This window comes from Ricinus communis, chromosome 4 (assembly GCF_019578655.1).
Source record: "Ricinus communis isolate WT05 ecotype wild-type chromosome 4, ASM1957865v1, whole genome shotgun sequence".
NCBI classification, from domain to species: Eukaryota; Viridiplantae; Streptophyta; class Magnoliopsida; order Malpighiales; family Euphorbiaceae; genus Ricinus; species Ricinus communis.
Window position 1 is genome coordinate 19474900 of NC_063259.1, and position 72089 is coordinate 19546988.

General features: G+C 35.2%; 1 long non-coding RNA gene and 2 other non-coding genes across 3 annotated transcripts; 1 reads left to right on the forward strand and 2 right to left on the reverse strand.

Annotated features, from left to right (window-relative positions):
• Window positions 1-40284: 40284 nt before the first annotated feature.
• TRNAK-UUU lies at window positions 40285-40357 on the reverse strand. Its single transcript has one exon. It is a non-coding gene; the product is annotated as a tRNA-Lys (tRNA).
• Window positions 40358-41925: 1568 nt separating this feature from the next.
• Window positions 41926-42939, forward strand: LOC125369890. Its single transcript, XR_007215577.1, has 2 exons — window positions 41926-42018; window positions 42177-42939. It is a non-coding gene; the product is annotated as an uncharacterized LOC125369890 (long non-coding RNA).
• Window positions 42940-52686: 9747 nt separating this feature from the next.
• On the reverse strand, window positions 52687-52793 carry LOC125369958. Its single transcript, XR_007215681.1, has one exon. It is a non-coding gene; the product is annotated as a small nucleolar RNA R71 (small nucleolar RNA).
• Between the last annotated feature and the right edge of the window lie 19296 nt (window positions 52794-72089).

Consider the following 72089-nt stretch of genomic DNA (forward strand, 5'->3'; position numbering starts at 1 on the left):
AGAAATGCGACTGAAATTCAACGCATGATGACAGAGACTCATAGAGATATCACTCATATTTCTCTCGGGAAATCGGCAATTCACTCTAGCCACTCTAGACAAGATGTGTGAACAGTGAGAAAATATTCAAAAAATTGCAAAGGAGAAGCGTTGCTAAAGAACTTATGCAACAGGGACTATCTTCAGATCAAATGCAAAGAGAAACACTGTGACTGCAGATCAAAAAAGAAAAGACATTTTTCTTCTTATTCCAAGGAATCCTCTCATTACAAGTAGAAAAAGGGAAGAAAGATACGCTTGTTTGTTAATCAAACAGGAATAAATATGACTCAAATACACGAATAAATGACTGATAAACAGTCAATAAATATGCATAGAATCATCTACGCCAATAGCCAAAGAACTCCAAGTGGTGATAGTGTTAGCTAGTAGGGACTGTAGCCATCTCTTTGCTCTATTCCTCAAGGAAAATGGGAACAGCCTAAGCCTAATAGCATCATTAGTTGTCCCATTTATCTTGAAGGTATCACAAATCTCCAAGAAATTCATGATGTAGGCATTAGGATCTTCACTAGGCAAGCCCCCAAACTGTATACTCTGCTGCACCATCTGAATGACATTTGGCTTAATTTTAAAGTTATTTGCTACAACGATTGGCCTCACTATACTAGTGTGCGTCCCCTCCATGGAAGGTCTAGCAAAGTCGTACATTGTCTTCTTTGCTTCAGTGACATTGTTGTTGCCGTCTCTCATGGCTACTGGTGTATGGATAAGAATCTCATTTTGCTCCTCCTCCTCCACGTCTAATCGCTTCCTCAACTGCCTGAGGGATCGCTCTGGTTCAGGCAGAAGGTCTACTGGTGTAGGATTAGAACTCCTGGTCATAAACTACCTGAATTTAACAAGGCAGCAATAACCCAAACAAATAATTAGAAGAATATTTAAATAAAAAGCAATAACAAAAATAGAAAAGAAAAATGACTTAAGTAGCAAATAGCAAATTTCACTCTAGTTTTCAAATAAGTCCCCGGCAACAACACCAAAAACTTGATGCGCTGCATATGCAACTATAACTAAGGCAGTGAACCTATTAATGCAGCCTAGCATAACGGCAAGTATTAAAATTCGTATCCTTCGGGAAAGTGAAATCCTAGAGTTACTACTTCATTCTTTATTATCTAACCTAAACTTAATGACAGATGGTTAATAGATTTACTAATGACTAAAATCTAAGTTCTAAATGGAATGCGAAAATGAACGAGTAAATAGAACAATTAAGACACGTAAGCAAACCCAAAGGGGACCTAGACTAGTTTGTAATCAAACAAAAGATAACAAATTGTTGAGTCCGATTATGCTACCCGTGGATAGATTGTTAATTGAATTCAGTTTCCGTCTTGAGACAACCGAATTCCTAAGCCTAAGAACCTAAAGTTGGAATCTCTTTATAACGACTTATTATTACGTTAGCCTTAACCTTTAATCTACCTCTATTAAGCTTAGTTTATTCTTAATTCGGCAAATTAATTAACCTTATATCTAAGTGAAAATTAACCTGATCTTGCAATTAAATTTCCAAACTCAATTAGAATTTCTCAATTGCAAAAAGAATTCTATGAACAGTAATCAACACATTCAATGTAAAGAAAACTAGATTTAATTATTAATTGCAAAAAGAATACAAGAAAGGAAACTCAACCAATCTCAACAATTCAGCATAAAGCCAACATAGCAAGAAAGCCCAATGGGTTCAACCAATCTAGCTACACATGTTCATGTCTAAAGCAAATAGGAATTCAATTACATTGAAAGAACAAAGAAATTGAAACATATACACCCTTTTCCTAGAATTAGATGAATAACTTAAAGCCTGGATCTACACTGCAGTTGAAATCCAAAGTTGCTCCTTGATCTGCTCCAAAACTCCTCCTCAATCTTAAATCCAAAATCCAGATCATGAATCTGATGTTCCAAGGTTGGAAGGATGAACTGAATTGACCATGGTCGTGTTCTTGTCTATGTTGGCCAACACAGGCCATGTTCTAGCCCGTGTTAACCATCACGGGTCGTGCTCTAGGGCGTGGTACCCTTAGAAAATGTGCTGCTTCAAAGTGCTTAAGTTACACGGCCTGGAATTTCTGCACGGGCTCTAACACATGTCCTGTTGACTTTCTAAAAGTCAACCCAAAGTCAAACGTCTCTAATTACATCAGTTTTCGCTCGAAATTGATCTAGAATTGCTCAAACACTAATGATGGACCTATAAAATCTCCTGGAATACAAAAGGATACAAAACACGGGTGATCTTGAAATAAAAACATAGTAATATGCAAGCAAACATGTGTAAAACTATGCACATCAACCTCACATGTTGTAGTGCTTGATATGTAAAAATATTTACATTTCATTTATAGGGAATAGCTCGTTAAACAATAAAATTAAAGATAAATATCCACAAATAAGGAAGTTGGCTTCCGATCCATCTCTGAATTTGTGTTGTAAGCTTCCTTGTGGAATCAAGAAACATCACTTATTAGTAAAAGTTTCCCGGTTACTCGAGTGGCGACTCCCATCTCTGCGCTAGTCTCTGTAACTAGTTATCGTGTTCCCGATTAGGTTGAAAAGCCTTGCAATGCCGTAGTCGCTAAAGACACTTAGGTGCGCACCAGAAATCGCCGCCCACAATGAGTTGGTGGTTGAATTACCTAAGGTGAAGTTCACAAAGAACAAGACTTATGGACCTTGCCAAATGGGAAAGCAACACAAAGCCTTCTTCAAATAGCCAAAATGGTAGTAAGTACTTCTAGACCCCTTCCACTAGTTCATATGGATTTATTTGGCCTTACTAGAGTTGCTAGTCTAGGAGGAATATATTATGCATATGTCCTTATTGATGACTACTTTGGATTTACTTGGGTTAGTTTCTTAGCTCATAAGAATTATGCTTTTAAAGCATTTAAAAGTTTTGCAAAGAAAGTTCAAAATGAAAAAGTTTTTTACATTTCAAAAATTAGAAGTGATCATGGAAAGGAATTTGAAAATGTTTTATTTGAATCCCATTGTGATGAAAATGGTATTTTATATAATTTTTTATCTCTTAGAACACCACAATGAAATGGTGTTGTAGAGAGAAAAAATAAAACACTTATAGAGATGGCTAGAACAATGCTCAATAAGGTTAATTTACCTACTTACTTTTGGGTAGAAGCCGTTCAGACATCTTATTATTTAAAAAATAGAGTTTTCAAAAGACCAATTTTGAATAAAACTACTTATAAGCTATGGAATGGAAGAAAGCCCAAGATTTAAATACCAAAGACAATCTTGGTAAATTCTCATCCAAAATGGATGAAGGTATATTTCTAGGTTATTCCTCCCTTAACAAAGTTAATAGGGTGTTTAACAAAAGGACTATGGTAGTTGATGAATCTAGGAATGTTGTTTTTGATAAGTCTAGTACACTTGATCTTGTGAAAGGTTCATTTGAGAATTTTGTAAGTGATTTTGAGAAGCTTGAAATCAATGATGAAATCATATGTGAACTCAAAAGGTTTAAGTACCAGGTCTCAAAAGGTTTGAGCCAAGGACCATTAGTGAGGCTCTTAATGATGAATGTTGGGTGATTGCTATGCAAGAGGAGCTCAATCAATTTGAGAAAAATCAAGTGTGGAAACTGTTTTTAGACCCAAAGATCATCCTATCATAGGTTGTAAATAGGTGTATAGAAACAAGTTGGATGAGTAAGGTTCCATTATTAGGAACAAGGCCTAATTGGTTGCCAAAGCTATAAGCAAGAGGAAGGCATTGACTATGATGAAACATTTGCACCCGTAGCAAGATTAGAAGCTATTAGAATATTGCTAGGCTATGCTTGTCATATAAACTTTAAACTTTTACAAATATATGTCAAAAGTGCATTTCTAAATGTTTTTATTAAGGAAGAATTTTATATTGAACAACCTCTCGGTTTTGAGCATCATGAATTTCCACATCATGTTTTTAAATTAACGAAAGCCTTGTATGCTTTGAAACAAGCTCCTAGAGCTTGGTGTAAAAGGCTTAGCACTTCTTTGCTTCCACAATGGTTTTACAAAAGGGATGGTTCACACTATGTTATTTATGAGAACTCATTATCATGATACCTTGATTGTTCAAATATACATTGATGATATTGTATTTAGTGCTATTAACGAATCTTTGTATGAGGAATTTTCTAAGTGCATGACTAGAGAATTTGAGATGAACATGATGACAAAACTCAAGTTCCTAGGATTGCAAATTAAGCAATGCAAGGATGGCATCTGCATCAATCAATCTAAACACTTAAGAGAGCTTCTCAAAAAGTTTGGAATAGAGGGTTGCAAGATTACCAAGACACCAATGGACACATCAACCAAATTAGACAAAGATGAAAAAGGTAAGCCAATTGATGAGAATAAGTATAGTGATATGATTGGATCTCTATTCTATCTTATGGCTTCTAGACCCGATATTATGTATAGTATTTATTTATGTGCACGTTTTCGATCTATTCTTAGAGAGTTACATTTTGCATGCGGTTAAAAGAATCCTTAGGCTTCTTTCATGCCGACTATGCAGGTAGTCCCTTAGATAGAAAGAGCACTTCCTAAACTTGTCATTTCCTAGGAGAATGTTTAGTTTCTTATTTAGTAAGAAGTAAGTCTCGATTGCCTTATTCACCGTCGAAGCGGAATATATGGCGATGGGTTGTTGTTGTACCCAAATTCTTTAGATAAAGCAATAACTCAAGGATTATGGTCAAGTGCTTAATCACATCCCTATTATGTGTGATAACATTAGTGCAGTAAATTTATCTAAGAATCTCATTCAACACTCTAGGAGTAGACATATGGACATTAGGCAGAGATCATGTGTAAAATAGTGATGTAATGATTGAATTTATTGACACTAACAATCATCTTGTAGATATTTTTACCAAACCACTCGGTGAGGAATGATTAAACTTTATTAAAAGGGTACTTGGTATACTTAATGGTAATTGCCTTGAATGAGTACGCTTTGCATAATTTCATATTTATGAATTTGTGCTATTTGTTGAGATGCTTTTATTGAATGGAGTTAAACTTGAAATTGATGCATTCAATGTTATAACTTCCATTCATACATCAAAAGGATTATATGACACTAGGAAGTTATAACATTGAATGCATCACTCAATGTTGACTTCAAGAAGCTTGGAATCTGTAGAGATGTTTTAAAACATCTTAATAATATCCAAATGGATAGGCTTGTCTATTCTAACATGGATGGTTACAAAGAACTCACCTTGGAGTTTCTTAGTTCTTTGTAAGTGAGCAAGAAACATGGAGGAGATCTAGCACACTTTGGGATCATTTTCAATCTCTTTGGGCAAAGATACTCCCTCATAAGAAATGAGTTTGACTACACAACTTCCAAGATCCTGGGATCACCACCTCTAGAGATTTAGAGGTAAGTTTACTCACCTTTTGGAAAACTATCTCTATTAATACCAAACTTCATAAGAATTCTAATGCTACACATATCAAGTCTCTTCTCATTGGATCCTCTATAGACTCATCACCCTTACTATTCATTGAAGGTGTGATGGAAATAAGAAAATAACTGAAAATGCTCTAGACTCATCACCCTTACTATTCATAATTGTCATAATTTCTTATTGATCATTTTGCCCATCTTACTAAGTCTTTTAGTAGATGCATTCTTGATTCATCTAATGTATCCATGATTTCTAATTACTTTAAACTTCCCACTCCTACTAACCTAACCTACTTGAAACATCCCTTATCCATGAGCATAAATTACATCACCCTTCAATACTTTCTTTATTCCAAGGTGATAAAAAAGAAAGGTGATGATTCTTATAAGATTATTTTGAGTGCTAGTGCTATCTCCATTATGGGGCAAGCAAAGGAGAAAAAAAGGGTGATGTGTGCTATTTGTGTTAGTTACAATCTAAGGTAGTGTACCTATCGATGCAGTCTAGCACTAATGGCGAGTATCAAGGTCGTATTCCTCGGGAAAGTGAAAGCCCAAAGTTACTCCTTTGTTCTTTGTTATGTTAACCTAAAATGAGTGATGAATAATTTCTAAACTAACTAGTAGCTACAAGCTAAGTTCTAAGGGAGATGCAGGAGTAATTGATAAATAAAATAACAAAGATAAGAAAGCAAACCCAAAGGGAACTTAAACTAGTTGGCAATCAAACAAAAGATAAAGGATTGGTGAGTCTAATTATGCTACCCGTGGATGAATTCTTAACTGAATTCAGTTTCTCTCTCAAGATAACCGAATTCCTAAACCTAATAACCTAAAGTTGGAATCACTTCCTAACGATTGATTCTTAAATTAGCAGTAAGCTTTAATCCGCCTCTATTAAGCTTTGTTAATTCTTAATCCGACTAGTTAATTATCCTTATCTTTAAGCGATTATTAACCAGTTCTTTCTATTCAAAAATTTCAATTGCCAAATGGACTTCTTAATCACATAAAGCAATCTAAACACACAATTCATAATGTCTCATGAATACTGCATTATCTTATTAATACTGAAAGCAAGAAGAATACAAAACTAGCCCAAACAATCCAATAATATAATATCAAGCCAACATAGTAAAGAAATCCCAATGGATTTAATCAATCTAGCTAATCATGTTCATTATCAAAATCCACAAGAATTCAATTACAACAATGAGTAAAGGTAGAGAAACCCGATTACACCCTTGGATGAGAGTAAACAACCCCAATTCCTCTTACTTGAATTGAATCGATTCTTGTTCCTCTTGTCGATTTGAAAACCAATCAACGAACCTCGCCCAATCTTCAATCTTTGAAGGGAATCTGATTCAAACCTTGATCCAAGTCTCCTTTTCCCTTGGTTCCAGCTCAGAAAACCCTTAGAGAGAGAAATATTAGGGTTTTGGGACGTTCTCCCCCGCTCTCTCTTTTCTTTCCTCTCTTTATTCTTTTAATTAATTCCCCTTGTCGCCGCCAACACGGCCGTGTTGGGGACACGGTTTGGTGTTCCTAGCCATGTTACTCTATGTGGTCGTGCTCCCTATGAACTTCTTTTTCTTTGATGTTTGATGCACCTAACACGGCCGTGTTTGTGCCCGTGTTGGGAACACGGCCATGTTCAGCTCCTCATGCTCGTACTTAACTTGTTTCGGCAGCTTCGGCGTCCAGTTATGCTCCAATTCTTCCCTTTATCATCCTTTGACTTTTTTTGGACCTAATGCACACAAACAGACGCATAGGGTGAGTGTTGGGACCAATTCACATCCAAATGTCCATAAAATCAATCTTAAAAACCCCATTTAGATGTGTGTATTTTATGCACATCAGAGGGCAAGGCTAAGCATTAAAGAAGGGGAAGAAGCAAAGCAAGAGGTTAAGGAGAACCCTAGTGAGGAAGAGATGACGGAGCAAGGGACGGGTGTTTCACAAGGACAAATTACTTTGAGGGATAAAATGATGATCTTCATGACCATGCAAGGCAAGAGAATTAAGAAATTATATAGGCTTCTCAAGCATGTTTATGAGGACCTCATTGAAATCTAAAAACATCATGGAATCCCCTCTTGCCATCCGGATTCTTGGAGGTTGTCAGATCTTAAGAGTAGTGAGGACGATGAAGACAATGAGGAAGAATCTAATGGTTCTTAAGAAATTTAGAGCCTTTCTCTTCTTCATTCATATCATTCACTTATATTTTTACATTTTATATCTTTTCTTCCCTCGTTTGTTTTTACTTTTCCTGCTTTCTAAGTACCCTCATGCTATTGTGTAATTCTATAATTATTCAATGAAATTAGTGTTATTTGTTTGTTATTACTCTAATGCTTATATTCTTTCTCTATCTTTGTCTTATTTAATCATCTGGTATTGACAAAGGGGGAGAAATTATGTGTAAATTGAGTAAAAGGGGAGAGATATGCACAAATTAAGGGGGAGCAAGACTTTTTAGGGAGCTTATAAATTCTTAAAATTCTTAGCCTAAGTAAAACTTATTTCAATTCTTTATCTCTTACATTCAATTTGTTTGTTAAAATTAAAAAGGGGGAAATTATTAGCCTAGATGTTTTGTCATAAGGCTAAAGTCTCTAATTTTGATCTTAACACAAATTAAGGTCTTAATCTAATGATGTTTTAAGTGTTGTTGTAGCTTTAATCAAAGTCAAGAATCCAAATCTGTCCAAGAATCGCTTGCACACCCTATTCGGCACAACTGCGAAAATAGCAAGTTTATGGACATAAAGTTTTGGAGACTAAGGCTGAGAATTGTGATCGTACTATAAAAGGCATGATTGCAAAAATGAAAGAGTTTTGAGGCAGAGACAAAAGGCCTACAAAGGTTGAGAATTGCGACCACACCCAAGGAAGGTGTGACCACAAATTTCATGAAACGTTGTGATCATTACAAACCACCTACGATTACTTTCAAAGCAACCAATGTCTCGGTGCCATGTTAGATAGTCGTTGGTGGCTTTTCAAAATTCATGACCATGATATAAGAAGCACTACTACAATTTCTACTCTAACAGTGCATTTAATCCATTGTCCTAAAGAAAATGTTTAGTGAAGTTTTTAGGATGTATGAGTAATGGCTTCTTGAGGTTGTTAAGGTAGAAAAACCACCTTAAATAGTCTTTAATGGTTGATCAATAACCACTAAAGCCTTATACTATTGTGCAATAAATTTTCTTTTTTCTTGTAATCAATTTTAACAATCTTTGGTTGTTGTAAGAGCTTGAATGCTCTAGTAAGATTTGAGTGTTAGCCTAAACACTTGAGACTGAGTTTGAGAGTTAGCCTAGGAAAAACTCTTGTGGGGATTATGTGTGAGTCATAAAGCACAAGTTGTAAGGTTTGGATGAGCCATAAACACTAAGTTTAAAGTAAACTTGTGAAAACTCCTTTATAAGAGCTTGGAAGTATAATAAATACCTAATTGAAGATTTGGGAGTGGATGTAGGGGTTCATTAACACTCAAACCACTATAATTTTTTGTGTTCTTTCTTCTCTATCTCTTTATTTTTCATTAGTAAAATTCGTATTTCTCATCCTTCCTTCAATTTACCAATTTATTCCCCTTTCTTGGTTCATAAGGGCAAATACTAATATAATATAATTTATAGAAAGTCTTTATATAAAAAAAATTCCATTAATACTGAATGGAACTAATATTTTACACATTTGACAAATTCAAAATCTCATCCATTTATAATTGATAATTTTATAACCAATAGTGTTACAATAAATATTATTGTTTATTATAATAATGTCACATTTTATTCTATCGGTTTTTAGACGTTCATTGTTTTTGTGAATGATGCTCATCATTTATGATTTGCATGTTTATTAATTGATTTTTATTAATTTAATGGCTGAATATATAGATTGGCAGTTCAATTTGTAAATTTAAAACCTATCATCCCCCTTAACTTCCAGAGAAACCTTTCAAGCATCTCTACTTGTTTGTTTGATACTTTTTAAGCACCTTAATGTAAACATAGCACTACGCGTTACCTCAAACGCGCATGAGCAATTGAGATAACAATAATTGTCCTATTTGTACTATAACACCTATTTTTATTTATTTTTAATTTTCTTTTTAATTTTCTTTTTATCTTCCTCTCTTTAATCTTATGTCTCGATTTAGCTTCAATTTATTTATTTTTTTTATAATTTCATATGTAAAATCATAAGCTTTGTAGGTCTTGCAAAGCCTCATAATCTCTATTGTTAATATAATCAACTTACTTTTAACTTAATGATCAGTACCTTTATTACCTAAAAGTAGAAACAAAATCGCATCAAATAAAATCCAAAACTTATAAATTACAGAAGTAGTAAGATAACAACCAATCATCCATAATAAGAAAAATAATAAAAGAAAACCCAGCAAATAAAATGAAAAGAAAGCATCAAGGAATTAATGATCTATCTTTCTTAAATTCTTATAAGAACTTTTAATATATTTTTATTACCAGTAATAGTAACACTTACTTCTTTAACAATTCTTTACAATAACAATTCAAATTAGAGAAATCTAGTAGAGGAAGACGCAAAAAAAAATCCAGGCTCAAATTGCTTTACCAAACAATATCTTTCTTTCCTCTTTTCCTTTTTTCCACTTGCTCTATATAGAAGAGAAGGCCATGTAGGGGCTCTGATTTTCCATAAGCTGATATCGAAGTCAATCATGGATAGGATTAATGTCATCCAAGAAAAAAAGAAAAAAAAAAAGAAAGACCAATTGAAAAGCAGCTAAGCTTTTATCCTTTAAGCTTTTGATTTAGGCAGATGAATGAGATGACAATAGATGGTGGCTAGTAGGTACGGTTAGGATGATTTCAATATTTAGTTTAAGATTTTAATCAATCCAAAAGGAAAAATAGAGAGCGGAAGAAATAGATAAGAATGATAAAGTGAGAGTGGAGAGAGAGAAAGAAAGAAGAGAGGAAGAAGGGAAATATCAATTGACATGGAATTTCTTATTGTTGATAAGGCAAAGAAAGAAGTTACTAGTCTTAAAACTTCCAATGAGGAATTCAGAAAATCATTGGATGAAGTATCAAAAAAAAGAAAGATTTTTAAAGAAAATAACTGTTTGAAAAATGAGTTGAAGTACTTAGGAATTCAATCTCCAAACTTCATAAAGAGAAGGAGTCTTTTGATGCACTAGTTGTATCTCAAAGAACACCTCTTTTGAGACATGGACTTGTATTTAATTGGACTTTCTGATCCACATCTTTAACATCTCATACAACCACATTTGTGAAGGCCACTTAACCTTCAAAGGTTGAAAGAACTTCTAAAGGAGCTTCAAAGGCCAAAGCACACACCAAGCCTCCCACTCAAAAGAACAAAGGGATGGCGCCACAAGTTCCTAAGGCTAAGCCTAAAGGAACAAAACATGCATACATGTATATGCAATCAAAAGTTAACAAATCTTACTCATACATGTGAAATAAAATGGTGAATGCATTGAGGTCCAAACCTCAAACAAAAATGGCAAAGAAGACCAAGCTCACACTTCTCTAAATCCAAAGGTCATTTGCCACTATGGCATGAGAGTTGGAGATATTAATACCAAATGCAAAATAAGAAAGATGCAATTCCTTATGGATGACACTTCTAAAGCTAACGCCTTAAGACCCAACCTTGTGTGGGTACCTAAATCCAAGTGAATTCGCTTCTTCTTGTAGGTGTGTCTTAAGTCCACAAGCATAAATCTTTGGCATGTTGATAGTGGATGTTCAAGGCATATGACGGGAGACAAGAGCATCTTTGTTAATGTCAAGAACTATGATGAAGGCAAAGTCACATTTGGTAATGATGCTAGAGGTAAGGTAATTGGCATTGGTTTTATTGGTAGAATGGTCAATCCTTTATAAATGATGTTTTCCTAGTTAATGGGTTAAGCCATAATTTGTTAAGTGTAAGTCAATTATGTGACAAACGTAATAAGGTAACTTTTCTCTCCAATGGATGCTATCTCTTTGAGAGGCACAGGGGCACTTCTAGAGCATGAGGGTGGCTCAATTAAAGAAAAAGCTAATGGAATGGCAAAAGTTTTCACGAGCTAAAGCGTGAGGGCATCTCTAAGTGCGAACATGAAATCTGCGAGGGCGCTTCCAGCGTGCGAGGGTAGTTTTTACAATTAATTCCAAGTTAGTGATTGTTACAAAAACCGTCGCTATTGCAATAACAGAGGTTTGGAGCCGTTAGAGATTTAATGACTATATATAAAAAGCACGAGGGTGCTTTTCAAGTAGAAAGTTACTTTTTGTCAAATCTTCAAGGTTTGCATTAATGAGTTATAAGACCCATGTAATGTCCTTAAGAAGTTGGTATGAGTATACATGCATCACATAAAGACTTTTATTGTGCCCAAACTCACTTAATACTTTTTTTGTATAATGTTCTAAGTTGAATTCCTTTATTAAATTATACTAGAAGGGTTGTTGTGTGAGCCTAGGTATTAAAAACATAAGGAATTGGTTATCGATTTTTCATTAAAACTCAAGGATTAAAGGACTTAGTGAGAGATTGAGACATTAAAGGAAGAGTTTTAGTGTTAACTTGTTAAAACACCATGTTGTTAAGTGAGCTTGTTAAAACTCAAGGGTTGTAATCAAATTTGATTATAGTAAAATACTCACGTGTGATCTTCAGGAGTGGACGTAAGGAGGATTTTACTTGAAATAATATAAATCTCTTTGTGTCAATTTTCCTAACCCTAACTATCTACCTATTTCCTTGTTCAAGTTTTATGATTATTAAGCTAGCACACTTTATCTATTTTATGCGATTTCAAGTCACTAACTCAACCACCCTTCTTGGTTCCAAGGGAAAACTGTTAATCTGTTTTGTATCCCTATTAAGCCCTTCCTTCCCTTTCTTTGAATTGGATTAACTGTTATTCGGTATGCTTAGATTTCACCGCACATGCTAAAGATAAACTAGATTATGTGAATTTATCACCTCACATGCTTATTAAAATGAATCAATTCACCAATATGAGTTTCTGCCTTCCATCTTTCACTCACTTACTTAACCTAAGATAAAAATGAACCTCGTAAACACATGCTAAATAAAAAACTGGTTCTTACTTTGTCACCTTTACATGTCAGATAAAATCTAAAGTACCAACGTACCTCCCCTAGGATTAACGGCACCAATGTGCCTCTTACTTAGGTAGAAGCATGTTAGGTTAGTCTCTTCTTTTTCGCACTTATACATGTTTAATAAAGATAATAAAAAGTCCTCATAATAAAATGGGTAGTAACCAAGCTAGGTTAGTATAATTAGAAAAACCAAAAGCCTTAGAGCCTAATAGAGGTCGGACTCTGTGTCTGAGAATGTTAGGGTGCTAACCCTTCCCAACATGTACCTAACTTTTCGAACCCAAATCTCTAATTTGAGGAGGGGAAAAGTTAGGCTCTTCGTAAGGAATTTGAGCCGCTATCCTTCACCCCTCTCTAATACAAATGTGGCTAACTTATGCCAAATCCGTATTCAATGTTGATGTCTTCACCAAGAATCGTTCACCTAATCAAGCAAAAAAACTCTAACTCCTAACAAGACCCTTAAATAACTTGTACTTAAGAACCTTAATTATAACGAATTAAAAGCTATTTAACATAAACAAAAGTTTAGATTAAACTAAGTTTGTAAAATACTAAACCTTCACTTGATAAATTCACCAAGTTTATAAAGAACAAAAGAAGAGAATTAACTCCAAAATAATCAATATTCAACCAACTTTCTTTGCATAGAAATTCATACTAGCTTATATAAGCCTTAAAAGAACCTAATTCTATAATGATAAGGAAACAATTAATCATAAGACTAGGAATAGAACTCCTAAACTACAAGATAACTTAAAACAAGACTCCTAACTATTAAAAGACTTCTTTAAATGAACAAATACTCCTAAAATTTAACGTAGTCCATATAATAAACATGACATTTGGGCTTAAGTAACATATAATAAGCGGCCCATGCTTGAGTATTGAACTCCAAATATATAGGCCTATTTTGACTTGTTCATGCCTTCATATATTAATTAAGTTGATAAGAGTATCTTGAGGCCCTTTGTTTTGATTAAGCCAAATCTTACTTGGATTTTAGATCTCCAACCCAAGCTTTAACTCTTGCTTCATGAACACTCTTAAAGCATCCTTGAACTTCTTCATGCGAGCTCTAGTCATTGGTCTATAATATTTGAGTGGCTTATGTATAATCCTAATTGGATTAGGATTCCTAGCTGCAGCAGGACTCCTCATGGGACTAGGATTTCTAGTGGAAGTAGGATTCCTAGTCGGAGTAGGACTCCTCGTGGGACTAGGATTCCTAGTGGAAGTAGGAATTCTAGTAGGAGTAGAGTTCCTAGTCAGAGTAGGATTCCTTATGCTTGTTGGATTCGCATCATTCCCTCCTTCCTCATGAGAATTCATCCTCAAATCATCAACCTCATCAAAATCAAAAGGAAATAAATCAGCAACATTAAAAGTAGCACTAACACTATAATCACTAGGCAAGTCTAACTTATAAGCATTATCATTAATCCTTTCTAGAACTTGAAAAGGACCATCACCTCTAGGACTCAATTTAGACTTACGCATACTGGGAGACCTTTATTTTCTAAGTTGAACCCAAACCCAATCACTGGGTTCAAAGATTACTTTCATACGCCCTTTATTAGCTCTTTGGGCAACTTTCTCATTCCTTTCTTCAATGTTCAAGCGCACTTTTTCATGTAATGCCCTCACAAAATCAGCCTTCTTTTGACCATTTAAGTCAACTCTCATATGCAAAGGCAAAGGAGATAAATCTAATGGACTTAAAGGAATAAAACTATAAACAATCTCAAAAAGGCAATAATGAGTAGATGAATATACAATACAATTATAAACAAACTCAATGTGTGGCAAAAAATCTTCCCAAGATTTCAAATTCTTAATCAATGATTGACCTAATGTGCATGCATCCTTAGGTGGGTTCCCACCATCAAAGGCATTAAATTTGAGGTGGAGCCTAAACCTATATGGGCCTGTCGCCTAGCCCACGTGGGCTTAGCTTACTCCACATGGGCTAGCTTAGCTCATGTGGGCGGTGAGGTTTTAAGGCTTCAGTCTTGAATTTTAAGGGTTTTTAAGGATTCTTTCTATCTCGATGGCTCATTCTAGAGTTTCCAATGTCCTTAGTTGCCTTTCAGAGCTATCTTCCCCTCACTACTCAAGGTTCACTCTACTAGACTTATCCTAGTCTCGTCATTAGGAATACAAAACCAAGAGACAAAAGTTAGATAATAACAGTTTGCCCCTTACTTTAGAAAACGAGTTCTTTGAAAATTGGTTTTGCATGTAAAATCAATTTTTAGAGAATAAGTTTGAATTAAAGCAATAATGGGTTGGATATCACTTGAGAATGAGCTTTCATTTGTTGCAGCACGAAGCACCACTTCACTACTCTGTTGAATGTTGTTTGCAAAGAAGACACCATCTTGCTCCTAAGATAGGAGGCACCACATCACTATCTTGTGCATATTATAGAAATGAGCCTTGATTATAGAAGACACCATCTTGCCACTTTGATTGGTTGATAGAATAGAAAGCACCACCAAACTACCTAAAAGAATTATAGGAGACACCATCTCTCCATTTATTGAAGTTGTAGGAGACACCATCTCGCTACTTTGATTGAAGCAGGAAGCACCACCTTGCTGCTGATAAATGAGCCCCCTTATAGGAAAGATACCATCTCATCAATTTTGTTAAAGTTGTAGGAGACACCATCTCGCTACTTTGACTGAGGTAGGAAGCTCCAATTCACCACATTGATAAATGAGCTCCTATAGAGAAAACAACATGTTGCTCCTAGGATAGGAGGCACTACCTCGCCATTTGCTCGAGTTGCTTAGTAAAACAGGAGGCATTACCCTAATGTCTACACTTATTGCGAGAGATAACATCTTGCTGTTTGTATGACTGTTTTTAAATGACGAAGTTATTGCAAGAGACACCATCTTGCCATTTGTGTGATTGTTTCTGGATGATAGCTACTTGGTGGAATATGAGGCACCACCTTATTGTATCCACTTATTTCAGGAGACACCATCTCGTGATTTGTTGAAATTGTTTCTAGATAATGAATTTGTGGGTAGCATGGGCAACTTTGTCTCCTTGCTTTGGAGAGTAAAGGAAGTGAAGTGTTCAAGTGTCTGCAAAGAAAACTTGGCCACAAGATTAGTATCTTAGGCTTGAGTCAGTGGGAATGAATGAATAATGTAAAATTAGCCTAGGAGGCGATGATTTGATTACTTGAGAGGCAATGAACTGTTTCAGTTATGCATATAAGGTACTTCATATCAAGTCTTGTTTATTCATGGATGCATGTATGCATGATGTGTAACGATGGCTTAGGAAATATGTATATGTGTGTTTGCTTGGTCAGGCGGCAAGAAGAACTGCTCAATAATGCAGTGTCACTACTGTTTGATCTTTATGGTGTTGTTTTTATCCACTAAGTGCTTGGCTCTCTGTTACCATATATGGACACCCTTACTTATACTAGATTTTGGATTATCGCTTACTTAACGTAGCGAAACATACATCATGCACAAATGCATTTGAGGAAGAAGATTTTAAACGTATGTTATAATCAAAAGTACCTTTATGATTAGCAGTCTAAATACGAGATATAGCCCTTTTTATGCAAGCTAGCTAAGCCTAGAAGATGTGCCGAGATTCTTTAAGCATGCGCGATGTTAGATTTAGCTAAGTTTCTATTCGTCTTGGCCATAATTTGAGGAGGAAAGAGTGACTATCTCTATGGTGTTCTGCAATGAGATAAAAGACCTGCACACAAGCCACAATAATCACAAGGGGTAAACAATGGTCAATAGTCCAAGGTGGGAAATAGGAATCAAGTCAAAATGTAAACTCCGAAAAGCAATTAACCAATTAGCTCACTTACTTTCTTTCTTTTCATCACCCTTCCCTCTTCTTATTATTAGTTTTTTCTTTCTTTTTTTTATTTTTTTTCATAAGGGAAGAACATTCACATAATAGAGTGAATTTCTTTTGGATTGAAGGAAGCTGCTACAAGATTCCAACGCTATTACCAAGACAAAAATTTCCAATAAAAACAACTCATATGCAAATTCATAACCCAAAGAAGAACAAAACTAAGTGGTAATGGAATATGATAAAAAATGGTGAAAGAGGGGGTTATCTACAGAATTAATAAACGAATGAAGGCTATTTGGCTAGAATGAAAAACCTAAGTGCCTCTATCATACCAACGTGTTAAACTCTCCTTGTGGCGCTCATAAGCATTACCAAGCAAGTTCTAAAAGTAAAGATAGTAATTGGCACTCTCAAAAAAAATAGATAAAAGCATGTAAAGAGTATGCTTACAATTGAGGCTCAATTTCTCACAAGTGTGCTTTTTGAGTAGGTTCCAAACAAAAATCATCAAAATAGAATTAAATAAGCCAAAGCAACTTAGTGCAAAATTCAAACTAATTAACTTACATTCTTCCGTAAGACTGAACACTATCGATTTTACCCGATCACGTGGACATAAACAGGAATTCAAAATCAAGTCAACAATAAGAGCATCGAAACAAAGTGAAAATTTTTTAAAATTTTACAAAAGATTGCACAAAGAATAAACAACTAACTGAGATGGGATAAATGAAATGCGATATATACACTGGAAAAGGATCTAAATTTCATATATAAAATAATAAAAACACAAAAACAAGTGTATATAAATATCACCACCCCACACTTGAAGGACACACTGTCCCTAGTGTACAAAAATATATAAGAAATGAAAAAGGGAAAAAAGAAACTAATACTGCCCTGACTATGGCTCCAGAGTGAAAAGAGGTGCATCATCAAGGATATCAGGGCGTTGGCTGGTCTGTGGTGGAGGTGTGGCTACTCTCTGAGGATCGGAAGTAGTGTCACATGCAGGAGCTGGTGGATCAGCAGGAGCAGCGTCAATAGGAGGCTCGTCAGGCTGCTGTGGTGAAGGGTGCTCAGTCGGAGAGGGAGGGTCAGCTGGATCATTCGCTAGAGGGATGTCAAAATGGCTTTGTGCTGGAACCCAGCTCTGTGGACAAGCAGGGGCATAATCTGTAGTAAAAATATCATCAAACATGTCATTGGCCATAGAGGCCTCTAACCTACCTCCCTACTCAATCAAGGCCTGAAGCATAGCCCTCTGCCTCTCAAACTGAGCCATCATCTCGCTCTGAAACTCAGCCTGACAGTATAAAAGGTCCTACTGAAAAGCCTCTTGCCGAATGAAGTGCTGCTGCTGCTCCTTTGCCAACCTCTGCACTCTAAGCTGCAGCTCTATAAACTTAATTGGGGAGACTCCTAGAACAGCTAAAGAAGACCCAGAAGGAGCTAAAATAGATGGTCTAGAGGAAGACTCTGGAATATCAGAAGAAGGGCGTGGAACATCTTGTGTACCAGGGGCTCATGGGGCAGGTCGCTCCTGAGTGCTGCCAAGAGAGCACTCCTCAGTCTATACTCTGGTCCTAGCGGACCCTGCCTACGAGTCACCATCCCCATACTAACCAACTGGGGAAGTCCCAACGTCTCCATCACCCTCAGCTCTGTCAATTATGGTATCGCCTCCTCCAAAACTCTTAAGCTCCTAGCCAGCTGATGTGCGTAAAATACACACATCTAAATGGGGTTTTTAAGATTGATTTTATGGACATTTGGATGTGAATTGGTCCTAACACTCACCCTATGCGTCTGTTTGTGTGCATTAGGTCCAAAAGAAGTCAAAGAATGAAAAAGGGAAGAATTGGAGCATAATTGGATGTCAAAGCTGCCGAAACGAGCTAAGTACGAGCACTGAACAGGGTCGTGTTGGTTTCAACACTGGCCGTGTTCTCAACACGGGCACCAACACATGACGTGTTCCTAATACGGGAACAAACACAGGCCGTGTTAGGTTCATCACACATCAACGAAAAAGAAGTTCTTAGGGAGCACGGCCAGAGAGAGTAACACAGCCAGGAACACCAAACCGTGTTACCAACATGGCCAGGGACACGGCCGTGTTGGCGGCGACAGGGGAATTAATTAAAAGAAAGAAGAGGGAAAAAAAGAGGGAGAGCAGGGAAGAACGTCCCAAACCCTAATTTTTCTCTCCCTAAGGGTTTTCTGAGCTGGAACCAAGGAAAAAGGAAACTTGGATCAAGGTTTCAATCGGATTCCCTTCAAGGATTGAAGATTGGGCGAGGTTCGTTTATTGGTTTTCAAATCAAGCAAGAGGAACAAGAATCGATTCAATTCGAGCAAAAGGATTTGGGGCTGTTTACTCTCATCCAAGGGTGTAATCGGGTTTTTTCTACCTTTACTCATTGTTGTAATTGAATTCTTGTGTATTTTGATAATGAACGTGATTAGTTAGATTGATTAAATCCATTGGGATTTCTTTACTATGTTGGCTTGATATTATATTGTTGGATTATTTGGGTTAGTTTTGTATTCTTCTTGCTTTCAATATTAATAAGATAATCATTATTCATGAGACGTTGTGAATTGTGTGTTTAGATTGCTTTGTGTGATTGAGAAGTCCATTTGGCATTTGAAATTTTGAATAGCAAGAACTGGTTAATAATCGCTTAGAGATAAGGATAATTAACTAGCCGGATTAAGAATTAATAAAGCTTAATAGAGGCGGATTAAAGCTTAATGCTAATTAAAGAATCATTCGTTAGGAAGAGATTCCAACTTTAGGTTATTAGATTTAGGAATTCGGTTATCTCGAGAGAGAAACCGAATTCGGTTAAGAATTCGTCCATGGGTAGCATAATTAGATTCAACAATCCTTTATCTTTTGTTTGATTGCCAACTAGTTTAGGTTCCCTTTGGGTTTGCTCTCTAGCCTTAGTTATTTTAGTTATCAATTACTCTTGCATCTCTCTTAGAACTTAGAGTGTAGCTATTAGTTAGTTTAGAAAGTATTCATCACTGATTTTAGGTTAATATAACAAAGAACAAAGGAGTAACTCTGGGCTTTCACTTTCCCGAGGAATACGACCTTGATACTCGCCATTAGTGCTAGACTGCATAGATAGGTACACTGCCTTAGATTGTAGCTAACACAATTTAGCAACCATCAAGTTTTTGGCGCCGTTGCTGGGGAATTGTTTGAAAACTAGAGTGAAATTTGCTATTTGTTAATTTAGCCATTTTTTTATTTATTTATGTTTTGTTTGTATATATTTAGTTAGTTAAGTTTATGATTCAGGTAGTGAATGATAAGGAGGTTCAATGTTAAATTCAAACTCTTTGTATGATGCGTTGGAAAATGGGATTAGGAACCAAGAGAGTGCTAAAAATTGGGACACCCGTGCATCTTTAGAAGCTCGAGTGGAATCGTTATGGTTTACATTTGAGTAATGATTGTCCATTATATAGTGATGTTGCTCATTGTTCTTATAACTGTGAACAGGTGAATTATACGGGAAGTTGGCCAAATGACTCGTATAGGAGCACCTACAATCAAGAGTGGAGCACTCATTCACCCTTTGGATGGAGCTTAGATGGCCAAGAACCACCAGAATTTTAACAACCACATCAGCAGCCTAATCTTGCACCTTCAACTCAAGGTGAAGAGTTAGTGTCAGAGGAGCTGATGACGAGGTTTATTACAAGTCTTAAGGATAGATTCCAACAAACAGAGAGGATACTTGAAGATCAACAAGCCTCGATTAAGAACATAGAGCATCAAGTAGGCTTAATCTTCAAGTTAATAGTTGAAGAGCAATGGGGAACTCCATTAAACGCTACTGAATCCGAGGAGCATTTGAGCGCCATCACTTTGTGTTCAGGTGAGAATTTTTCTGGTTTATCTACTATGTTTGACGATGATGCTTCTATGCAGGATGATTTCTTGAACATGGAGATGGAACCAGAAAAGGAAGAGGCGAACATAATTCCTTTGAAAGACTATCAACAGGAATGTACAGTTGATGATGCTGAGTTGTAGTTAGAGGAATTGTTGGTAGATTTTCCACAAGTCCCTTCGATGATGAAAGATGAGCACGAGTTATCCAATGAAGAAGTCTTGGAGGAGCTCGAGTTTCTTCTAGCAAGTGAACCAAGCCAAGGACTGAAGAAAACCATCGACACTCCTGAAGAAATTGCCCAACCATCGATCCTTCCAATTGTTGAAACTCCAGCTTTCAAATTGGAAGAGCCTGGGCTTTGGGGTTGCATCATTCCCCCCCTCTTCAAAAGGATTTGTCCTCAAATCAAAACCTACATCAAAGAGAATTAAATCAACAATATTAAAAGTAGCACTAACATTATACCCACCAGGTAAATCAAGTTTGTAGGTATTGTCATTGATCCTTTCAACCACTTGAAAGGACCATCTCCCCTTAGGAGTAATTTAGAATGCATTCGCACCGGAAACCTCTCCTTTTGCCTATGCACCCAAACCCAATCTCCAGGCTCAAAAATTACTTTCTTTTGCCCTTTGTTGGCTTGAGTAACATATTGCTTCATCCTCTTCTTAATGTTTATTTGCATCTTATCATGCAATTACTTCATATATTTGGCCTTTCTTGCACCATCTAAATTAACATGCTAATGCACGGGCAAAAGAGATAAATCTAATGGAGTTAAAGGATTAAAACTATAAACACTCTTAAAAGGTGATACTTAGTAGCAGAATGGACACTCCTATTATAAGCAAATTCAACATGTGGCGAACATTCTTCCCATGTTTTCAAGTTTTTCTTAATGATAGCATGCAAAAGAGTAGACAAAGTTCTATTCACCACTTCTATTTGACCATCAGTTTATGGATCACAAGTAGTAGAAAATAATAGTTTTGTGCCTAACTTACACCACATAGTCTTCCAAAAGTAACTCAAGCACTTAGCATATCTATCACTCATAATAGTGCGAGGCATGCCATGTAAACGCACAATCTTCTTGAAAAACAAATCAACTATAGTGTGCCATCTTAGAAAACCTATCAACAACCACGTATATTGAATCTTTACCACTCCTAGACCTAGGACAAAGTCCATTGAAATATTAATCTGAGGTGTACTAGGAATAGGTAATGGTGTATACAACACATGGGGTTTAACCTTGGATTTGGCATGTTAGCAAGTAATACAATTATCACATATTTGCGCAACATCACACTTCATATTAGGCCAAAATAAATGTTCATGAAACATATCCAAAGTCTTGGCAATACCAAAATGCCCCATTAACCTGCCCCCATGAGCTTGCCTCACAAGTAATGACGCAAAGAAGACATAGGCACACATAAGCATTTTTCCTCAAACAAGTATCCATCATGCCTATAGAACTTTCCAAACGCAACTTTCTCACAAGCACTAAAACACATTGCAAGAATCAGAATCATTCACATATAATTCCTTAATATGCTCAAATCCTAATAATTTTGCATCTAAAGTGGAAAGAAGTGCATACCTCCGAGATAATGCATCTGCTACAACATTATCTTTACCTTGCTTATACTTGATAACATAAGGAAATGTCTCAATAAATTTTCTCCATTTAGCATTATCGACTATTCAGCTTGTTTTGTCCCTTCAAATGCTTCAAGGATTCATGATCAGTGTGGATCACAAACTCTTTAGGACAAAAGTAATATTGCCAAGTCTCAAGTGCATGAACCAATGCATACATCTCTTTGTCATATGTTGGGTAATTCAAGGCTGCCCCATTCAATTTTTTGCTAAAGTAAGCACTTGGGCATCCTTCTTGCATCAACACAGCTCCAGTGCCAATACTTGAAGCATCACACTCAACCTCAAAAGTTTTAGTGAAGTTAAGTAAAATAAATATAGGTGCTGAAATAAGTTTTTCTTTAAGCAAATTAAAGGCCTTATCTTGTTCTTCACCCCACTTAAAAAGCCTACACTTTTCTTAATAACTTTAGTTAAAGGCACGGCTAAGCTACTAAAATCCTTCACAAACCTCCTATAAAAGCCAGCTAAGCCATGGAAACTCCTCATATCCCCAACACAAGTAGGTTTCGGCCACTCTTTAATGGCCTTTATCTTTTCTTCATCAACTTCTATTCCATTTGCACTCACAGCGAATCCCAAAAATGCAAGCTTATTAGTGCAAAAAGAGCACTTCTTGAAATTAACAAATAAAGATTCCTTGCACAAAACATCTAACACCATGCGCACATGCTCCATATGATCATCCAAGTTATGACTATAAACAAGTATATCATCAAAATAGACAACTAAATTTTCCTATAAGAGCACGCAAAACATGATTCATAAGCCTCATAAAAGTACCGGGTGCATTAGTAAGTCCAAAAGTCATAACTGACCACTCATACAATCCATGTTTTGTTTTAAATGCAGTTTTCCATTCATCGCCCTTTTTCATGCGAATTTGATGATAACCACTCTTTAAGTCAATCTTAGAAAAGATATAAGCACCATGCAATTCATAAAGCATATCATCTAACCTAGGAATGCACATCCTCCATGTTCCGTCGTTTTTAGGCATAAGTAAAACTAGAACTACACACAGCCTCATACTTTTCTGATCAATCCTTTAGTCATTAATTATTCAACTTGCCTTTTGAAGCTCCTTAGTCTCCTCAGGGTGCTCCGATAGACAGCCGACTAGGAATAGATGATCTAGGAATGAAATCAATTTGATGCTCTATTCCCCTAATTGGTGGCAATCCATGTGGGATCTCTTTGGGAAATTAATCCTCAGATTCTTGCAACAAAGAAACAAAAGCACTAGGCAAAGAAGAGTTAAGCTCATTAGCATTAAAGTAGGCCTCTTTATACATAAGTACAAACATGGATTGATTGGCCAAGAAGGCTCTTTTCACCTCACTCTCTCTTGCATGGAAACTCTCTTTCCTCTCCTTCTTCTCACTTTTCACACCCTCATCTTTTTCTTTTTCTCTCATGTGCATACTCTCTTTATTTTTTTTCTCTTATGCACTCATGCTCGCATTGATGTGCGTAAAATACACACATCTAAATGGAGTTTTTAAGATTGATTTTATGGACATTTGGATGTGAATTGGTCCCAACACTCACCCTATGCGTCTGTTTGTGTGCATTAGGTTCAAAAGAAGTCAAAGAATGATAAAGGGAAGAATTTGAGCATAATTGGACGCCGAAGCTGTCGAAACAAGCTAAGTACGAGCATGAGGAAGCTGAACATGGCCGTGTTGGTTTCAACACTGGCCGTGTTCCCCACACGGGCTCCAACACGGCCGTGTTGGGTGTCATCAAACATAAAAGAAAAATAAGTTCTTAGGGAGCATGGCCACAGAGAGTAACACGGCCAGAAACACCAAACCGTGTCCCCAACACAGCCAGGAATACAGCCGTGTTGGCAGCGACAGGAGGAATTAATTAAAAGAACAAAGAGAGGAAAGAAGAAAAGAGAGCGGGGGAGAACGTCCTAAACCCTAATTTTTCTCTGCCTAAGGGTTTTCTGAGCTGGAACCAAGGGAAAAGGAGACTTGGATCAAGGTTTCAAGCGGATTCCCTTCAAAGATTGAAGATTGGGCGAGGTATGTTGATTGGTTTTCAAATCGAGCAAGAGGAACAAGAATCGATTCAATTGGAGCAAAAGGATTTGGGGCTGTTTACTCTCATCCAAGGGTGTAATCGGGTTTTCTCTACTTTTACTCATTGTTGTAATTGAATCCTTGTGTATTTTGATAATGAACATGATTAGTTAGATTGATTAAATCCATTAGGATTTCTTTACTATGTTGGCTTAGTATTATATTGTTGGATTATTTGGATTAGTTTTGTATTCTTCTTGCTTTCAGTATTAATAAGATAATGCATTATTCATGAGACATTGTGAATTGTATGTTTAGATTGCTTTGTGTGATTGAGAAGTCCATTTGGCAATTGAAATTTTGAATAGCTAGAATTGGTTAATAATCGCTTAGAGATAAGGATAATTAACTAGCCGGATTAAGAATTAACAAAGCTTAATAGAGGCGGATTAAAGCTTAATGCTAATTTAAGAATCAATCGTTAGGAAGAGATTCCAACTTTAGGTTATTAGATTTAGGAATTCGGTTATCTCGAGAGAGAAACCGAATTCGGTTAAGAATTCGTCCACGGGTAGCATAATTAGACTCACCAATCCTTTATCTTTTGTTTGATTGCTAACTAGTTTAGGTTCCCTTTGGGTTTGCTTTCTTGTCTTGGTTATTTTAGTTATCAATTACTCCTGCATCTCCCTTAGAATTTAGCTTGTAGCTATTAGTTAGTTTAGAAATTATTCATCAATCATTTTAAGTTAATATAACAAAGAACAAAGGAGTAACTTTGGGCTTTCACTTTTCCGAGAAATACAACCTTGATACTCGCCATTAGTGCTAGACTGCATCGATAGGTACAATGCCTTAGATTGTAGCTAACACAAGTAGCCCATCAAGTTTATCTTGCATGGAAACTCTCTTTCCTCTCCTTCTTCTCACTTTTCATACCCTCATCTTTTTCTTTTTCTCTCATGTGCATACTCTCTTTATTTTTTTCTTTTATGCACTCATGCTCTCATTTTCTTTCTTTTCTTGCGTACCATCACTAATGTGTTTTGTATTGCTCTCCTTTTTCATGCGCATTTAGTCTTCATACACCTCTTTGGGTGTCAAAGAAACAAGTGTAATAGATTTGGCATTCATTACAAAAGAGTATTGTTAGTAAAACCGTCATGAATGATTCATCTATCAAATTGCCATGGGCGGCCTAAAAGAATATGTCCAGCATGCATAGACACCACATCACACAATACCTCATCCTTATATCTACCAATAGAGAAAGACACTAGTACTTGCTCAACAATTCTAATATCACCACAATCATTCAGCTATTGAAGCTTATATGGCTTAGGGTGTTTAAAAGTTGGCAAATATAATTTTTCATCAACTTCGGTACTAGTCACATTAGTACAACTACCCGCATCAATTATCATACTACATACCTTATCATTGTCTCGGCATCTAGTATGAAAGATATTGTCTCCTTGTACCTCATCCTCTTTTGCTTGCAAACTCAATGCTTGCCTTGCCACTAACATATCACTATGTTTGGCATACTCTTGGTCACTACCATCTTTTAGGGGCAGCATCTCATCTTCTTCTTCACTTTCGGACTCCATTTTCCCATTGTCCCTTATAATCATGACTCTTTTTTTTGGACATTGAGAAGCTCTGTGGCCCATTCCCAAACATCTAAAACATTAAATATCTCTAGTTTTGGATGTTGAAGGAGTGGATTTACCATGGAATTTGTTACTGCCCTGCATTTAAGGATCCTTGAAAGACTCAAATTTAGGCTTAGAAACAGCCTTGTCATCCTTCTTCCAATTTGACTTCCATGAGAAAGTTGAGGCTGAACTGGTTTTGGCACTCTTGCTCTTCAATTGTCTCTCAATCTTCATGGCCATGTGCAACATATCCGCCATCTCCATAGAGTGTTGAAGCTCAACCACCTTACCTATGTCTCCATTCAATCCATGCAAGAACCTTGCTATTGTTGCTTCGCAGTCTTCTTCCACATTAACCCAAATCATTGCAATCTCCATCTTTTTATAATATTCTTCAATACTCTTAGATTCTTGTACTAGACTTTGCAATTTTTTTGTGCAACTCTCTATGATAATATTGAGGAATAAAATGTTTCCTCATCACAGCTTTCATCTAATCCTATGTGGAAATAGGACGCTCTTGATTCGTCCTCCTACTCATCATAAGTTGATCCCACCAAATAATAGCATAATCATTAAATTCAAGAGCAACAAATTTTACCTTTTTCTCTTCCGAGTAGTTATGGCCATCGAACACAAGCTCCACTTTCTTTTCCCACCCATGGTAAGCCTCGGGGTCACTCTTTCCTTGAAAAGTTAGGATTTTCATCTTAATATTTCCCAAGTTCCCATCTACTCTCCTTGCTCCTCTTTCATCATTGTCATATATGCCCCGGTTTGCATTAGACCTATGTTCCACCTCTTCAAAGTCATCATCATCATATTCTTCACGGTCCATGTCATGGGTGTACCTCGGCCTCCCATCGTGTTGGTTAAGACGCCTAGGCTTCCCCCTTTCAGAACTTGACTCCACTCTCTCCAACCTCTCATCCATGCTCTCGAACCATAGATTGAGCCGTTCCAAGGTCCCTTGTATAGCCTTCATGTACAAATTAAGTCCACATCCTTTGGCTCCTCCTCTGTAATCCCTTTATCTTTACTTGGAGACATTATGTAAATCTACAAAACAAATAAATTTGTTATTCCTCACACTCCCTTACATGTTTGGACTAAAGAAAGGTCACACTCTCGTATTTCACACAAATTGGCTTTTACCCTTTTTTAGACTCGCATACTCTTGCCTTTTTCCACTCTAAGTCTTCTCTATAGTTATTGTAAGAACTATGTATCTCTTAATCAAAATAGCTTTTTTTAGAGCTCAATTGACATTAATAACTCAAAATCTTTCTAAAACTTAAGTAGCGCGTTCTTAAGAAAATGGGTTCAAAGGAAAAGGTTAAGGTTAAAGTAAAACAACAAGTATGGTGTGAAGGTAATGATATGGCAGCAATAAATAATAAACAAGATAGCCCCAATAACCTGAATAAAATATCAATACTCACAAATGAAGAAATATAACAAACTTGTATTTTCTTTGATGACTTGAAACTTCATTACTTTTGCTATTCTTTTCTTTTCCTTTTTTTTTTCTTTTCTTTTTCTTTCTTTTCTTTTTTTGTGCTTTTCTTTTCTTTTCTTTTCTCTTTTTTTTTTTTGTTTTTTGTCAATAATTGAATGAAATAACTGATGTGTGCTACTCGTGTTAGCTACAATCTAAGGCAGTGTACCTATCGATGCAGTCTAGCACTAATGGCGAGTATCAAGGTCGTATTCCTCGAGAAAGTGAAAGCCCAGAGTTACTCCTTTGTTCTTTGTTATATTAACCTAAAATGGATAATGAATAATTCCTAAACTAACTATTAACTACAAGCTAAGTTCTGAGGGAGGTGCAGGAGTAATTGATAAATGAAATAATCAAGACAAGAAGACAAACCCAAAGGGAATCTAAACTAGTTGGCAACCGAACAAAAGATAAAGGATCGGTGAGTCTAATTATGCTACCCGTGGACGAATTCTTAACCGAATTCAGTTTCTCTCTCGAGATAACCGAATTCCTAAACCTAATAACCTAAAGTTGGAATCTCTTCCTAACGATTGATTTTTAAATTAGCATTCAACTTTAATCCGCCTCTATTAAGCTTTGTTAATTCTTAATCCGGCTAGTTAATTATCCTTATCTCTAAGCGATTATTAACCAGTTCTTGCTATTCAAAATTCCAATTGCCAAACGGATTTCTCAATCTCATAAAGCAATCTAAACATCACAATTCACAACGTCTCATGAATAATGCATTATCTTATTAATACTTAAAACAAGAAGAATACAAAATTAACCCAAACAATCCAACAATATAATATCAAGCCAACATAGTAAAGAAATCCCAATGGATTAAATCAGTCTAGCTAAACATGTTCATGTTTAAAACAATCTAGGAAATCAATTACAATGAAAGAATAATGAAAATAAAACATGTACACCCTTTTGTCTCGAATTGGATGAATAGCTCCAAATCTGGATCTACACTTTGATTAATCTCCCAAAGAACCTTGCGATTCCGGGATTCTTACTCCCCGCAACTCTCTCTCGCACTCAATACTGTGCAGAAACCGAACCAGCCGCCAGGGCTCTATGTCACTCTTTTTCCCCCCCTCTCCCTTCTAAGAAAAATTCATTTTTCTTATATATTTAACTCAACACGGCCGTGTTCAAGGTCAGTCTGGTCAAGACGAAGTCCGGGCCGTCTTTGTGGATCTCACCAAGTAGGGTTTCACCACGGTAGTGTTTCTCCCCATGTTGGCCACCACGCCGTCAAGGTCATGGTGGCTACTAAACTGTGCCCAAAGTGCAAATTTCAAGAATCAAAGCCAATGGTTGAGCACGGCCAGAGTCCAGGCCGTGCTTAATGTATGCATTGCGGGCTCTTGTCCGATCTTGATGAATTCTCGTCTGTTTCCGCACGTATTGATCTATAATTGCTTAAACATCAATGATGGTCCTATAAATGTTCCTGAAATGCAAAAGAACATAAAACACGGGTGATTTGGGAATAAAAGCACAATAATTGCTAAGAACATACGCAATAATATGCAAGCAAATATGTGTAAAACTATGCTCATCAATAACTAAACTTGAATCAAACAAATAAAGAACATGAAATTAAAGGCTGAAATTTTAGGACTTGGTAAATAGATAATAGATGGCAACTAGGTTTTCAAAGAAATAGGTGAAAGGAAAAATAATTAAGGTTGTAGGACAAAAATTTTAACACACAAATAACAAAGATATCAAAGGATAAATAGAACCAGATTTAGAGCCTAAGCTATGATACCAAATGATGTGATTCTTGATGGATTTTGTAAGATACACATTGTGGAATTTTCGGCAAGAACATTTAAAGTCAGATTCACAAACAAAGACCTCGACCCAACACTTTACTAGAAGTTTGAACCTTGGTATTGAAGAGTTTTGGATGCGACACTCAAGATTAGAAAGAAGGTGAGTGATAAGTCTCAAAGAACGCTACAAGAATAAGTCTTGATAAGTTCACAAGTTCTTAGAAGAACCAAAAGTTGATTTCTCTGAATGGAATCAATAATAGAAATATTCATTAACCTGAACATTCAGCTATAATGTGTTGGCTCCTTCATTCTCTTGGCTCTAACTCTTGTAATTAGGCCTCCTTTGATGAATAATGGATCACTTAGGCTTGGAACTTGATCTCCTTGACTTAGTTGGCTACTTGGTTCTTTAGGCTTTGGGGTTGGATCATAAATCATAAGTTCTTTGTTCTCTTCCATATGACTAAACGAAAGGATCAAATCGGATTGACTTAGACACAAGGGTGGACAAAGAACATAAAAAAATGAAGGACGTGAGCAATAAGTCTATGTTCGTTAGCGCATCTTGATAAGTCTATAAAGTTCTTGAAAGAATCTGAAACTTGATTTTCTATAAGGTAGAAAACTGAAATAATATTCTCACTAACCTTAAATATTTGCTAGTGAGAATATTATTTCAGTTTTCTACCTTACAAGAAATCCAATTATGGATTCTTTCAAGAACTTTATGAACTTAACAAGACTCGTGCAAGCAAACATAGACTTATCATTCATGTCATTCCTTTCTTTTTTGTTCTTTGATAGGAAATCATCATCTTAGCAACCATACACCCCAATAACTACTGAGCTATGATACATATAAAATGCAAGAAAACATCCTCTAATCAAGATGGAAAACCCAAGGATCTCCTCAAATGAAGTTAGGAAAAACTAGTTCCAACAATGAAACTAGCACTTGAATTCAACTCCAAATGCCACAAACCAAGTATGATTTGATAAGTTAAGAATCAAACATAAGATTTTGGTTAGAGAATGCCATAAACTAAACGATAGTTTGATAAGTTCAAAGTTCATGCAAGAACTTAAGCAAAAACACTCACAAAGAGCAAATAAAAATTATCATTCATTAATTGATTGGTTACAAATGAATTTAGCTTAGATATTTACAGCCAAAACAATATAAAGAACCTTAAAATGGATGTCTTTTGAGCTCTCGCACATTTTTCCCTTTAATCCCTATTAAAATTCATTAAAAGTAGTTGTTTTTACATTGATTGCACTCATTTTGTAACTCCCAAATGACAACTAATCATATGCATCTATTTTGTAACTCCAAGTTATAACTAATCATATGCATCCATTTTGTACCTCCAAATGACAACTAATCACACCCTAACTTAAGAAAACCTAAAAAAAATGAAAATAAAAAAGGCTTCAAATGAATTGTATTGGACCTTTGAGTTCAGCCCAAACTTATTGCACTAAATTGATGATTTTGTTTCCTTTTTGCAATCCTAAGCCTTGGGCTGAGCCTTGTTGCATTTGAACAATTCCAAATGTCTTTAATTAAGCCCAACAAAGCTTTTTGCATCCTCTTGGACTTGGATCTTGTCATTGGACCTCCTTGAATGCATAAAGGATCATTTGTAGTTCTTGTCTTTGTTTCATTATTCCCTCTCTCCTCGTCACGATTCTTCCTCGAATGAGCCTCATTGTTAGCTTCATCACCTACATCAAATAAAAAAAGATCAGCAATATTAAAAGAAGCTGATGCAATAAAGACAAGAATTACAAATGATCCTTTAAGCTTTCAAGGAGGTCCAATGATAAGATCCAAGTCCAAAAGGATGCAAGAAGCTTTGTTGGGCTTAATTAAAGACATTTGGAGTGTTCAAACACAACAAGGCTCAGTCCAAGATTTAGGATTGCAAAAAGGATCCAAAATCATCAATTTAGTGCAATAAGTTTGGGCTGAACTCATAGGTCCAATAAGATTCATTTGAAGCCTTTTTCTATTTTCATTTTATTAGGTTTTTCTTAAGTTATGGTGTGATTAGTTGTCTTTTAGAGTTACAAAATAGATGCACATAATTAGTCATAATTTGGAGTTACAAAATGGATGCACATAATTAGTTGTCATTTGAGAGTTACAAAAATGAGTGACATCAATGTAAAAACAGCCACTTTTAATAAATTTTAAGGGTAATTAAAGGGAAAAACGTGGGGAAGCTCAAAAGACATCCATTTAGGTTTCTTTGTCTTGTTTTGGCTATAAATATCAAAGCCAAATCCATTTGTAAATATAGAATTTTGAATGATAATCTTTGTTTGCTCTTTGTGAGTGTTTTTGCTTAAGTTCTTGCATGAACTTTGAACTTATCAAAATATTTTTAGTTTATGGCGTTCTCTAACCAAAATCTTATCTTTGATTCATAACTTATCAAATCATACTTGGTTTGTGGCGTTTGGAGTTGAATTCAAGTGCTAGTTTCATTGTTGGAACTAGTTTTTCCTAACTTCACTTGAGGAGATCCTTGGGTTTTGGAATCATCTTGATTGGAGGGTGTTTTCTTGCATTCCATATGTATCATAACTCATTAGTTATTGGGGTGTGTGGTTGCTAAGATGATGATTTCCTATCATTTGGTATCAGAGCTTGCTTCAAGTTGAGGTTTGCTTATCTTTGTGTTTTGTGTGTTATTAAAGTTTCTCATCTTCTTTATTTTTTTTGTGCCGAATTCTTCTTGTTTCAATATTTTCCTTCTAAGTACTCTTTTCTTTTCAAAGTTTACACCTTTGTGCTCATAAAGTAAAACTTCGTTGTCCCTTGCTAAAAAAAATAAAAAAATTGTCTTGTTCATAATTTCTTTTCACTTGTGTTATTATCATTAAAAAAATAAAAAAAGAAAGAATCAAAAGATCAAAAAGAAAAAGAAAGTTTGGACAGCATAGAAATCCTATTCTATTATTTTATTTTATTGCTTTCTTGTGTCTAGCTACTTTAAATTTGGCCTTACCTAACAACTTAATCTAGACCAACCTTTTTTTCTTTTCACTCCATTGAATTGCCTTAATCTGATTTGGTTTGTTTAGGTGATTAGTTCATCTAAGAACCTAAAGCAAAAGCAAGAGAGGTAAAAGGCAAGAGTGGTGAGACTAGCATCGAGAAAAGCTAAAACTTTGAGTGAAACACGAGCGGTGTGACATTTTAATTGAGAGACACACGCGAGCGAGTGTTTTTGTGAGGCTATACTAACTTGTTTTACAGGTCTTTCATGCAATGTCAAAAGAACAAGTTTCAAGTAGTGTTGGAGCATCCATTGAGCAAACTTTGCAAGCAATGCAAAAAGAGTTTGAAAGAATGTATAGGCGAATGGATGATGTTATTGAAAGTGTGAGAAGGCAAGGTGAAACTATTACAAGAATTCAAAACGAGCCTAGAAGAGAAAGGCAACTAGCCTTTGAACAAGAGGATTATGATGTCGAAGATGATTTGGAGGATGACCAAGCAACCACTTTTGGTGGAGATGACCATCCTCGGAGACACAATAGGAGATCAAGGCAAGATGGTGTAGATCGTAACCTAGGCAGCATCAAAATGAAAATTCCTTCCTTTCAAGGAAAGAATGATCCTGATGTCTACTTGGAATGGGAGTAAAAAGTGGAGATGATCTTCAAATGCCATAACTATTCGGAGGAGAAAAAGGTAAAACTTGCTGCCGTTGAGTTTTGTGATTACGCTAGTGTTTGGTGGCATCAATTGTGTAGGGAAAGGAGATGAAATGGAGAAAGACCCGTAGGGTCATGGATGGAGATGAAATGCATCATGAGGAAGAGGTTCATTCCTAACTATTACTATAGAGATTTGCATTAACGATTGCAAACTCTAAGGCAAGGAACCATGAGTGTGGAGGAGTACCACAAAGAAATGGAAATGGCTATGATTAAAGCAAATATGGAGGAGGATAGAGAGGCCACCATGGCAAGATTCTTGAATGGTCTAAACAAGAATATTGTTGATCTTGTGGAGTTGCAACATTATGTGGAGCTTGAGGACATGGTGAATGTGGCCATGAAAATTGAAAGGCAACTCAAGCGAAAAGGTGCAAGTAAGTTTGATTCTAAACTTAATTCGAGTTCTAGTTCTTCTAATTGGAAATCGAATTGGAGTAAAAAGGATGATAAATTTGCTAAGCCTAAAGTGGATGAGAATAAGAATAAAAATGAAATAGGCAGAAAAAACAAAGTTGAGAATCAAGCTAATCAATCTAGAAGCTTGAAGTGTTTTAAGTGTCTTGGACATGGTCATTATGCACGTGATTACCCTAATAAGAGGACCATGATTGTTAGAGATGGAATTGTTGAATCTGAAAGTGAAAATGAAAATGATGATGAGAATGATGACATGCCAACTTTAGAGGATGTTAGTGATGTTGAGTATGCTAAAGGGGATGTACACACTTAATTTGCAATGTAAACACGATGAACATGGAGAGCAGCGTGAGAATTTGTTTCATACTCATTGTTTAATTGCTAATAAGTTGTGTAACATGATTGTTGATAGCGGAAGTTATACTAATGTTGCTAGTACTTTGCTTGTGGAGAAATTGAAATTACCAACTACCAAACACCAAACACCTAAGGCCTTACAAGTTGCAATGGTTGAATGATAGTGGTGTTGTGAAGGTAAATAAGCAAGTGCTAATTTCTTTTTCCATTGGGATATATAAGGATGAGGTGCTTTGTGATGTGGTTCCCATGTATGCCGAACATGTTTTATTGGGAAGACCTTGGCAATATGATAGGCGTGTGATTTATGATGGGTTCAAGAATCGATATTCCTTAACTATTGATGGACAAAAGTTCAATCTTGGACCATTACCTCCCAAGGCCATTTTTTATGATCAAGTGAGAATTAAACAACAATATGAAGAGCTTGAATCTTCATATGGGGAATATTAGGGGATGGAGCAAGAAATAGTGAAAAAAGAAAAAGGTGAGGTAAGTGGTAAAAGTGAGTGTAATGGGAAACACAAGGTGAGAGAAAATAAGGGAGATGAGAGTGAAAGAAAGATGAATGTGTATGCAAAGCCAAGTGATGTGAGGAGAACACTAACCTTGAGGCAGCCCTTACTTATACTCATGTACAAGGAAGTTTTGATGATTTCTAATGATCTTAATAAGGATTTGCCTAGTGTTGTTCTTGAGCTTTTGCAGGAATATGAAGAGCTATTTCCCGAAGATGTGCCTAAAGGATTACCACCAATTCGAGGAATTGAACATCAAATTGATTTCATTCCGGGTGCAAGCATACCTAATAGGCCAGCATATAGATGCAACCCCGAGGAGACAAAAGAAATCCAAAGGCAAGTGAGTGAGCTTATGGATAAGGGGTACGTAAGAGAAAGCATGAGTCCTTGTGCGGTTCTTGTAATTTTAGTGCCTAAGAAAGATGGTTCATGGAGGATGTGTGTTGATTGTCGTGCCGTCAACAAAATAACGGTAAAGTATCGCCATCCTATACTTAGGCTAGATGACATGTTGGATGAATTGCATGGTGCTTGTGTGTTTTCTAAAGTGGATTTAAAATCTGGATATCATCAAATAAGAATGCGTGAGGGTGATGAATGGAAAACCGCTTTCAAAACAAAACATGGATTATATGAGTGGTTAGTCATGCCGTTTGGTTTAACTAATGCTCTAAGTACTTTTATGCGATTGATGAATCATGTTTTGCACTTTCATTGGAAAGTTTGTAGTGGTTTATTTTGATGATATTCTTATGTATAGCAAATCTTTAGATGAGCATGTAATACGCTTAAAGCTGGTTTTTGATGTGTTAAGGCAAGAGACATTATATGCTAATCTTAAGATATGCACTTTTTGCACTAATGAAATTACTTTTCTTGGATATATTGTTAATGACAAGGGAATTCATGTTGATCAAGAAAAACTAAAAGTAATTAGAGAGTGGACAAAACCTACTAGTGTGCATGATGTTAGGAGTTTTCATGGTCTTGCTAGCTTTTATAGGAGATTCATTAAGGATTTCTCTACAATTACTGCACCTTTAACTGAATGCATTAAAAATAATGTGGGTTTCAAGTGGGGAAAAGAACAAGATGATGCTTTTAACTTGCTAAAAGAAAAACTTAGTTCAGCACCTTTACTTGCTTTACCTGACTTTGCTAAAACCTTTGAGGTTGAGTGTGATGCAAGTGGAATAGGTATTGGTGGAGTCTTGATGCAAGAAGGAAGACCAATTGCGTTCTTTAGTGAGAAGCTAAGTGGAGCAAGTCTAAACTACCCAACTTATGACAAAGAGTTTTATGCTTTGGTAAAAGTTTTAGAGACATGGCAGCACTATCTTTGGTATAAGGAATTCATTATACACACCAACCATGAGTCTTTGAAATATCTCAAAGGACAAGGGAAGCTAAGCCGTAGGCATGCTAAATGGGTGGAATTTATTGAATCCTTTCTATACATCATCAAGTACAAACAAGGTAAAGAGAATGTTGTTGTCGATGCTCTATCTAGAAGGTATGCTCTAATTTCTACACTTGATGCAAAATTATTGGGTTTTGAGTTCATTAAGGAATTATATAATTCAGACCATGATTTTGCTAATGTATATGGGGCATGTGAGAGAGGGGGGTTTGACAAGTTCTATAGACATGATGGTTTTCTTTTTAAAGAAAATAAGTTATGCGTGCCTCAATCTTCTTTAAGAGAGTTGCTTGTGAGGGAGGCACATGGTGGGGGTTTGATGGGGCACTTTGGTGTGAGAAAGACTTTAGATGTTTTAGAAAATCATTTCTTTTGGCCAAAAATAAAAAGAGATGTTCAAAAAATATGTGAGAGATGCATCACTTGTAAACAAGCTAAATCTAAAGTGATGCCTCATGGGTTGTATACTCCACTTCCCATACCTAATGAATCTTGGGTAGACATTTCTATGGACTTTGTTCTAGGATTACCTAGGTCAAGGGGAGGGAAAGATTCTATTTTTGTTGTTGTTGACAGGTTTAGCAAAATGGCACATTTCATTACATGCCACAAGACAGGATGATGCAACTCATATCAAGGGTTGTTCTTCAAAGAAATTGTAAGATTGCATGGGGTTCCAAGGACAATTGTCGTTGATAGAGATGTCAAGTTCCTTAGCCACTTTTGGAAGACACTTTGGAGCAAGATGGGAACAAAGCTTCTATTCTCAACAACTTGTCATCCACAAACGGATGGACAAACGGAGGTGGTTAATAGGACTCTCTCACAACTATTGAGGGCAATAATTCAAAGAAATTTGAAGAATTGGGAAGAATGTTTGCCACATGTTGAGTTTGCATACAATAGGAGTATTCATGGTACAACAAATTGTTCACCTTTTGAGATTGTATATGGGTTCAATCCATTAACTCCAATGGATTTACTGCCATTACCCATTGATAAGGCTAATTTTGAAGGCAAGCAAAAAGCTGAATTTGTTAAAAGCTTACATGAGAAGGTGCGTACTCGAATAGAGAAAAAAATCAACAATATCAAAAGCAACACAATAAGGGGAGAAAGAAAGTTGTATTTGAACCGGGTGACTGGGTTTGGGTACATTTGAGAAAGGAAAGATTTCCAAGCCAAAGGAAGTCTAAATTAATGCCAAGAGGGGATGGGCCATTCCAAGTCCTTGAAAGAATTAATGACAATGCCTATAAGATAGATTTGCCAAGTGAGTATGGCAATGTGAGTGCTTCTTTTAATGTTGCTGATCTTTCTTTATTTGATGTAGGTGATGAAGTTGACAATGAGGCTGATTCGAGGACGAATCCTTACGAGGAGAGAGGGAATGATGCAATAAAGACAAGAATTACAAATGATCCTTTAAGCTTTCAAGGAGGTCCAATGACAAGATCCAAGTCCAAAAGGATGCAAGAAGCTTTGTTGGCCTTAATTAAAGACATTTGGAGTGTTCAAACACAACAAGGCTCAGTCCAAGATTTAGGATTGCAAAAAGGATCCAAAATCATCAATTTAGTGCAATAAGTTTGGGCTGAACTCATAGGTCCAATAAGATTCATTTAAAGCCTTTTTCTATTTTCATTTTATTAGGTTTTTCTTAAGTTATGGTGTGATTAGTTGTCTTTTAGAGTTACAAAATAGATGCACATAATTAGTCATAATTTGGAGTTACAAAATGGATGCACATAATTAGTTATCATTTGGGAGTTATAAAAATGAGTGACATCAATGTAAAAACAACCACTTTTAATAAGTTTTAAGGGTAATTAAAGGAAAAAACGTGGGGAAGCTCAAAAGACATCCAAGGTTTCTTTGTCTTGTTTTGGCTATAAATATCAGCGCCAAATCCATTTGTAAATATAGAATTTTGAATGATAATCTTTGTTTGCTCTTTGTGAGTGTTTTTGCTTAAGTTCTTGCATGAACTTTGAACTTATCAAACTATTTTTAGTTTGCGGCGTTCTCTAACCAAAATCTTGTGTTTGATTCATAACTTATCAAATCATACTTGGTTTGTGGAGTTTGGAGTTGAATTCAAATGCTAGTTTCATTGTTGGAACTAGTTTTTCCTAACTTCACTTGAGGAGATCCTTGGGTTTTGGAATCATCTTGATTGGAGTGTGTTTTCTTGCATTCCATATGTATCATAACTCATTAGTTATTGGGGTGTGTGGTTGCTAAGATGATGATTTCCTATCAGAAGCACTCACATTGCCATACTCACTTTGTAAATCTATCTTCTAGGCATTGTCATTGATTCTTTCAAGGACTTGGAATGGCCTATCCTCTGATGGCATTAACTTAGACTTCCTTTGGCTTGGAAATCTTTCCTTTCTCAAATGCACCCAAACCTAGTCACCCAGCTCAAATGCATCTTTCTTTCTCCCCTTGTTGTGTTGCTTTTCACATTGTTGATTTCTTTTCTCTATTTGAGCATGCACCCTCTCATATTAGCTTTTAAGAAATTCATCATTTTGCTTAACTTCAAAATTAGCCTTATTAATGGGTAATGGCAGTATATCCATAGGAATTAATGGATTGAACCCATATACAATCTCAAAAGGTGAACGATTTGTTGTAGTATGAATATTCCTATTGTATGCAAATTCAACATGTGGTAAACATTCTTCCCAATTCTTCAAATTTCTTTGAATTATTGCGCTCAATAGTTGTGAGAGAGTCCTATTAACCACATCCGTTTGTCCATCCATTTATGGATGACAAGTTGTTGAGAATAGAAGTTTTGTTCCCAACTTGCTCCAAAGTGTCTTCTAAAAGTAATATGAATCAAGGCTAAGGTTCCATTGCAAAGGCATGCACCAAAAGAGGGAAATTGGAAATGTAACTCATATATGAAGACAAGAGTCCAACCTTATAATGAAGCATTCAGCCTATTTTGAAGAATAAAAGCCATTCGATTATGATTAGACTTTTAGGCTTAATTCATATTTATTTAGGTTCTAATCTTTTTTGGGTTTTAGCTTAAGTAATTATTGTAGTTTAGCTTTATTTAATTAGGGTCTATTTTATTAAGTGTGAGTTATATGTATGTTGTGTGTAGTGTTCTTATGGAGTTACAAATGGGTGCACATGATGAGTTATAATTTAGGAGTTACAAAATGAGTGCAATAAATGTAGAAACAACCATTTTTAATGAGTTTTAATGGGGATTAAAGAGTAAAAAGTGGGAGAGCTCAAAAGATGTCCATTTAAGGTTCTTTATCTTATTTTCACTATAAATATCAAAGCCAAATTCATTTTTAAGAAATCAATTAATGAATCATAATCTTTATTTGCTCTTTGTGACGTTTCTACTTAAGTTCTTGTATGAACTCTGAACTTATCAACCTGTTTTTAGTTTGTGGCATTCTTTAACTAAAATCTTATTTTTAATTCTTAACTTATCAAATCATACTTGGTTTGTGGCATTTGGAATTGAATTCAAGTGCTAGTTTTATTGTTGGAACTAGTTTTCCCTAACTTCACTTGAGGAGATCCTTAGGTTTTAGAATTATCTTGATTGGAGGTTATTTTCTTGCATTCTATATGTATCATAACTCATTAGTTATTGGGGTGTATGGTTGCTAAGATGATCAAAAAGTGGCTAAGAAACTTGACATCTTTATCACTAACAAATTGTCCTTTAAACTCCATGCAATCTCACAATTTCTTTGAAGAAGACATGTGCACTCGACAATCCTAGGCCATCCCAAGCGAGGACATCCTACTCTCAATATCCTTAGCACATGACTTGGATCTTAAGAGACTATGTACCTATCCCACCTGAGATTCATCCATCATAAGTAGACCCTATCTCCGGATCTAATTAGGCTTCAGCTGGATCCTTTGGACAATGGTCTCACTCATCTTCTCCATGGATGGCACCTTTATATGGGCTGGGTCCAACATTTAGTTGTGAATTGTCTAATGATCCTTCTATTCCAAAAGAAAAAGGAAACAACACACGCGAGGAGACTAAGCTTAGTAGATTGATTAGAACAATATTTTAAAGGCAAAAACCAAGATGTACCAGAAGATGAGTGGCTTGTGGTACAAGAGTAAAAACAAGTGGAATCATAAGTAATTGACACAAAACTAAATGAACTACAACTATTAAATTAATAATATTAATAAATTTGGATATAAATTATTAACGATTTAATATTTAGAGTACTAAAGTATTACAAAAAGAAATATAAGATTTTTGTGTTAGGTCAAATTTTATACTTTTCCATGACATCCACGAGGAATCGTTTAGCTGAAGGTACAAGGGTCAATTTGCAAATAATTAGAAGGATCAGGAAGGTAAAATTAAGACTCACAAGAGCGGCAATATGCATTGGAGATTTCAAAATAGACATGTATTCCCATTAATATGCTTGAGGAGAAGTATAAAAACTACCTTATGTTTGTGCTTTGCAATTTTAATTGTAATTTTTTTATTATTAATGAAGTAATTTGTGATTTATTTTTCTTATACTCTTATGCTCTACAAATTAATATTTTTAAATTCTTATAATAAAATACAATGAAATTAGGTGATACAACCCCTTGGTTCTTTTTTTTTAAATTTCTTTTCAAAAAGCTTCTTCTCTTGTTAGCTGCATGAAAATAAAGGCAACATGCGGAGGCCAAAAGTAATGCAAAATCCTCTTATCAGTTACATTTTAAGCAAACGAAGGATAGTGAAGGGATAAGGAAAATTAGAAGGCATTTTTTAAAGCACCGTCTGTGGAAATCGAACCCACGACCACATGGTTAAAAGCCATGCGCTCTACCGGCTGAGCTAGGACGGCATTGATAGATTTCCACCTTTTTGAACAATTTGTGAAAGCGACAATTTACTCCGATTACAGTATTTAGTTATAATAAAATTTAATTTAATCTTTAAATTTTAAATAAAATTTAAAATTTAAAATTAAATCGAATTTTTATTAAATTAGAGTAAGATTATTTAATTTAAATATATTTTAATTATAATATCTGGTAAAAATAGTTGAATATTACTTTTCAATTCATTAAATATTTTAATTAAATCATATTTCTGAAAATTATATAATCTTGCGTTTGGATGCTTGGAATAGAGCCAATGGATTTTATATGGATAAAAATACCTAGTCGGATTTGAATGTAACACAAATCTCTAATAATATTGCGGAGATTAAAAGTGAGGATTTCAACAATAACACATGTGTTATTCGCAAAATAATGAAGGCTCCGCGCATAATTTTGGACATTTCGGCATGTTTGGACTTTGCATTTTTATTACACTACTCAGTTTAACATAATTTTACTTTCAGCTTTGTCTTTTCTTTTTTCTTTTCAAATAGAAACTATAGTATGCTATTTCTAAGACTGCACTTCTGATTTTATAAATATTGATTTTCAAGTTTCTTTCATGAATTAAGAGTTTTTATCACACTCATTGTAAAATTGAATTTTAATTCTTTTTTGAATGGCTCATGCTTATTTTAGTTATTTTGGTCATTAATAATATATAACTAAGAAAAATTAATATATTAAATACTTCATGTGAAATAATTAATAATTAATATCATACTAATGTTTTACATAGTACCAATAAAATAAAGTATATATCTAACTAATAGTGTTGGAGGCATCCAAGACAATAAACGGAAAATACTTTCCTGATTAAAAACTACCATTTTTAAGAGAAATAACTTTCCTTTACAAATAGGAAGTCATTTTTCAGACTTGAAAAAAAATTATGAATAATGAAATTTACTAATGATTACATTGACATACAACAATTAATATATCAACTATCAACAATCATCTCGAAATAGTAACCATAAATGTCCAACAATTATTTACTTTTATATAAGATTTTTATTTTATGATTAATTATAAATCTAGAATTTAAAATCTTAATTAGTTTAAATATTTAAATAGTCTATTAATAAAAAAAAGTGATATTTTTCAACATACTTCAGATATCATATAAAAAATTTCAAGTAATTTGTTTAAGGTAAGTAAACAATAGAAAATAAGTTATTTGCTATAAAATGTTTTTCTCATAAATATTTTTAAAAAGTAACTTATTTTCTGTAAAACAAACAAAAGCCTAAGTAGCTAAATTTTACTAATCCTTTATTATTATTATTATTATTATTATTATAGTCGAGTAACGCTTATTCTTAATTTAAAAGTGAGGAGGGAGTCAGTTTTGAATTCAAGACGTTTGTTTAAAGATTTTGAAACTTTTGATCTCGAGTCAGTCATGCTTGTGTTGAATTAGGAACTTCTTAAAATTTATTTTTGATATGTGGCAATTTACTCCACCTCGTTGAAAACTTTGGATTGGAAATTCATCTCTATATTGATGACAAGGTGTAGTACGTTTTAAGACACCATTTTCTATCCTAAATACCATATCCAAATAACAACCTCTCTCTCTCTCTAGAAAGTTCAGAGATTCTTAGTACCCCCAGCTTAGGTTTGATGTCAAGGGCAGTTTGCGGTGGCTTTTGCCACTGGATACTCGCCCAAATTTATTTATTTTTAGTTATTTATGTTTGAGTATTGTTTATGTTTGTTTTAGGTTTGTTCATACTATGAATCATGTTATTTATCGTGTTTTGTCTGTTTTTGTAGCGGTAAATGGCCAGCCTTGGTCTGGTTCGGCTAGTTCCGGCTCTTTTGCCAGCCTTGACTCTTTGGAGTGCCGGTCTTTGACGGATGCTGGCAGGAGAGGAAGATGGGAGCTGACAAAAGTGATGGAGTTAAAAGAGCACAAGATATTTTGGCCTACTATCAAGCTTTTTGGACGAAAGAAATTAAGGCATGACCTCTTATCTGTTTTTGGTTTTCATCGTCTCTAATGCGAGATGTAGGTGTCTTCAATAGTTGATTGGGTTTGATTTATATTTGAGATTCCTCATCTTTCAAAATTTTTGTGCTTCCAAAATTTCATCATGCGACATGACAAACTCAAGAATCATTAGTACTATATCTTAAGGAGTGGGCTTCTTGTTGAGCTTCTGATCTGTATAGTAAGCTGTTATGGTAGCTGCAACTCTCTGGTCTCAGGCGGCTGTATTGAAGAAGATGGTAAAAGAGGCTGCTCGATGGAGGGTTTTAGGCCAGGGGCATCACTGTTATTTTCTAATATTTCTCATCCTTTGGGCTGATATTGTTAAGGGCTATATGCCTATTTTAAACTTTCAAAAGGGCTTTAGGCCCGTTTACATAAACCCTCATGCGGATTATGTTGTTGGGACTTTTGGTCCCTTGAGTTGGTGTTTTTCTGCCTACTTGCCTTGTAATTTGTATGTACTGTCTTGGGTGTTTTGCCCATTTTGATTGCAGCTCTTCATTTTATTGACCAAGAAAAATACCACAGCCAAATTTTTTCTGATTTTAGATGTATTTTATATTTACTTATAAATTATACGTAAATACAAATATCAATTTTCTCTGAAGTTTTTATTTATTATCTAAATCTAATCTTAAAACTTAAATATTACCAAATAATAATTAAAAGTTATTATTATTATTATTATTATTATTATTATTATATAAAGTTATAATATATGAACCCAATATCACAATAAAATTAGAAATTTATATTTTAGGAGTTTTCAATCTTAACTTCTAATAAGAATAAGGAGTAATTACTATATACTCTTTAACATTTATACTATTTACCTCTTAACATTTACATTACTTTTTAATATTTAAAAATTATATTTTTTTATATTTTTATTTTATAATTTTATATTAAAAATTTATTTTGTGAGAATTTTCGTAAAACAATCATTAACTAGAGTTAGTTTTATATTATTTTTTAATAATTTTTAATATAATATACAAATTATACTCTATGTTTTATTTATTGCACTAAAATCTTCTCATGTTTTGAAAGTCAATGCAATTAAAGAATTAAATTAATAAAACATATAATTTGATTTTCAAACTTTTTATCAAAGTCATAATTTTAGTATAACAAAATTAATAATAAGAATAATGTTTATTTTATTTTAATAATTTAAAGTAATAATAATTTTTTTAATATTTTGATCAATATTAATAATTTTAAAATATTTAAATTTTCTTAAAACTTAATTATGCTAGAAATTAGAGCAAGTAAAAGAATACTTAGTTAATTACTTTTATACAGACATTAAAATTAATTTTTTCTAAAAATATAATTTTATCTTATTTTGATTTAAAAATAAGTTTAGAAGAGCCTGATACTTAAAGAAAGTTTAATGATTAAATCTAATTTTTTTATTAATTTAATTTTTTGACTGTCTTGACTTTAGATGAAAGATACAATAGTTAATTTTATTGAAAGACAAAGGGTTTCTATTGTAATAAACAAACTATAAGAGACAATTTGTATATTACAATAAAAATCAAGAAAAATGGTATAAACTAAACCTAGTTAACGATTATTTAACAGAAATTTTGACCAATGAGTTTTTAGTATAAATTTACAAAATAGAAAGATGAAAAAATAATGTTTAAATATTAAAAGTAATTAGTATAATATAAAAACATAGAGGAGGGAAATAGAAACTACCCCTAAAAATAATAACTTAATAATTTTTCAATCTCAGACTTGATCTAGCAAGGATACTAAAATAATGGAATATATATACATATATGAGCTTAATATTTTTAAATTATTTAATTTAATATGTCAAGAATTATTTGAAGTACTTTTATTATAATTTTTTAAATTTATTTATTTATATTTATATAATGCTAACTAATTTTTATAAAATATAATAAATGATCACAATTTATAATAAGTAATTATTAATTTTTATTAATTAGATATTAAAATCAGATTATGTAAAATCAAATAATTTTGTTTTTAACTTAATTAATAAATATTTTAAAAATGCAAAATAGACGTGCAAGTGGGGATAAATTGGACTTTTTAAAATTTTTGAGTTGTTTATTTGCTCTCCTTTAGGTAAAAATCTCAAGAGTGTGATCAAGTCGTATGATCAATTTAAAATAATAAAATTGAAATTCTACTAATAATGTAATGATTAAATTAATTACACATAGAAAGATTTTAGAATTCTATTAGTTGTCTGAAGTAAACTGCACATATATCTACCTATATTGAGAATCATGTCCGATACCAACAACAGTAAACCAATTATTGCAATAGATGCTTCAACTACTGTGAATCAAAATACATCCAATATAATTCCTTTATTATGATAAGTAAAAAAATGCAGAGCCATAAATATTTTATGCAAACCTTAAAAAATTAGATGTCTATCAAGTAACTTCTTTCTTATTTTTCACAATAGACAGTTAATAAAGTAAAAGAAAATGGACATTATGATTTATCATAGTTTGGTACTAAGACCAACATCTAGTCTTTAAGGATCACAAATTAAAAAAAAATTCTACTAATTGACTCTGTCAATAGATATAGATAAAGTCTTATAAGGTTATGATATATAGATACCTTGCATAATCTTTAAATTATTCCTACTCTGATTGACCCGTAAATGTTATTAAGCTTTTATCAATCTCTCACTTACTTTAGTTGTATGTCAATGGACCTCTCACAAACTTTCAATGGGAGTCTGTGTCACCCATTCAACAATAGCAAGCTTTAGTGAAGCGAAGTCCGTGTTAGAGAGCCTATAAAAGAATTTAACTTTAAAAAAGTAAAATTTTAAAAATTTTAAAAATTTTAAATGGATTGTATGTAATGCAAGAAGATCTGTTTTGGAAAGTAATAAATATGAACTCCACAAGAATCAAAGTAAAAGATGAAGAAGTGTAATAAATACATTTTGATTCTAGAGAGTTTTGAGTTATATGCTATTATTTCCTCATTGATTTAGAGAAGTAAAGTTAGTATTTATAAGTAACAAAAACTAGCTATTACGAGGTATGATTTAAAAATTGGGATAATTACAAATGTTCCCTTCAGGTTCGGCATAATCTGTACTTACATCTTTCAATTTTTAAAACTATGCACTTTTATCCCTTAATAAGATATCTAATAGACAATATGAACTATTAAGATTTTGCTGACTCTAAGACGACTATCTTTGGAATCTGCTAATTGCTTTACAAGATAGATATTTGAGGGAATGTGTGGGCGGCGGTTTCGGGCGCGCACCTAAATGTCTTTAGCAACTACGACACTGTAAGACTTTTCAACCTAATCAGGAATACGCTAACTAGTCACAAGGACCAGTGTGGAGATGAGAGTCACCACCCAGGTAATTCACCGGGACACTTTTACTAATGAGTGACGTTTCTCAATTCCATAAAGAATCTTATGCCACAAATCCAGAGGTGGATCTGGAAGCCAATTTCCTAATTTTTATATGTTTCTCTTTAATTTTATTGTTTAATGGGTTATTCCCTATAAATGCAAAAATTATATTTCTATATATTAAATACTACAATATGTGAGGTCCTCTTAAGTCTAGTCCATTTTATTAAGCCCTGCCCATGTTTGAAGTTATTAACCTAATTTACTAGTCAATTATGTACAAGGCTCACCTAGTTTAGTCTAATTATAATATTATGCTTTGGACTTCAGCCTTTAAACATAAATGGACTATTTTTTATGACAAGACCCATTAAGTTATCTCAAATCTAATGTGACCTAATTAATTCAATTAAAGCATGGCAGAATCCACTAAATCTATATGAATTTTAAATTTAAGCCATATAAACTATTTCATTAAGCTAATGGAATACAATTTTCATGCTAGGTTCAATATGAAGGCCTAATGTCTATATGTCTAGTTTTAATTAGGTAATCAAATAGCAAGTATTTGGCATCCATCAAACATAGGAAAAATTAAAGAGCATAAAATTAAATCTAGCTATTACAACCTTCCTACAACTAAAAAATGAAAGAAAAATACCTAAAACTAAGTTACAGTACACAAATTGGTCCAAATATACAAAAATTTGAATTAAGGCATAAAAGGTTAAAGGACCAATCGGCTAAGGGACATAGAGTCGATTAGCTCTAAGGCTAAATTTGGTTGATTTTATTACTTTTCTTGAAATTTTCACGCCCTAAAGCCAATTTAAGTGCATAGAAGGTAAAAACATAATTAGAAGCACAAAATAATAAAATAAAAGTGCGCAAATAAATTAAACAAACTACAACATATGGAAAATAACATAAACATAAAGAAAATAAAACTGGCAGAAGGCCAAAGCATGTTATCAGATTCAATTCCCAGCATAGAGCATATTATCATATTCAAAATTTTATAAATTCAAAATATGTTAATTCAAAAAGACTAATCTAATCATGTAAAGCATATGGATCATACAAAATAACTAAAGAAAATCAATCCTAATCATGTTTCTAAAACATAAAATAAAAGTACCAGTTTGTAAAGATGGGGAAGTTGATGATGTTGGATTTGGAGAACCCATAGGTTATCACTGTTGAATGCTGATCGTCGAGTCTCTAGAGATGAAGTAGTAGAATCAAATATTGGTTGAGAATCCAGTGCTGCTTGGGTTTGGGAAATCTTTTGTCCTTCAAAAATAAGTTTCAAGTCTCCAGTTCTTACTTAGTAACTTTCTCTTTAATTGAAACTCTAATAATTGATGTGCATCGTTCTAATAATTAATGAGTGCCGCTAAGACCTAGGCCATATTATTCTATTTATAGGAGTAGGGTTAGGAACTTTAGAGGAGCAGATAACTACGCAATTATTTTAATTAAGAAATCAATCGATTATCTTTCTTTTTATCAGAATAATATTTAATAAAATAAAATCTTTTAAACCAAATAATTATCATTAAACATATTTTGAAAGTCCTAATAATTATCACAAATATCTTTTAGAAACTTCTTTTTTACCAATTTTAGGTAAAAAATACACATGAAATAACGTCAAATTTTAGAAAATAGCCAATTGGCACTGTGTTGAGCCAATTTTTAGTTGTACGCAGAGCCGATTAGCCCTAAGGGGCAAAAAGTTTTAAATTTTTTGACAATTTAGTCTTTGAATTTGTAAAAAACTACCGTTTCATCCCTCAAACTTAACTTTTTTTCTGTCAATTCGATCCAAATTCATTATAGAAAAGTAATTTTAAGTCTGATTATTCTCAACCCTTACTTGGATTCGCCTATCCTCAATCTCTAGAGACTTGAGAAAGACAATAACTCTCATCATCGGGTTTTTTGTAATTTCCTTGATATTTAAATTCGAAAAATTAGGGCTAACAGCTGCCCTTGGTTTGTCAAAATTTATAAGCATGCATGCGATTAAATAAATTTAGATAAATCATAGATATTAAGGATACGGTAAAGGGTATCTTGATGATAAGCTATAGGAGCCATGACTCGTGCACTCGAATTTGATGTGGGAAAATTTGACTTAATGTAAGGACCACACTCGCTTGAATTTTGAGGATTTCACCTACTTGAAACTTAAGGACTTCGCTTGCTTAAGTTTGGAGGACTTTGCTTGCAATTTGGGAACCACACTCGTTGATTTAGGAACCACACTCGTCGATTTTACCTTTGCATAGACTTCCTTCTATCTACTTTCCACATCGGGATGTAGTGATACTATAATTGCCTCATCGGGTCAATTTGGTAATTTCTTACTTTTAGGTATTTTTGGTTGAAAATTCCCGCTTCAAGGTGCAATATGACTCAATTGATGTCTTCTAGGAGTTATATTGGTAGTTGGCCCATACGGGGATTAAAAATTTAATTTTGATAACTCAGGGACAACAATGGCAATTTTTCAAAAAATTCCCCCTGGGATGCAAATTGATCTTTCAGATGTCTTCTGATGACTCGTATTAGTATCTAGTCCATCTGAGGACTAAAATATAATTTCAAAAGGAGAGGGACCAAAATGGCATTTTTGCCTTCCTTAGGATATCTTTACATATCCTCTTATCCACTCAACATTCACTTTACTCATTTCTTCCTTTATTTTCTCTCAAATCCCTTTTCACCTTTTCCCAACTTTTAGTTCTCACCTCTGATTTAACGCGAAAATGATCTTAGGCTTGTCAAAGGGGAGGAAATCCCTCTCTTGGCAAAATTAAACACTCACTAAGCATTTTTTACCATCAGAGACATATTTTTCTTGCTTTATATCTTGTTTTCTATGACTTATATACTAGATATACATGTTATTTGTCCAAAACATGTCTAATTTATGAGAAAAATTGCAAAAAAACTGTGCCCTAACCAACAAAGCCAACTCGGCTATGCACATAGCCGATCGGTTCTATATAGTACCGATTCGGCTCTATGCTGAGCCGATTGGCTCTACACAGTCCAAATCAACTGTGCACTAGTCGAAAACCAGTTTTTAAGGTTCATTTGATATAAAATAATGATAAATTAACAATGTACTTACTTGTTTAGAGTCTTTGTATGTGTGCAGTATGTTTTCATACCTATGTTTGCATTTTTACAAAGTGTTGTTGTATCAATCCAGTTTATTGAAAATTTCTACGAGGCTCACGGGTAGTTCAACGAGCTTCTAAGCTCAATACAGGCTAGGATTGGCGATATTGGATTCCTCTAATTTGTGGCTATGCTTCGATCAATTACTGGGAGGATAGGCCATACCTCAGTCTACGCACTGCTTGAGAGGTGGATGGACACCACCCGTATCTTCCATCCTCAGGTTGGTGATTTGACGCTATCCCTGCTCTCTTTTGTTACTATTATGGGCATTGATTTCATGGGCGCACACATGCTTTTTGATGATGCGATCCATGATTAGTGCTCCAATGTCTAAGAGCATTACATCATAAACTTACTTGGGTTTTTACCAGCATGCAAGAACACTCGCTGCATAGCTTATCAGAGCATTCTCTTGCACTACAAGGGCTTCATGCCTCGGAATACTCGGAGAGATGGACTAGATGGCTCGGGTCTTCTTAGTGTATCTCTTCGAGACTATTACTATGTTTAGTGATTTGGGGAATTCATTCCACTACTTAGTCTCCTTTTTTAATTAGGGATTTGCGACTCTTGCCTATTTGTACCACCAGATGGACATCACCATCCATGGTAGGAAGAGGATTTGTAGCTTCTGGAACACTATACATGTAAGTTCTGCTTTGATTTCTCCATTTATACTTTCTTATATTTGCATTGTGACTATTGAGTTTTATTTTGCAGGTTTAGGCCTTGGAGATCCGCCTTTTGGGGGGCTCAAAGCCTATCTACACATCATGAGCTTTCCCTTGCTTGAGTCGTTAGGGATCGAGCCGGAGCATCCCGTTACAGTGGGCGTAGGTCCTTGTGCATCGCTTGTGGACCAACTCCCTTACCTGGGACAAGGTAATAAAAAATTCATTATTTATATTTATAGTTTACACGTGTTAGTTACTCACCTTTCAATTTGCAGATTCACAATGATTGGCTCAGGGAGCATTGTCATTGGGATCCTTACATGCTCTCCATTGCTGACCTCAAGCATAAGAGAATTTTATTGGCCGGAACTGCCTATCGTGCATGGTACGTGGGCGAGAGGATCTACGATTAGGAGCGGGGGCCTAACAGACACCGAGTCCTTATGTCTCCACCCTTCTCCATGTTTTAGACAGCTGATGAGGTTGGTAAGGTATGATGAACTTAAGGATCTCACCATCCGGTCTTGGAGGATATACTATGCCTCTTTTATCCCTCAATTGCTAGGCCCGATACCCTTTGATGATAATACTATGGCTCAAGTATTCTTCTGACTACTTTGTTGAGTATTTATTTTGCTTTATTCCATTTACTTACCCAATTACTTTGGTTATAACTTATTCGGTGAGCACCCGCAGCTTTTGAGCCGATAGAGGGGCTGTTTGCTCGGCGTTCTAAGCCTTCCCATATATTTATTTCCTTTACTGATGCTATATCTGAGGCACCTCCTACAACTACTTTGGATATGATTCCAGGGAGTGTCTCGTTCCTTCTAGGCTCGATGGTCTTGTACTAGAGCCCCTACGGTGCAATAGAGCATCAGCTTGCTATGGAGCACTGCCTGCCACCTTAGCTTACTCCGAGTACTTGCACGCACGTAAGTTATATTCCCCTTTTAATTTTTCACATCTTTTCTTTCCTGAAATGTTAATAATACCTAAAAGTAATCACATAGGTCTAGAGAGATCAGTTCGAGCATGTACATCGACTAGTCGGTGTTGCGAGGAGGCGGTTCTTCATCCTTGGCGACGACTGCCGGGTAAGAAAATGATTCGTGACAAAATGTATGCATGTATGCATGTATGAAATGTACTAACTGATCTCCTTTTAGGTTTTCATCAGAGGGACCATGAGAGCTTGCAGGGGCAGGTGGATGGCCTATAATGTCAGATTGAGCCCAACAATGTAGGATTGACACCTTGACGCTTCAGTTGCCTACTCTTTAGACTCAGGGGATGGATACCAACTCTGACAATGGGATGGGGGATTGAGAAGAGAAACCTGACTTTTAATTTCACCACCATTCTCTGTACTTTTGATAAGTGCTAGAAGCACTTACTTTTGAGTCTTGTTTTATCTTGATTTCACCTCAAATTGAGTTTAATTTGTTTGTTAAAGTTTATTTTCAGCCCTTTTTAGGTACTTGGCAAGGGGAAGTTTTAGCATTAAAATACTTAAAAATCAACTAAGGAGCACTTGTTTCATCAAGAAATGGAGTGTCACACAGGCACGACATAGGAAGAACCTTCCCGTGTGAAGTGCAAAAACTAACAGAAGGAAGGAGCGCACGACATGGGAAGCACACCCCCATGTGAGATTGAGAAAAAGGTAGATTGTCCAAGATACAACACGAGAAGGGGACATGCCTGTGTGCTTCCCGTGCTATTTCGGTTTTAGTGAACCTTAATTTATTCTGTATAGATTGATTCAAAGTTAATGCAATTAATCTTTTCTATGAGTTGTGTTGTTCCTTTGGTTGTTTAATTATCCATTTCAATTGATAAGTCGACATATTAGTTGGGATTTATTTTCATAAACTGATTAGAGATAACTTTTTATGAATTGATCACATCTTAGGGATTGAGGATTGATTGGGATACTAAAGATAGATCTACAAGATTCTTTGGTTCAATAGTTTCTTAATCTTAATGCATGATCTAAGTGACTGGGTTTGAGAAGAGATTCCTCTACCCCCTCTTAGGAATTAGGGAATTAATCACTTGATAAAAGTTTAAACCTAATTTTGTGGAATGCCAACTTAACTCTCGATTGGAATTAATTACTATTTATTTCATGAAATACTTAACTAGTTAGGGGATTCACTACCTAAATAGGCTTATCCTTGACAAATTTAGTAATCGTTTTAATCTTTATTTTCAATATTATTTTACTTTTAAGTATAATTACACTCAAACAATATTTTGATTACTAAATGTTATAATATGATTGAAGGTAGTACTTACAATTAGGTCCCTAGTAGAACGATATTCTTATTCATTATTATATTACTTGATACGATCGGTGCACTTTGCCGTGTGCAGATAGTGCGCATCAAGTTTTTAGCATCGTTATCGGGGAAATCTTTCTATTGTGATATAATTAGTAATTCAAAATCTAGCGATTTAGCATTTTTATTTTTATTTGATTTATCTTTTTTTATGTTTGTGTTTTCTAAAGGCACCTAAATCTCTGTATGACCTGGCTAATTCGATGGAACTATTCGCTTATGAACCAGAGTTTGAAAGAGATTTGAGGATGAAGCAAAGGGAAGAATGAGAATAAGTTTTAGCCGAAACGGTTGTGGAGTTAAGAATGGTAGCTCCACCTAGGGAGAGAACCATGCAAGAGTATGCATGCCTAACTCTAGATGGGGCTACATTGAGTATTGTTAGGCCAAATGTTGCAACAAACAACTTCGAGATCAAGCCTAACATTATTTGGATGGTGTAAAAGAATTGCATGTTTGATGGTTTGCCTAATGAGGATCCAAACACCTATTTGGGTGATTTTCTGGAGGTTTACAATACCTTCAAGATTAATGAGGTATCAGATGGTGCTATTCGATTGAGGCTATTCCCATTCTCGTTGAGGGATAAGCCAAAGAAGTGGTTGAAGTCATTTCCAGTTAGGACGTTTACGACCTGGAATCAGTTGGCCGAGAAATTCTTGGAGAGATATTTTCCACCTTCTAAGACGGCTAAGTTGAGAAATGACATAGCAGGATTTCTTCAGCAAGAGAATGAGACTTTGTATGATTGCTGGGAGCGTTTCAAAGATTTACTGAGGAGCTGTCCACACCATGGTTTATCTCTATGGCTGCAAATTCAGACATTCTTTAATGGACTGAACTACGCAAGTAAATAGTCTATTAATGTTGTAGCAAGTGGATCACTAAACAATAAGATTCTTGAGCAAGCTATGGATCTTATTAAGGATATGGCAGTCACGAACTATTAGTGGAAAAAATGAAAAGAGCTGGTTCGAGTCAAAGGGAGTGAATCCATGCGGTAGACCCTATGGTAATTGTGAATGCACAGTTAGAGGCCATGAGCAGGACGATGGATGCTTTGACTATATCTTCAGTTGGAAGATAGGCACAAATTATGACTTGTGATTAGTGTGGGGGTAGTCATCAAAGTCAAGATTGCCAAAACGGTAATACTTTTACTAAGCTGGAATAGGTTGATTATGTGGAAAATGTTACTAGGTAGTAGAAAAATCCCTATAGCAATACCTATAACCTAGGGTGGAAAAATCACCCGAATTTTTCTTGGGAGAACTAGAATCATCAAAGACCTCCACCCCTAGGTTTTCAGCAGCAAAATTAGCAGCAGGCTCCTCCTAGAAGGAGTAGTTTAGAGGAGATGATGGAGAAGTTTATTTCAGCATCCGAAATAAGGTTTTAGACTACTAAGACTGTTCCTAGAAACCAGCAAGCTTCGATTCAGACTTTGGAGAATCAAGTAGGGTAGATCATAAAGCTTTTGAGTGAAAGGCCTCAAGGAAGTTTTCTGAGCAACACATAAGCCAACTTTAAGGAGCAGTTTAAGGTTATCGCATTACAAAGTGGTAAAGAGCTAAAAACAAAGCTGAATGAAGTAGATGAGAAATCTACTACAATGGTGAAGGTTGATGATGAACACAAGGGTACACAGGTCGAAGTAGATGATAAAGTAGAAGCAACACTAAAGCCTAACCCTTTTGTGAAACCAAGAATAACCTTTTCAGCTCATCTTCAGAAGGACAAATTGGATACATAGTTTAGTAAGTTTCTTGAACTCTTTAAGCAGTTGCATATTAACATACCTTTTATGGAAGCTCTGTTGCAATGCCCAAGTAGGCTAAGTTCTTAAAGGAACTCCTTTCTAACAAGAGGAAGCTTGAGGAAGTATCAATGGTGCAATTGTTGGGAAAGAGCTCAATGATCATTTAAAGAAGACTACCAAAGAAGCTAAAAGACCTAAGGAGTTATACTATTCCTTGCTTTATTGGTAATTTAAATGTTGATAATGCACATGCTGATTTGGGGGCTAGTATTATTGTTATGCCTTATAATTTATTCAAGAAACTAGGGCGGGGAGAACCTAAACCAATGCTCATGATCATTCAATTGGTTGATAAATCTATTGTATACCCTAGGGGTATCATTGAAGACTTGTTAGTAAAGGTTCAAGAGTTTATTTGTCCTGTGAATTTTGTAGTTATGGATATGGATGAACTGTTGATGTTTCCCTTATTTTAGGAAGACCTTTTCTTGCTCCAGCTAGGGCCATCATTGATGTTCATGATGGTAAGCTTATTCTTAGGGTGGGGAAGAGCAAGTGACTTTTCAGATCCCTAATGCCATGAAACATCCGCTTGTACTTGATGACATGAATGTTAGTAATGATAGAATTGAGCATGAGACTATGAGTTGCATTTCATCTATTATTGCTAAAGATCCTTTGAAGTTATGTTTATTACAAGAATAGGAAAAATGTAAGATGCTAGGAGCTTTGGAACAGCTAGCCTACCTTGAGGCGGCAAGGCTAATGAGAAAGCAGTCATTCGAGCCTATCGAGATGTCGAAAGAGGAAAGAATGAAGCCTTCCATTGAAGACCCTCCTTCTTTGGAACTCAAGCATAAGCCTTTCTAATTAAAGGATCAAAGCTACCTATAATAATCAGTTCTGTGTTACTAGATGACCAAAAGGCTAAGCTATTGGAAGTCTTGAAAAGGAGGCGGAGGGTAATAGCTTGGAAAATTGTAGATATAAAGAGAATCAACCCTTATTTTTGCACACAAGATTCTTATGGAAGAAGAGTTCAAAACTGTGGTGCAACCTCAAAGGCTTCTCAATCCAAACATGAAGGAAGTAATAAAAAAGGAGGTGATTAAACTTCGTGATGCGGGATTATCTATCTCATTTTGGACAGTTCTTAGGTAAGTCTAGTACAAGTAGTGTTGAAGAAAATAGGCATGATGGTTGTGGTGAATGAAAATAATGAGCTAATCCCAATAAGAACTATAATCGGATGGAGGGTGTGCATCGACTATAGGAAGTTGAATGATTCCCCAAGGAAAGATCATTTCCCATTACCATTCATTAATCAAATGCTAGAGAGATTATCAAGGAATGAGTACTACTGTTTTCTAGATGGTTTGTCGGGATATTTTTAGATTCCAATAGCCCTTAAGGATCAAGAAAATACCACGTTCATATGCCCCTATGGAACCTTTGCGTATAGAAGAATGTCATTCAAATTGTGTAAGGCACCAGCCACATTTCAGAGGTGCATGATGGCTATCTTCGGTGACTTGGTTGAGGATATTATGGAAGTTTTCATGGATGACTTTTCTATCCATGGAAATTCATTTGAAGAATGTTTGGAGCATTTGGAGAAGGTCTTGATAAGATGCAAAGAGACCAATTCTTAGATGCACGTCCTAAAAGCCAATTAGATTTTTACTTTTTGGTTCATACATTATGATATTATCATGTAATGAATATCTTTTTATTAATGGCAGTTGTCTATCATTCATTTTTGTAGTAATATAATTATTGAAAGAGTCCAATAATATCTATTAAAGACTCCATTCTCAATAGTTGATAATATGAGTGACAAATGATCTTTAAAATAAATATTATAAAATAGTTCTTGGTCATAGGATTACAAATTGGACATCTTTAATCCAGAAGACCAACATAATGTGTTTAACCCTATGATTAGTATGAGATACTAATAAATATAGGATGGTGAGTCTCATGCCATTTAGTATAAGTTACTAAGTTAATCATTATGGATCACTTGTGACATAAGTGGACTAAACATTACTTGAAGAAATAATGAATCACATGGATGATTTACTTAAGTCACTGATTCATTATTAAGTTATGATGGTGTAACTAATCCTTAGACCTGAGGTGACAGAGTTGTCTCATGAATATGTAATTGGAATTTGCTTATGCTTTAAATATCTGTTCATAACTAAAATGGTACTTGCAGATAACGGCTCCAGTTGCATATGCATGGAGGCAGGGTTCATCAACAAGAAATCCATTACCTTGAGTAAACAAGGGGAATATCTTATGCAATCCGATAACATCTTGACTAGAAAATCCTTGGCCGAGGTAATTATGATTAATGAAAAAGGGGTTTTCGCATTAATCATATTTAGTCGAGATGTGTTCTAGATTTGGTCATAGAATCAAGTTAGTGGATTTGACTATTCCATGATCCTCACTTGATCAGAATATTGTTCAGTGGAAGGATTTAATTAAATGATAATCATAAATAAAGGGTTCATGGATAATCAATAACTTTATTATTAATTGGGTAATTATAATATGTCGCTAGACGTCACTTATAATTTATGGCAATGATTAAGGGACAATTAATTTAATTGTTCCCTTAGTTGATTAAAGTATTTTAATTAATATTAAAGAGTTTAATATTAAATTCCCATTGCCAATTAATAATGAAGCTAGAAAGTCACACACGTTAAGATCAACTCAAGCACGCCGATGGACTTGACTTGTATCTCGAGTAGGAACACTAGCATCTTCTAAAGTTAAAGTCTGTAAATATCTAACTGATGATAATATATAATATATAAGTGTTATATATGGAAGGAGATTGACACATATCATCACAAAAGAGTTGTAGTGACATGTATTTTTGTATAGTAGCTTGACACGTGTCATCACTGAAGGGTTTTACGATGGCATGTGTTAAGAAAGTAGCTTGACACATGTCATCATAAAAGATGACATGTGTGGAGATAGCATTTAGATACATGGCATCACAAAAAGGATTTTATAATGACGTGTGTTAGGAAAGTAACTTGGCACGTCTCATCACTAAAAGGGTTTTATAATGACATATGTCAAGAAAGCAGCCTGACATGGTGTCAGTATAACTTGACACATGTCACCATAAAAGAGTTTTTATGATGACATGTGTCAATATAGCTTGACACGTGTCATCACAAAAGAGTATTATGATGACATGTGTCAATATTGCTTGACACATGTCATCACAAAAGAGTTTTATAATGACATGTATTTGTACAAATGTATTAAGGATTATGAATCCTTAACACTATATAAGATAGTTTCTTACTCCTATTATCATAATAGTGATATAATTCAACATACTTACTATTATAACAAGGTTATCATAGTAGGAAACTTGAAAGAGGAGAAGGAGTTCTTCATCTTTAAGGATTGAATAGCTTTGCTTGAGATTGGTTGTGTGAGATAATCTAGAGGATTTGCAATTGCAAATCTCTATTTGATTCTCTAACGAAAACATCATCAACAATCAAGAATTGAATTTTGCTATTCAAAGGTTTTAGTCTTTTTCTTTGTGTTCTTCGCGTTCATAAAAGAAAATTTATTTCCTTTTTCAACTTAAATCCTCAATTACAACTTGTAACCTTAATTTTATGAGATATGAAATGTTTAAGAGCTTTCGCTGTGCCTATGTATTATTTTTTCCAATAGTGGTATCAGAGCCGGCCTGTTGATAATTGAGGATTTTTAATAATTAAATGAAAATTGGATAGAAAAAGTTAATTTGATTGTATGTAGGATGATTTTGTGCTTAGGAATCCATTTGATGTGTTTCTTTAATATGTTCTTAAAGCATGTTTCCTATCATGGAAGACAAGGACTTCCAGTCACTGCCAGACTTTCTTTGTTAGATACTCGTTATCTAAACTATGAACATGCTGTGATTGGCTCTATTGTCACTACTCTAAATGCAGGGCGTTGTACTTACGTTTTTCCTAATTTTAATATGTCTCTAGAAGATCCTCATCTCGGTCAAGCCCCGAAAGTACAGTGTACAAATCACGGTAGCGAGATCAAGTTGTCTTGACACAATCTCGGCCTACTCTTCATCACCGAGCTAGTCTACAGTTACAAGACCATGCCATTAACCCACAGACTCGGCCTCTCTAACGGTGATGCGGTTTTCATCTTTCTTTGATAGTGGTCTCACTCCTACAATAGTTCGGACTCCCGGACAACGCCCCGTGAAGAGTTGGAAAAGTTAATCCCTTCATGTGGATTACAAACTATGAAAAGTCGCACCAAAGTTCTCGACTGTACAAAAACAGGATCCTATTTTTATCAAGCAACTTGACAAGACTGTTAAAGTCTCCTATTTGTCCTCCACAAATGACATCCTCTTCAACTCCTCATTCTATTTCCATGATCCAACCGGTGAGGAGGACTTACGAGAAAAAGATTCCCATTCATAGTTTTAGATCGGGATGGGTGGGAAGTCTATGTCTCTAAGATCAATGGACACTTTATCCGGGATTGTGATCCTTCAAAGTGTGATCCCGGATGTGCTTGTCAAGAAGATCTTGATGATCTTGAAACCGGACCCAAAAGAAACAAAACTTGGAGAAGGAAACATGCTTGTATCGACCCACGTCAGCATGATAAGGATGATGATCAGCCTGATCCCTTCCATGCTCCTTCTCAACCCAAGAAAGCTAGTCCTTGGATCGGACTCCCTCCGGAAAAGAACAAACCCATGACTGAAGATGACTATTTACAAAGATGCTTCCAGGATCTTGAAGGAAGAAGGACTCTTGACTGTCCTCCTCCACCGGTCGTTTGTTCTTGCTCCTTTGAACCGATAAAAGTTCCAGAGGTAGCCGCGGTTCCTTGCTTCATGATGAATTCGAAGATTTTCCACCTTTGGAAAGAAAAGAAAATGAGCAATCAAAGATACCTGCACGTCCTTTTATTGCAAAAGATACGATACAACTGCGGTACCTTAGCTCCTCTCTCACCGCAGGAAGAAGTCTTAAATTGGCAAACCAATAATGCCGTTGCTCGGAACCAAGATGTCAAGAAGATTGATAATAGACTTTCACAAGTCTATGAAAAACAAGTTCTATTGAAGCTCATGTTACTTCTTTCGGACAAGAAGCCTTGCAACTACATACAAAGCTTTCATCCAGTCGCCTAAACTTGAGCAAGAAATGCAACAGATACTAGCATCTCAAACTCCTACATCACCTCTATTCTTGCAAAAGGATAGAGAAATCTTAAGGTCAAGGAGCGACTTAGAGAAATAGAGAGAGATCTTTATCCTACAAAACATCCCTGTCTCCTCTCCACTCAATTTTCCTATTTCTACACCTCATCCTTTTATGTCTTCGGTTATACCCTTCAAACAATATGCCAGTTTCGGTCCGGTGCCCGAGCATCCAAGCCAAGCAAAAGGGTATCTTCTAAAACTTCATCTTCTTTCTCCCAACCTACAAAAGACAAAGGACCTTCAAAGCCTACAAAAGACAAAGGACCTTCAAAGCGTTTGCCATTCAGTATACAACTCCTTCTTCAATCGCCTCATCGAGTCGTATGTTTGATTCGGATCATCACAGTTCGAACTTCAACGGTCTAGTTCTTACTCTTCCGACCAAGAAACTAGATCCTCTCAGTATCTACAAATTTGAATCCCAGGTTGTAGGTTCTCATGTGTTAATGAACACACAACAAGAACCGGACATTACGGGAAGAGCCGGACTTTGCGGAAGAAACGGAAGATCGAGAATCTCTCGCTCCAGAACTTCTCTTCCTCCAAAACCAGCCCTCCGGTCCTTGGTTTTCTCTAGATCTGATGCCACCATCTCAATGGAGGAATAAAATCTTAGAATTCAATGCTTGGCTTGATCTCCGGGATGATAAATCCTCACCCAATCTCCAAGCAGTCCTAGCGAATTCACATCAAGATTTACCGGCACCTTAAGAGAATGGTTTTCCCATTTATCCGAGTATCAAAGGATACAATTTGTTCAACTTGGTTCACATTGCTCAAGCTCAGCGCATATTCACCAACAATTTTTGGGTGATTACAATTTAATCTTCAGACAACGGAAACAAGAATATTTTGATCGTAAATGCTGTTCCATGAAGAGAAAAGATCTAGAAACCCACTATGTTCATATGTCCAAACTCTATTATGAACTCATTTGGGCCCAACAGTGATGATCTCAAATATACTTTTGTCGAGCTCTCAAGAAATGCGACTGAAATTCAACGCATGATGACAGAGACTCACAGAGATATCACTCATATTTCTCTCGGGAAATCCGGCAATTCACTCTAGCCACTCCGGACAAGATGTGTGAGCAGTGAGAAAATATTCAAAAAAATTGCAAAGGAGAAGCGTTGCTAAAGAACTTATGCAGGGACTATCTTCGGATCAAATGCAAAGAGAAACACCGTGATCGCAGATCAAAAAGAAAAGACATTTTTCTTCTTATTCCAAGGAATCCTCTCATTACAAGCGGGAAAAGGGAAGAAAGATACGTATCGTTCAGGAAAAAGTCAACAAACAAGCGTAAATCGGATCGGTGCTACATCTGTGGCCAAAGAGGACACTATGCAAAGAAATGTCCTAACAAGCCGAAACAAACTGTTGCTCTTCTTCATCAATTGAAAGATTCATGTCCGGAAGACCTATCCGACCATGATCTTGAATCACTTTTTCGGGAAGAAGAAATGGCTTCTTCCCAAACACTTTTGCCTTTCCTTGCTCGGGATTCCGATTCGGATGAAGATTCTTCTGATGAAGAAACTCCAATCTTAACTATAGGACCTACATTCCAAGTTAAAATTGAACCTCCAGACGGTCACGATTCGGACTCCGAAAATTTTCACTGGTTATCTCCTTTACCATCACCGTAAACCATCCTTGCGGATATAGCCCATCGCATTCCCGATGAACCACATCCCTACATAATACCTACACCAAGATACCCAACTCTTCTTCCTCAACACTATCTATTCCTAGTTTTCCGGAAAACATAGGAAGTCCATCTTCCGAATCTCCGAAATCACCACAAAGACAAATTTCATCCTACACCCCTGGTTTCTATTCACATCCTTCCCGGCAAATATGACAGCCTGTTCTCATCGCACTATTGGATACCGGTTCTCATTGTACCATGTTGAATCCAGGATGCTCGCCTACCAGTTGGAGAAAGAAAATTTATCATTTCAGTAAAAGATTCCAAACTACGATGGTCTCAAAAATAAAGTTGGAATACTGATTCTTCCCGAATCGCATCGTATGGATCTATGTCATCGGATCTTACTTATTTGGTAGAGATCTTCTTGTCGGATTCGACACCTATCATGTCATGGAGAAACTTCAAATTTTGCCAACAGGACTTAAGTATAAGCGTCAGTTTCAACCTTATACTCAAAGTCCCAATCAATTCTCCATAACAGAGGTCCCATCCGATTTTGCACATTTAAAAGAATTATTTGTGCCATGCCGCTCGACTCCCACTTGAGTTTCCATCATCCCTCTCCTGCATGCAATCCAAATTTCTTCATTACCCTTCCTTTCAAGCTAAATGAAGACATAAATCCAACCAAAGCCAGTCATCCTGGAATGTCTCCTTCCGACTTAGCTTTGGCAAGACAAGAATGTCAAGAACTGCTTCAACAAGGTTTAATTGAACCAACCCGGTCTCCTTGGGCATGTCAAGCATTCTATGTGGAAAACGGGGAAAAGTTAAGGGGAAAGAAAAGGCTTATGATTGACTATAAGCCTTTAAATCATTTTCCTCGGATGATAAGTTTCCAATTCAAAATCTCTTCCCTACTAGTTCGTCTTCAAGGAGCGACTCTCTTCTCAAAGTTTGACTTAAAGTCGGGGTTCGCGCTTAGGCATTCACCCTAATGAGGATACAAGATCGCTTCGCATTCGACGACAATATCGTTGGACCGTCATGCCCTTTGGCCTTAAAACGGCTCCTTCTATTTTCAAAGGGCAATGATCCGGATCTTTGAGCCACTTGGATACTTGTATCATCTACATAGATGATATTCTCCTCTTTCTAAATCTGTCAAGGAACATGAAGAACTTCTTGGCCGTTTTCATGACTTGGTTCATTCCTATGGTATAATGCTCTCGGAAAGGAAATCATACATTGGGCAATCCGAAATGGATTTTCTTGGCACCGAAATTAAAGAATGGGCAATATGAAGCAGGCCCTCATTTGGCCCAAGAACTGAGGCATTTTCCGGCGAAAATTTATCAAAAAGCAAGTTCAACAATTTCCGGGCATAATCAACTACATTCGAGACTTTATTCCAAAGGCCGCATTCCATACAAAGGTTCTAACGCTCAACCGAAGAAGGATGCTAGCCCATGGGCCCAAGCCCATACCGAAGGCAGTTAAACTATTAAAACAATTGGCCCAAAAGACTCCGCCACTCTATCCTCACGATGATGCAGTTGATTCTCGCAAACGATGCTAGTGACCTTGCTTGGGGTGCTCTCCTTCCTGCAAGAACAAAACAAGAAGGAATCATTATGCAAGTATGTATCGGAGCGGTTTAAAGACAGTGAGCTTCACTATCATTCCAACATAAAAGAAATTCGCGGTTAAGTATGCAATTCAAAATGTGAGTTCTTCCTTGCTTCAAGACATTTCATTGTCGGAATGGACAACTCCAATTTTCCTCGTATTCTGAGTTCAAAGGTCGCAAAATTCCCGATAAATGACTTCTCCGCTCGAAAGAATGGTTCTCTCTATATGATTTTGAAGTTCAACACATCCAGGGCAACAAGAACCTCATTCCCGATTTCTTATCTCGCCTCTCCAAGCCCTTCACAAATCCCCCTAGTCCTTCTTTCTTTATCTTTATGGCTCGGTTTAGCCATCGAACCACACACCCGGATCAACCACCAACTGTCTATTCCTGAATTCGAACTTTGGGTTTACAGACGCATCTTAGCCTTTTATAAAGATGTGGTTCCTCATCCGGAAGACTTCTCCGCTTCATTTCCATGGAGACTTTTTCCTACCATAACAGGAGACATTTCCCTCAACATCCGAGCAATTCCGGTACCTTTGGTATCTTTCATGTCTATATCATCTTCCTATAGAGCTTCCACTACTACAGACCTTATGGTTTTTGCATAGGGAAGAAAATAAGTCACATCCCTGCCTGGCGTTTTTTCCCGTTATTTGAAAATCATTATGCATGGCAACATCGTCTCGGAAGATTAGTTCATCAAGCAGGCCTCCTCAATATGACAGGGATCATGCAAAGGCTTTAACCTACCACACCATCCTCTTTCTTCACCAACAACACAATAAAGAAGACACTGTCTCAACAACCATCACTCCCTGGAAAACCTTCCATGGCCGCTTTGAAGAAATGCCTTTCACTATCAAACATGCTCTACTTCATAAGGGGAATGAACTCAATCATTCAACTAATGAGGCATTTCCAGAATCAAGCATGCATAGGAGACCCTCGGATCAAAGACGACTGATTTCTCCTACTTCTTCAACACCTTCAACTTCATCCAATCATCCAAATGAAGCCACATCATCAATGGAGTTAAACCCGACTTTCCTAGAACCATGGTCGCAACCAAGAACCTCCTCCATCGGATTCTCAATTATTGTCTCAAGAGATATCTCGAAAATCTCCTCGATGCCATTCATCCGACACACCGGCCCATCACGACGCATTCATCATAATTATGGCATAAGTGAGTCGGGATGACTCGATGAAGACTACTCGAACATGGACCCACCAATAAGCGATTTGGTGAAGAGCGGATAAGCACTCACAAAAAGCAAGATGCTCCACTAAGAAGATGCTCTATATTATTGTACTTAAAGTAGATATTTTGGCTTTTATGTCACATGTTTTTTGGCTTCTTATGTCACATGTTTTCGTCTTTATGAAAAGGAATATATTCCTTTTTACGCATGCATTAAGCATAGTACTCTTGCCAGCTGGCAAGAAATTGTGGTTTGTAAGTTTATCTTGACATCTCCCTTCCTCCTATATAAAGGAAGGATCGTCTCTCTTGTAAGGCAAGTTGTGTAAGAAATAATCACTTATATTTCTCTTATCTTTCATGGCTTTCTAATTTCTCTCTGTTCTTCTTCTCTATCCTATGGCAATGAATTAGGCTATACGATCATTTCTGTTATAATCCAAAAGGGCTAACTCCACCACTCGGCTATTCGAGTTTCAAAGAAGCAGGAAGACCCCCATGGCGAGGTGCCTCTTTGGTCTTAGCTTAAAGAAACTCTCTTGCCTTGAGTAAGGATATTCTCCTTGAGTTTACAGCATGAGGATTATAGCATGAACAGCTCTCGGCGTCATCCTGGTATACCAAGGTTTATAAATTGTAGAGTGTTATAACTGAAGAAATTTGAAGATTCAAGAATCAGATGGGAACTAGATCATCTAAAATGCAAGAAAAACGGATCGTTATGATTTGATGTAAGCTTTTGGTTTTTTCATAAGTTATTATAACCCTAGATGCCCAAATTTAATTCGTGGCTCTAGAATTAAATTAGAATAGGTAGCCCTTAATCATCTGAGGTTTTATCTATCCACTTTGATATGCATGAGATGTATGTTTAAAACAAATTTATGCTGGTGAGACCTAATAAAGACTAAAAACTTCCAATTAATATTAAGTTGATAAATGGTATGATTTGGAAAATCGATATCATGGTTCTCCACTATGTAAAATTCAAAGATTTTTATGATCTTAAAAATCGATGATGGACAAACTGTGAGGGTTATGAAAGATCATGTAATAAATCTATTGAATTTTATTAATCATTTGATGTTATAAGTATTAATCGCTATTAGTGGCCAATATGTCGACTCACGATGAGGTTCTAATATTGTAATTATATTTATTGGATAGTGCGCTTAACCTAACTATGTACAATGGACCGATAATCGACTAAACGTGAGTTCAAAGTACTTAGAGCTGAAGTGTAAATGATTGGATTAAGCATGAGATGCATATATATGAAATATTTACTTATAAATGTTAGTAACCTAATAATTGATGAAACGTGAGGGATACTAAAATTTGGTAAGAAACCAATCACTTGCTAGAAGTCCACCAACGAGGATTTCCGTTTCTCACTAGGAAGTGTGAGATTCGCCAAGTTAGTGGGAGTCATTGTTTTGATTTAAATATCAAAATCAATATGAAATTACATAACAAGTCACTAATAATCTACTATTCTTTACAAAGTTAAAATGGCCCCCTTAATCCACTTGCAAACATACTTAATGCTTACCGATTGACTGAACCGAATTTTATTGACTAGCTCTAGAATTGGGAATAGTTCTAATTGTTTACACAACTAAGCTAGGTATATGAATTCCTTGAAGGTCAAGGAAGGTGAAGGATCTGGTAAAAAGTAGGATCCTTAAGAAGGATCAAGTAGTTCTAAAAATTGGGACTGGAGCAAGTGTTACTACAATTCCCTTAGGAACTGAGATAGTTTTGAAAATTGGGACTGGAGAAAGTGTTACTGCAATTCCCCTAAGAACTGGTTATATTATTTTTGTCTACAGGATGTAAATTAATATTAGAGGATTGCTTATATGTACCTAATCTATACAAAAACATCATTTCACTTTTTGCTTTAGTAGTTAAGAAATATTAATTCAGGTTTGCAAATGATGTTTGTCAAGTTCATTTTGGAAATGAATGTATAGCATATGGTACTTTAATTAATGGTCTCTATTATTTAAATTTATACGTAGATAAAATTGAAACACATAATGTAAATATAAATGGCAAAGCAACCAAAAATCTAAACCGAGATTTAGAATGGGATTAGTAAATTCCATTGGTTTTGAATCATATTCGATGTGTGAATCTTGTCTTCATGGAAAAATGATGCTATCACCCTTTACAAGACAAGAGGAATGAGCCTCGAACGTTTTAGGACTGATACATAGTGATGTATGTGGACCTTTTAACATTATGGCTTGTAGTGGTTACAAGTTACTTCATTACCTTTACTGATGATTTATCACGGTATAGGTATTTGTATCTTATGAGATACAAGTCTGAGTTCTTTGAAAAGTTTAAAGAATTTAAAGTTGAAGTGGAGAATCAAATAGGCCTAAGTATTAAAGCCCTTCGATCTAATTGAGGTGGTGAATATTTGAGCAATGAGTTTGATCAATTCCTAAAGGAACATGCCATTCATTGATTTATCGACTTCCTTATGGGGACATGCCCTCCTTACAACGTTATACAATTTGATCAGAGTTCCTTCTAAGTTTGTTCCTAAAACTCCATATGAGATATGGACTGGCAGGGAACCCAGTCTTAAACATGTTAAGATTTGGGGTTGTCCAGCTTTTGTTAAAAAGGTAAGAACAAAAAGACTAGAATCCTGATCTGTTAAAAGGAGATTTCTTAGATATCCTAAAGAAACAAAAGGATATTATTTCTATCTTCATGTTGATATGACCATCGTTATTAGTAGAGATGCTCTCTTTCTTGAAAAATAATTTATTCAAGATAGTGGGAGTAAAAGGAAGATAGAATTCGATGAAGTGTCATCTGAATAACAAATTAGTCAAGAACTAATTAATAAACTATCGCCTATCAATCCTGTAACTACATTACCTCGAAGGTCTAGTAGAATTTTTCATCCACCAAAGAGATATGGCATGCTCCATAGGTATGTAAAAGAGTTATTCATTTATAGAGATGCAGATTATATAGATGATCCTACTAGTTACGAAGAAGCAATATTAGATATTGATTCTAGTAAATGGCATTAGGCAATGAGATCAGAAATAGATTCCATGTATAAAAACGAAGTCTGGGATCTTGTAGACCCTCCTGTAGGTATTGTCACACCTCATCTCACGTAGCCCGAGATGGCCATTTAAAACCAAACACTTGCTAAAATATTTTTCGTTTAGTTGAATTATAAAATTCTTAAATAAATATATATGTAATAATCTATTTGAAATCATAATTATGAAAAATAGATAATATATTTTTTAATATGATGTTTCAATTCAACGATTATAACTAGAAATGGCTTTATTAAACATTATTAAATAAGTTAATATACGAAGTTTGCCTGTAAACATTAACTTTATAACATAGCCTTTTACATGTACATAACCACCATGGAATGAAATAAGGATGAACATTTATGTACAAGTTACAATGAATATGTACATGACTCCTCAGACAAGAAATGCTAGCCAACCTTACTCTCGCCTTTAATCATACTTACTAGCTCAACCACCCACTATCAAGCCTTGCTTTCTGAATAAAATTTATGAAAGGAGTAGAAAGGGTATAAAAATACTTAGCGAATAGATATACAAGCAAAAAATAATATAGATAATTGTAAGTAGAAGAAAACCACATAATTATGCAAAATATATAATATTGTCAATCAAATCCTTGAGGCAATTAATCTTCCTCAAGAAAGAAAACACCAGTATAGAAATTGTTCTAACACTCATACAAAATATCAATACTAATTATCAACATCATATACTTTAAATGGTATAAAAAGTCTCATAGAGTTTAACCATCCTCACAACAATTATCACCAATCAACCATCATATCAAAAATCCACTCTAGGCACACTTGATGGCTATCCCTTCCTCTACATTAGCACGGTCCGACCCTTCTCCCTTCACCAGCCATCAATCAAGTGCCCCGTTGCCTAATGCGCATTAACAACCATAAACAAATCACATGTGCATATATATCAATCTCAACACACTTCAAACACATCACTGTGAGAAGGCATTTCTTGAAAATAAAATATACTTTCACTTTCTTAAAGACATTTGATGAATGCTCTTTTTAACATTAAAATGAAACTATATCACACTGCCCCATAATTATGAAATATAAGTAATGTGTAATCGATAAAATTAAGGCTATCAATGTTTGTGCTCATCAAGGAAAAGTCAAGATCCTTAATTAACATTATATATTGATTAAGTAGGCTAAGTAAAAGCTGAAATATTCTTGTTGTTGAACTATAAAATCATCACATGTAAAATCCAACACAAACAACCTACTTTTGATAATTATACTTCAAATTTGTAAAACCAATTGAATATATTTTGAAATAAGTACCAATCTGAAGTTTAATAAGATTAAAATAACAACTTTAAGTTTCCTTTTTTCCAAGCTTAATATTCAGCTTTCAAATCAAAGAAATCAATTTTGCAAGGGCTTGATATCTACTCACCGAAAGTGGCCTTTAGTTATACCCAACTAGCTCCATAAAATATCTACCTTGGACTTGCCCTTTCCTTGACTTTTTCAATACCTAATTCATAGATTTCACTTAGAATTCAACAAAATAATAAACCTTTATGCTCCCCTATCATGCAACCCTCAAATGATATGCAAATTATGCTTTTAAACTCAATCTTACATTCCTATCTTAACAACCATGAGAGGACAGATTTTGGGGCCAACTTTAAAAAATTATTGGAAATTACACATAAGGTATTTGAGGCTCATCTTTTGTATAATTCTAGATATTCAAGTATATAATATGCAGAAAAAGTTTCACTTAAATTAGATGACTATAGAAGGAGTTAAGCACAATTTAACATGACGAGCTCAAACTATCTTGACAAAATGAGCAATAAATTGTTTGGTCTGATTCCACAAAGGTAGAGACATAACTAGTGCAAATGTAAAACTACAAAGTCATAGAGGACTTTCTAAAGTTTCCTACACATCAAGCCGCCCCTAATTTGGAGTTTTTTTAGCTCAAAATATGAAATCAATATAGAGGCTGAAAAATTAGAAAAATCCAACTAGAGAGTACAGCTCATCAATCCTAACTCAAATCAATCAAAACTCTTATAATACTTACCAAATAAACCTTTAAAGCTTTTATAGATGAATATTATGGCAAAAAAGTGCTTAAACCTTGAAATTCCTCTTGGCAAAAGATTAGACCAGGTTGTTTAATGAAGAAACTCTCTCAATTCCTCTATTTTCTTTTCTAATGTTAAGTATGTGGGTGTGAACATATATGTATATAGAGACTTAGGAATAGAGAGTGGATGATTCTAGACATAGTTTAGGATAGGGTTAGTTGTAAAATATCCCCTTAGGTCCTTAATGAATTGTTCATATTACTTATGAACCCTCTAACTTTTATTATTTTATCCTAATTCAGTCGACCATCTTTCTTTCATTTTAATTAAGCCTCACTACTATTTGTTATTAAGCACACTTAAGTACTACCTTAATTCAATTAAGATACTATATGAAAATGCAATGCTAAAAGGATGAATACATACTTAGAGTATGGGTGTGACAATTCTCCCTACCCTATGAAATTTCGTCCTCGAAATTAAACAGATTAGGGTATTGGTTTCTCATGTCCTCTTGCGCTCCCAAGTTGCTTCCTCATTTCCATGATGTTTCCATAATATTTTCACTAAAGGAATAGTCTTATTTCTTAACTCAACTTCTTTAACTAAAATGGCAACTGATCTTTCCTCGTAAGGTGAATTATCCTTCAGTTATATGACATAGGATCACTCTTATACCTTCTTAACATAGAAATGTGGAAAACATCATGAATTTGAGATAATTCTAGAGGTAAAGCCAATCTATAAGCTACTGGACCAACCTTTTCAATCACCTCAAATGGACCAATGTATCTGGGCTCAGTTTCCCTCTTTTACCAAATAGTAATACTTCTTTCCATAGTGAAATAATAAGGAAACCTTGTCACCAACATTATATTCAATCGATACCCTTTTTAAATCTGCATAACTCTTTTGTCTATCTTGAGCTTCCTATAGTCGATCCCGGATTAACTGAATCTTCTCAGTTGTCATCTGTACAATTTATTGACCAATTAACTACCTTTGCCCAACTTCATCCCAACAAATTAGAGTCATGCACTTCCTACCATATAATGCTTCATAAGGTGCCATCCTTAAGCTCGAATTAAAGCTGTTACTATAGGCAAACTTCATTAATGGCATATATCAATCCCAACTACTCTGAAATTCCATTGCACAAGTTCGAAGCATATCTTCTAGTATTTGAATTATTCCTTCTGACCGACCATCTGTCTAAGGATGAAAGGCTGTACTAAATCTCAACTTAGTTCCCAAAGCATGCTGCAAACTCTGCCAAAACCTATATGTAAACCTTGGATCCCTATTTGATACAATAGAAAAAGCAACACCATGCAATCTAACTATCTCCTGAACATAGGTTTCAGCAAGTTTATCCAATGAGTAATTCAACTTTACGGGCAAAAAGTGAGCTGACTTGGTCAATCTATCCACAATTACCTAAACAGCATCATGTCAATGTTGGGTCCTAAGCAATCCTATCACAAAATCCATGGTAATATGCTCCCACTTCCATTCAGGAATAGGAAGAGGCTGCAATGTCCTTGCCGGATGTTGGTCTTCTACTTTAACTTGTTGGCACACCAAACATTTATTCACAAACCTGCAATATTCTTCTTCATCCTCAGCCACCAATAATTATCCTTCAAGGTGTGGTACATTTTAGTGCTCCCCAAATGCATGGCATATGCTGAATTGTGTGCTTCCTCCATTATCTTCCTTTTAAGAACTTCAACATTAGGTACACACAATCTACCCCCGTAAAGTAAAATATCAATCTATGAGATCATAAAGTCTACCCTGTTACCTTGTTAGACTTATCCCTTGATTTTCACCAATTGCTCATCTTAACCCTGTGCCTCTTTGATTCTATCAATTAGCACTAGTCAAACCTTCAAAGTGGCTATTAATGCTCCATTCTTATCCTGAGCTAACTCTACATTTAATGCCCTCAACTCAAGTAGCAATGGAATTCTCATAGTATGAATATAAGATAAGTTACTTGAGGACTTCCTGCTAAGTGCATCTGCTACCATATTAGCTTTCCCTGGGTGATACTCAATGGTGCGATCATAATTCGTTAATAAACTAACCCATCTCCTTTGCCTCAAATTCAACTCCTTTTGACTTAATAGGCACTTCAAGCTCTTGTGGTCTGTGAAAATCTGTCACTTCTCGCCATATAAATAATGCCTCCAAATCATCAAAGCAAAGACAACTACTGCTAACTCAAGGTCATGTATAGGATAATTCAACTCATATTGTCTTAATTGCCGAGAGGCATATGCTATAACCTTACCTTGTTGCATCAATACACAACCCAAAGCATTTCTAGACACATCACTGTAGACAACATATTCCTATCCTGTCATTGGTAGTGTCAACACTAGTATTGAAGTTAAGCATGCCTTTAATTTATTAAAACTACCTTGGTATTCTTTATTCCAGCCAAACTTCACATTCTTCTTGAATAAATTTGTCAAAGGTGAAGCCATAATAGATAAGTTTTGTGCAGACCTCCTAAAATAGCCTGCTAATCCTAAAAAACTACATACCTCATGAACATTGGTAGGTTGTTTCCAACTAACAATCGCTTCAATTTTCTTCAGATCAAAATATACTCCCTTGGATGAAATGATATGCCCTAAAAATGCCACTTTCTCTAGCCAAAACTCACACTTGCTCAACTTGGCATACAATTGCCTATCTCTTAATATTTGTAATACAATCCTCAAGTGCTTTGCATGTTGCTCCTATGTTCGTGAATACACCAGAATGTCATCTATAAACGCAACTATAAAACTATCTAAATAAGGCTTGAATACCTATTCATCAAGTCCATGAATGCAGCTGGAGCATTAGTTAACCCAAATGACATTACTAAAAATTCATAATGGTTGTATCGAGTTCTAAATGTTGCTTTAGGATCATCTGCTTCCTTAATCTTCAATTGGTGATACTCAAATCTTAAATCAATCTTAGAAAATACTTGAGCTCCCTGTAATTGATCAAATAAATCGTCAATACGTGGCAATGGATATTTGTTTTGAACTGTCACCTTATTCAATTATCTATAATCAATACATAATCTCATAGTGTCGTCCTTCTTTTAACAAATGAAACTGGTGCTCCCTGAGGTGATACACTAGGCTTAATGTAGCCTATATCAAGTAACTCTTACAATTGTACCTTCAGTTCTTTCAACTCGGTTCTTTCAGTCCACCATTTTTCTTTCATTTCAATTAGGTCCCACTATTATCTATTATTAAACACACTTAAGCACTACCTTAATTCAATTAAGATACTATATGAAAATGCAATGCTAAAAGGATGATTACATACTTAGAGCACAGGTGTGACATGCATTGTACCTATAGGGAACAAAAGGGTTTATAAGAGAAAGATTGGTTCTGATG